At 40.4% G+C, this 63288-nt stretch overlaps 2 protein-coding genes across 2 annotated transcripts; one reads left to right on the top strand and one right to left on the bottom strand.

Moving 5' to 3' along the window:
- Positions 1-8021: 8021 nt before the first annotated feature.
- LOC149281976 (transcription factor HLF-like) lies at positions 8022-19473 on the top strand. Its single transcript, XM_089498880.1, has 4 exons — positions 8022-8136; positions 9656-9991; positions 18163-18383; positions 19258-19473. The coding sequence occupies exons 1-4, from the start codon at positions 8022-8024 to the stop codon at positions 19471-19473; spliced, it is 888 nt and encodes a 295-aa protein (XP_089355006.1).
- A 9013-nt stretch (positions 19474-28486) lies between these two features.
- LOC149281975 (monocyte to macrophage differentiation factor-like) lies at positions 28487-40825 on the bottom strand. The gene is made up of 7 exons (XM_089498858.1): positions 40701-40825; positions 34790-34871; positions 31457-31617; positions 31064-31138; positions 30849-30950; positions 30110-30179; positions 28487-28690 (listed from the first exon to the last, which is right to left on the bottom strand). Exons 1-7 carry the CDS (start codon positions 40823-40825, stop codon positions 28487-28489), a joined length of 819 nt encoding a protein of 272 aa, XP_089354984.1.
- Positions 40826-63288: the final 22463 nt, after the last annotated feature.

Genomic DNA, 63288 nt, shown 5'->3' with positions numbered 1-63288 from the left:
ATATAGCGGCGTTAGTAGCGGGAAGAGTGGGGGGGGGTTCTGCTTCTTTACATACCTTGTGTAGAGTATTAGGGACAGTTCTGGAGACCCCCATCGGGGAGAGTTAAGAGGAGGGCGACCAAAATGGAGAATGGTTTGAAGGATACATTAAATGGAAGAAGGAGACATCGAATGGAATGTTAGGAAGTTTTACTTAGGGTAGTAGATAAGCGGAGCAGTGTCCCAGCAGGACTGGTAGAGGTTAATACAATGAGGGAATTTAAATATGCATGGGATAGACATATGGCTCCTGTGCGTATGTGTCCGGATCCGGTGGTCAGAGGTGGCCTCGCAACATTGTATCTGCACACGCAGCTGTACGTTAGTTGGCTAATTATTATTGCCGAAGCGGTAACTCGTCTGTTTCACACCCCGCTGCACTTTCATTATTTTTATTGTGTTTATAATATAAAACACCGTTTTTGCAACTCTTGTAAATCACCTAAAAAGGTGTCTCCCCACCTCCCCCCCCCCCCCCCCCCCCCCCCCCCCCGATTCACGCTCGCCCTGTTAACTTTTCCGACCTGGATTTTGAAGAGAGATTATAAATGAATCTAAAGATTGATCTTCATGATCCGTTACATTTCTGCGCATAAAATATGCCCGTAAGTATGGGATCGGAACCGGGATAGAAGCCGTTACATATTGATGACCCTTCGAGTGCAACAAGTCTCGGCTTCTCGGTCAATGAAAGAGACACCTAATTGTCCAAATTGACGTTCCTGCGTTTAGTTCTCAGTGAAGAACATTTCACACCAAGATTTGTGGTCTCGGTAAATGTTCTTGAGAAGGGTAACGGATTTGAGGTGCTCATTTTTATTATTCCCGACACATGCGTCACGAGGCTGGGAATTCAAGTATGGAGACAAAGAATTCAGAACGAGACAAGTTGCTGACTACCAGTTATTGAACCGCAGCTTCAACGATTCTCCGGTCAGGATTTGGTTGGGTACCAGATGACTCGAGACCATCGCAGTTGAAGATCAACATCCACTGGAGCTTCGCCTGGCGGTTACTCCTAAAGCCATTTTCCGCCATGTTGTTTTCTAGACCACCCAATACATCCATAACACTTGTTTGGACAGGAACAGTTCTACATCTGTAACCAATTAGTGAACAAGAAAAATATGACATCCTCAAGACGAGGTAGGAAAGAAGGCTACAGTTTCCTGATGAGCTTTCATCTTTCTTGGTCCATAACTTCTTAATACTCTTCTCTCCATTTCAAAAAGGATACAGGGGCAATTTTGTTTCAAAGGAAGAACGTGTAACATTTTAAAGATGCGTTGGCTTTAAACACGGAGGAGGAATCACCTTCTCCTGGTCATAAATCTTTTGTCCAAAAAGGAAAGGGTAATTACTGCCCGATATGAAGAGTCATTTGCTAAGCTCAGCTGACCTTAACTTTTGGAAGATTTATTTGCTAGTAAGACGCACAAAATAGCGTTAACACCATTTTGTGTTCTAAAGTTGGATAAAGCGTACTGCATAACGCAAGCAACTAGAAGAGGAAGGGTAACTTCTTAAGGTCGACACCTGAGAACTCTGGGAGTTATATCAGAGAGTCCTCGTTCCACGATGATATCTAGGTTTTCATCAACAGAGTCCTCTCCTTGTGGCAGTGATGATATCTACATAACTGCTCTTTTCTCACCCATTCCGGTTGACCGCACGTTTCATTCCCAGGTTCTACCATTTCTCATCATCATCATCATGATTCCGACCCTTTCATCGTCAACGATCTTCCTCCGTGTCACACGCCAACATGTCCTCAGATGCTTCATTTTTCTCTCCATAGCTTCCCTCTGGGACAATTGTGAAGTTTCACACCCACACTTTCTTGCCTCCAGCTTTACATGGAATTCCGTGACATCTTGGAGAATTCCATTCTACTTCCTATTCATTTGGACTTAGCGTGTCATAGACACAAGTGGTGGCCTTGCTACCCAATTCCTTCCCTATACTTTTTTATCAATGGCTTCAATATTTATCATGTGGCCAGGGATTGTATTCTCCTTCTAAGACCCACACATTCTTTCTCATCCAATACATAATCTAGAACATTCCAAAATACACGACGACAACTCTTGGCTTCTCTGACATCTACTGTTGGATCTCAGCCACCTGATCTCTGGTGTCCATCAGCTTCTCCCCAATTCTGTTGCCTGCCAACTGCATAACCTTGTTTTTATTTTGATAATTTAATAATTATTGGCTAACCGCGAGCTTTCAAGTCAAATTATGTCTGAAGAGGAGACATGAAAGCTTTAAAAACTGTTATACGTCAGATAAAGATATAATCTTAATACCCTTCCTTTTTTTTAGTATTGACAATATATATTTCCTTATCGGAAATGCTAATATTGTTTGGATTGAATATAATTTAAAGATTAAGCAGCAAATTGGTTGGGTATTAACAGAAGAGATTAGCCCTGTCTAAATAATTTTCCTTTGAGTTCTTTATTTTAGCAGATACCGAAAGCTAAATTTGTCCGCTTCAGGGCTGTTTGGTCTGAAATTACCTGAATCAGCTGTGAAAACACCTTGTCCTGAGCCCAGCTGGGGTAAGACAGGGGGCACGGCTCGCAGGTGGGGCGGTTTCCAAAACTCCACCAATGGCAGCAGGGGGTTTGGCACGGGCTGGGTGTTTTTATTAACAAAAGGAACAGGGACACTAAGTGAAATATAAACAGGACCGGGTACATAATAAAAAAAATAAGAATTTGGAGGAATTTATTACATTTGTTCAAGATGAGGATACCTCCTGATAATTATGCTAAAAACAACGTACGTTTGATCTATAAAGGGGCATCGGGGAAGAGAGAGGGGCATCGGGGAAGAGAGAAGGGCATCGGGAAAGAGAGAGGGCATCGGGGAAGAGAGAGGGGCATCAGGGGAAGAGAGAGGGGCATCGGCGAAGAGAGAGGGCATCAGGGGAAGAGGGAGCATCAGGGGTGGAGAGAGGAGTTATCACGGGAGGAGAGAGGGCATCAGGGGAAGAGAGAGGGCATCACGGGAAGAGAGAGAGCCATCAGAGGAGGAGAGAGGGGCATCAGGGGAGGAGAGAAGGGCATCGGGGGTGGAGAGAGGGGCAGCACTGGAGGAGAGAGGGCATCAGGGGAAGAGAGAGAGAGATGCATCAGGGGAGGAGAGAGGCATCAGGGATTTGGGGACCAAAGAAGGACCGAACAAACTAAACAGGGACATACAGAATATAAGGTCAATAATAACCCTACGGGAATGCCACGGTTGCTATTTTGCCCAGGAAACATAACATTGCCTAAAGGCAGGGTAGAGCTAAGACAAGGGGGGCATGTGGGGCAAGTAAGAGGGGTAAATAAAGACATGCTTTGGAGTGTAAATCATCATGGCATAGTAAAGGGAGAGGTTTACCATGGGTTAACCTGATCATTTCAGGAAAAAAACCCTTTTAATGAGTAGTAAAGTGTTAGTTAAATCTGTAAAGTGGTTTCCAGTAGCGCTTTACTGCGTGCTGTGCAGGCTGCTGGTCTTATATACCGCGCTATATCTATATTAACAGCTATAAAATTAAAGCCCAGCGCGCTCTCGAGCTCCGTCAGCCGGGTAGCGCGCACTCCCTTCAGTCAGCCAGTGCGCGCCCCCGCTGTCCTTCATTGTGACAGTGCACGCTGCCGCCTCCCCAGCCTGCAGACAGCGCGCTCCCCACGTGATTCTCCACGGGATTCGAAGCTCTCTAAGCTCCTGGCCGCTCATTGGTCCAATGTAGGTCAGCGCCACACCCCCTCCCTCACGTGACGCGCCAGCAGCCTGGCGGCCGCGTTTCTTCCAGCGTGCGGCGTGCAGCTGATTGGTTTTATGTTTGTGAACACTGAGGTCGCGGTAAAGATACGCGGGGGGCTGCTGTGAAATATTTGCTATAAAGCAAAATAATAATAATGCGGGCGGCGCATTTTTATTACTAAACACATTTATTTTAATGAGTAAAAATGCAAAAAGATAATTTATCTCACACTGCTGCTCTGTGTTTTGCTTATTTTGGGTTCATTTGTATCAGAATGAGGATTGTGCTAGGATTTTACCCGCCAGTCTGGTTCACGCGCTCGTCGGGTGCCCTCCTATATGTGGGGCAATAGACACACACATAGCTGCCAACAGTCATAACGCGGGCGAGACTATCCCACCCAAGAGGCATTAAAAGGGGCCCGACAACCACAATTAACCACAATTAAAGTACCTAGTGGATGCTTTAATAAGTGATTAAGGAGAAGCTGCACCGCTCCAATCCCCCCCCCCCAGATCTTATCTCTTAATATTCTGAGATGCTGAATGCATCTCCCGCGTACCTCGGGGGCAGGTAGAGGAGTGCCGTCATATTCCGCAGCGCTGTACAATGGGTATACCCCCATATCTGTGCTAAAAATTACCAAAGTGGCCTCTAATCGGAGATGGAACTTCCACTCAATAAATCCACTAAAACTTTCACTTTCCCCCTAATTTAGGCTTAGATGGAATGTAAGGATGTAGTGTATAAATGGAACAGCCTCCCAGCAGAAGTGGTAGAGGGTAATACAGTGAGGGTATTAAACATGCATGGGATAGACATACGGCTCCTGAATCTAAGACGAGACCAGCGACTGAAGGTTTGAGTCGTTACAGCAGGAGAAACGGGCGACTAGACGGGGGCCGAATGGGGGCCGATCTGCAGGCAGAATCTGTTTTTATCCCTCCTTAATATAAAATTATTGAAACATTCAAAAAATATAGGTTTGTTTTTTTTCTCTAATTTTGTTGTGTTGAATAAAGTGAGATTTTTACAAACAAAACATCTACTCTGTTATTATGTTTTTATTAAATTCATAACGATGGAAGGTAGGGTGAAAATAATTTGTTGCCGCTTAAAGTTTTAACTCTTTCCGTGACCCCCAGGCGGAAAATGGTCTCTGGAATAAAACGCTGCAAAAATACCCTCTTTTAATATATAGAAATCATATTGCAAAGAATACGATAGCAACAGACTATGTTAATAAATATCAAATAAAAATATAGAAATAATAACAAAAAAATATTGATAAATAATAACAATGATGATAATAATACAAATAATAAATATGTATTTTTAATATGCATAATAATAATAATATATAAATATAATATACGGTAAATCATAAATATAAATAATATATAAAAAATAACATTATTAATACTGATGATGATGATAATAATATAAATCAAAAATATAATATAAATCATAAATATAAATAATACATAAAAATAACAGTTGATAAATACTGATGATGATGATATAAATCATAAATATAATACATAATAAATATAAATAATATATACAAAATAATACATAAAAAATAATAATTGATAAATATAATAAATATAAAAAATATATGGTAATAGCTAAATACTGATGATGATAATATAAATCATACATATAATATAAATAATAAATATATACATACAATATAAATAATCATATCTAAATATAATATAAATATAAAAATAATATGTAAATATAATATATATATATATTTTTTAAACAAGTTATTTGGCAAAACCGTGTAAAGCAAACATTACGTTTTTCAGTCCCAGAGAAGAACCTATTGAAAGTTTATATTCAGGCGAGAGAAAACGGATCCAGCGCGCCGAGCTTCGCATACACGTCATTCACCCACACTTATTGGGCGGAAAAATAATGATTCTGTAGGTGGGCTATTGTACTTGATTAGCTTTTTCTTTTTACACGCGAGGGAATATAACAAAGGCGGAAGATAATTGAGCGTCTTCATTAGCGCTCTTGTGATTCAGTCTCACTGTGTAATAATAAATTAAGTTATTATTGGCCTCGATAGGAGGGAAAAATCCCAATAAATGTAAAAAATGCCTGGATTAATCTATCTTTTTTATTTAAATTATTTTAAAGCGCCCTCCAGAGGATTGTCCTTGTTAGGACATGAATATTTTATTTTCTTCAAAAAAATAAGAGAAATAGGGAAAATGTAGCTTAGACATATATTTAGGGCTTTGCGGATTGTTTCAACAAATGTACCGCGTGAAGGGGCGGAGCTATCTTGTTATGATGTCATGTAAACCGCTGGACTGGATGTACCATTGGTTTAGACAAAAAAAAGACATTTCTGTGGGCCAAAAGTGGGCCATAGATGCTATTCTTAAGCCCTACTAGAAGAACCCTGTGCAGACCCGGACTGGCCATCTGACACATTGGGCAAGTGATCGGTGGGCTGGTGGCCAATAAGGGGGCATAGCTATTGATACCAGAGGCAGATCGGGTCCTGCAGTGGCCGACCGCTAGGGAGTACAAAACGTGCAGCTGCATGCATCCAGATGGCGGCCACGCATGCGTCATTTTGCGGCTACTGGCCTTAAAGGGACAGGGCCACTTAGTCATCCCCAGTCCGCCTGTGGTCCCGAAACACGTGAATTTTAAAGAAAAATGTCCCCCAAAATATGCAATTGTAGGAATTTTGCCTTATTATAGGGCTCCTACTCCCACGCGCCGACGCGTTTCACGATCATCGTTTCACTCCCTTTTGTTAGGAAAAGAACGCCCCGTAAAACCACAGCCGATGCCACGGAAAGACGGAGCTGATTGGTGGAAATGTTTGTTCTCCTCTTAAAGCTGGATTTTAATAGGAATAAAAAGTATAGAATTAACCCTATCCCTGCACTTCATTTCCATTAATTTCAGTAAAACATATGCTTACGATGTATCAAGCAGCTGATACACTGTCGCACGCCGACGCGTATGCTCTCTATATTCTAACCAAGTAAAGTTCATTCGAAAAGGGTATTTTAAAAAAAAAATCTATATGTTTTCCACTTAATTTCCTGTTGAAAGTCAGATTAAGTAAATTACATATTGAAGGGGTTTTTTTTTCACAATTTTTCACCGTTTTTCAGTTTTTCCCGTTAATGGATTTTCTTTAAAATATAAAAACACTTTTTTTCCCTCTCTCGGTAAGGACTGCAGAAAACAGGATTTTCAAAAGCCTAATAATTATCTGTAATTAGTGAGCATTCCGTGTGTTGAGCCCCCTGATTCTTTTCTCGTTGGCCCTGCTTTCACAGCAATGGGCATGCGCCGATTGTTACAAATAAATAAATCAACAAAATTGGGGATTTGCTGAATTCGACAGAAACTAAGAGGTACCAAAAACGTAAAAAAAATATTGAATTATTTTTACTGGTAACAAAAGATATATTTCTTTATTATTATTTTTTTTTATTAATATATATTATTTATTCTTTATTTTAGGATCAGAGATACTTTCAGCAGTTGTAATAGGTGATATTCCCTTTAAAAAAAGTAGTGAACGAACAGACAGGTCTCTCGGCAGAAGAGGTCCAGCATAACTACAGACGCTCTTATTACATCTAAAAGCTAAAATTATAATTCTCCTGACGTTCGATAATTTATTTCCATGTATCTGGTTTTTCCGAATGCACTTTAGATTCAGATTTTAGCCCTTTGCTTTAGCTTAGAGGCAAAAGCCGTATGCCCTACGTCATGCAGATTCCCTCCACCACTTCTCCCGGGAGACTATTCCACGTATCCACTACTCTCTCAGTAAAGTAAAACTAACCCCCTGACCCTCTAGTGCCAGATTCTCCCTTTTGTATTTAAATGTTTCTATTATAGATCTAAAAATATATATATATATAAAAAAAAAAATAATAATAATTTAAAAAAGGCGGTCGGAAACTCCAACCTTAATTTAATGTCTGGGATCGGTATGGGATTGCTGGCAGCTATTGCTGTTGGAGAGGGGAGGCGTGGCCGTGATGTCACGCTCAGCTGGTGCACATGGAGGTGTGGATGATCTCCTCTGCTTGTCTCAGATCTGTGCTTGCAGCAGACAGAGAGGCAGCAGCAGCTCCGTCCCTCGCAAGCAGCACGGTCCTCCGACACCGACCCGTTCCTAAGTCCTCCCCAGTCGACTCGTCTCCGACGGGCTGCTTTGGAACAGACGATGGAGAAACTGTCCAGGGTTTTACCTCTGAACCCAACTTTCATACCCCCTACCTACGGAGTCCTGAAATCTCTGCTGGAGAACCCTTTGAAATTACCCCTGCACCACGAAGACGGTAAGAACACGTTTCTTAGCTTTTCCGCGTCCCGTCAAATATCTACATTTAGCAGAAAGAAAAAAATAAATAAAATGATTAGGGAATATTTAAACGTTTGTTGTGTTTTAATTCCGGGAATATTTATTAAATTTTTTCAGCATTATTATGGTTTATTTTATTTCCTGATCTCCGCAGCTCTGTACGATGGGATATTCGGGTTACATTGTATCGTTTATCATGTGTGTAATAATATATAATATATCGCACGTATGTCTGGGAATATAGTTATGGCTGCATGCAATTACTTTGTGGGTTTTTTTTACTGTTTTTTGCTGTTTTGGTCATTTTTATGTCATTGTGCTATTTTGGCTTTTTCCTCCCTGTTTTGGTGCAGGAAGCTATCTGATTGTATATTATTAAATCTCTAGCTCGCCGCGTGGGTCCCATTTTCCTATAACAAATAAAATTGCTCGTTAAGCGGTTTATTCTTCGTGACTTTGGCATAACGTGTTCCATCACACGCGTGATCCCGTGTGCCGCTCGGCCGTATGGAGTTTTCTAAAAATATAGAAAATCTTGCGGAGGGCTTAAGAGTTGCAAACGGAGTTTTTTGGGGTTGGATTTAGGGATGAGAAGATTGCAAACACATGACTTAGTTCAGTAAGCCCCGTAATGAGATTATACTAAGGCGTTCTTCTTTTTTAAGGCAAGCATGAATGCATCGTTCGCAAGGGCTTGGCGTCGTCTGCCGCAGGGTTTCCACTTGGTCTCAATATTCGCTTAACTTGAGATCTTGCTTTAGAATTGCATATATATAACTTAACTATGATCCCCCTAAATAGGCGGAACAGCCTCCCAGCAGAGGTGGTAGAGGGTAATGCAGTGAGGGTATTTAACATGCACGGGGTAGGCTTATGGCTCCTGAATCTAAGACGAGACCGGCGACTGATTGGACGTCGGAATCAATTTGACCGCTGAACTTCTTGGCGTTCCTGCTAACGACCGGTTAATTGACTCATCGACTCTGCATAGAGTAAAGGGGCTATTCTGTTGCTATGGAAACGGGTTGGTGTATGGTAGTTATCGTTTAGTTAGTTAGAAGGCTGTAGGACGATCTCGGACTTCCCCCAAACCTTAAGACTTGACCTCCGGGGGGACTTGAATCTGATCTCGCGCCCCCCCCCAAAAAAGGGGGTGAATGGTAAAACTGAGAACCCAAAAGAAAAACCCAAACTTTCGACTTTTTATGCATCGTATAAAAGTTTAAAAACTGTTTAATTTGCTGTTTTTCCAACTGGAAAACCCGCAGGTTGTGATCGTCTTCAGTGATGTGAAAGTCATCAATACGCTCGTTCTGATGGATTGGAAATATTTAATATAAAAAAAAAAATACTACTTTTTTATTGTGTGTCGGGGGGGGGGGGGGTTACCGATGTTTACGTTTCATATTCGGTATAATTTCTGATCATTGAGGCCACGTTGGGTTTAATTCCATATTTATATATATTTATAGATTTATTCCTTGTTTCCTCCGCAGCCTTCTGCAAAGAGAAGGACAAAGAGAAGAAGTTGGAAGATGAAACGATCGGCTCCAATGTCCCCCAATCGGCCTTCTTGGGGCCGACTCTTTGGGACAAGACCCTACCTTACGATGGAGATACCTTCCAGTTGGAATACATGGACTTAGAAGAGTTCCTCTCTGAAAATGGTATCCCACCAAGTCAATCTTCACATGAACTCAACCATCATCAGCCCGGTCTCCAGCAAGCTCCCGTCACCTCGCCCACCGTCATCGACCTGAGCAGCCGGGCGTCCACGTCGGTCCTACCGGGCTTGGTCCCCCATAACTGCATGCACAGCCCAGTGAGACCTGGTAACTATCATTTACAGTCTATACGTTCTAAACACTCAAATAGCCAGTGATGAACCTTCTTGAATTCAGGTCTGTAGGACATGCTCCTCTCCAGAATTGTCCACGGTTTAAGGGTCTCCACGCACCGGTAACGGTTTCTAGAGCAGCTGATCTATCATAGGATAGAATCATTTAATCAATAAGGTCATGCTATACTCGCTGTGATATTCCTGCTTAGGCACAGGTGAGCTAACCTGGCTAAAGAACCACTTTATTGGGAAGCATTGGGTTAAGATCTCTTCCTTTGCTTGAGGTGGACATTCCAACTCTTTTTGGGGCTGGATATATAGCTATAGACTTTAGGGTTTGATTTGGGAGTATAATGAATGGAATGGGAACACCCAAGCACATTTTCGCATCCCAAATAGTGTTATTTTCCGCTTAACCCCCCCCCCCCAAAACAAAATAATTAATGAGCAAATTTACTTGTTAAGGAGGACATTTTGGAGGAAAGCAGTCGTTTCACATTTTTCATTCATCCCTACTGGCTCCCCCCGTATCCTGGTGGCTGGAAAATGCAGAATATCAAATACTGGGTTTTTGCGTGGTTTTGCGGAATGTTTTTACTGCAGTCATACATTGTTTTTTTTTGTTGTTTTTTTTTGTTTTTTTTATAAATAGGGTAATAGATCCTAGAAGCTGTGGAAGGTTTAGGGCCTTATTTAGTCGATGCTGCGCTGTTGTAAAAAAAAAAAAATAAAAAAAAAATATTCTCCTTGAGGAATAGTAGAAGGTGGTCCGCCGGGGGGCTTTGCTGCGTGTTTTGCACCGAGAGCAGTAATGATCGCCTGTTTACTTTCTGCCGCTTGCATAGAGCGCAGCGCGTGGATGAAAACTCCTCTCCGCACATGCCATCTCACGTGACGGCGAGGAGATTACCGTGTTCCCTGAGCACGTGGCTCGGGTGCTTGGATCAGCAAGCAAACTGTAATTGGCTTATTGCCACCCCGAGTACAGTAAAGCATCAATTAACCCGCGGCGTTCCAGCCGTCTTACAATTAACATACGGCACGCCTGCTGACTTCAATTCCCACTATCCTCTGTTAACCCCTGGAGCCCCAGTAGATCAGTATTGGTAGCATCTACTGTCTAACTTCATTTTCCTGCTTATTGCACATTAAGATATATTGGTACAGAAGGAGAAGGGGGCCCTGCCCTTGTGAGCTTACAATCTATCAAGACGGCTGTTCGTCCAATCGAAGACGTGCGAAATAGAGAGCCGAGCGCGAGCTTTAAATGTTTGATAAAAAGAGATATTTTTCAATTAAAAACCCTTTTTTTACGCAGTCTGTGTGCCTGTAGAGGAGCGTCGGTCCCTTTTTAAAAATAAAATTTAGATTTTTTTAAATTTTTTTTTACCGTATTCTGGTTGTAATATACCGCCAAAACAAAGGGTCTTTGGGGCTATGATGTCATATTAACCACTATGATGTCATTACCAAAAAAATAAGGAAAGGCTTATTCTCTCGAGTTTGTTCTTGACGGAGGATTCACTTTCTTAATTTGAGATCCTTTGCCTTTAACGTTGATTTTTCATGCCGCCCGTTTCTCATAAGACTTTTAAATCCGAACCTCATGTTCATTATTGCATTGCTGGCAGGGGGCAAGATCTTTTTATATTCATCCCTTTAAGGTTGCACGCTCAGTGCCAAAAGCTCTATTTTTGGTTGAAACTGCTCTTTTTGAATATATATATCATTTACTGGCACCCTGAGTCTTTAAAAGAGTTTTAAAAAAAGGATTAAAAGCCGGAATCTTCTCATTCCGTTTGGAACCTTCATGTAACCATTTGTTACGAACCCGTTAAGTGGATTCTATGATTCTTAGGGTTCTATACTGGGAAAAAAAAGTCTGTTCTTTGTTTCTTATCTAATCCAATTGGCTAAATAAATGTGATAAGGCTTTATCTTAACACACCGAGGTCCCGAAGGCCATGTGGATTCATTTAGAGGTTATGTTTAAAGGGATAAACCAGCCTCGGGAACTTGGCCAAGTGCAGCGGGCAGGGGGTTTAGTCCCGAGATGTCATATAATAGCCCGCAACTTGGTCCTGATGGATATCTTTAGAAGGAACCAACGATTAAACATCGCGTCAACATCTACTGTGCACGAACCGTAACTTTTATTTCAAATTTATCGCACTGGCCCTTTAAGAGGAAGGACGCCAATGCTCATAAATACTTAATATGGTCAATTTAGGACAAATCGGGACTTGGCTGGTTATTATTAAATAGCTTTGTTCTTGTTTGAGTAGACTGTACTTTCTGTACAAAACATTAGAGGACCCAGCCGCCCGGTGTCTTGCCAGGAGTGCTTGATACACGCGGACGGATTAAAGTCTTTGGCATGCGGCTGGTACACGGAGTGCTGCAGGTATAGGCGTGCGCACGGAGCGGCCCGGGTCACGTTGAATCGCTTGTGCGAAGCATCCGAGTGCCGAGAAGAAAGCTGGGCTGCGACTTTCACCGCTTCCTATGAGTCACGAGAACCTTCCGACCGAGCCACGTTCGGAAAGCACTGAGCGGACAGTCTGTTCGGAGTAACGCCACGTTCGTGTGTTTATTAGGCGTTCCTCGTGATTGGAGTATTAACCCTTCAAACCCTGGCTTAAGTAGAATGTACTGTTAGCCCTTCTGCCCCCCCCCCCCCCCATCAAAGGGATGGCGCTCCACCTGTCGATGAACTACAAGCCCTATGATGCAGATCCGGTCTGAGGATCATGGAAGATGTAGTTAGAAAACACCTGGGGGGCTGATAAACATTTGGGTAATAATTAAATGGTATTGTGGGAGGGGCATAGACTACGGATGGGCAGAATGTAGGCAGGAAAGGGGTGGAGCCTGGTTAGAAACAGGCAGCCCCCTGATGGGGAGTGGGAAGCGCCGCTGCCTCCCGTTAACCGCCGTACCCTTTAACCAGATTACCCCCTCTTTTATAAAATAGAAACTTTTTTCCTCTTTTAAGGAGAGATCATCGAGTTTATCGCCTGCCCGTTTCACAAAAGAATCAGAATGTGTTAGCTGATGATGTCGTCTAGGCTTTCCTGTTTCCATGGAAACTGGCGAGTTTTACGAAAGATATAATAAGCTGGGTGTGCGAGAAAGAGTTAGTAGGCTCTTCGTTACAGTATCCTGAATCATCGTCTTCCTAGTTTGCTGAATACGGAATGACGGAACGACTGAACCGCTTCATCTCGCGTGACCCTGTAACAACACATGTAATAAAACAAATGGGGCAAGACCACAAGGGTCCTTCCTAGCATTCTTATGGGAAATCCCACCCTTGCGTCTCGACTCGTCCCACGAGGTGAAAGTGCCTTCCGCTTGTGAAATTGTTACCCCCCCTCTTTACGCATCTATCCCGCTACACGTCTTCAGAGCCCGAACCTTCTCCATTTGAGAGAAATGTGACCGAGAATTAGGTTGCCAAGAATTTGCTTTTGCGCAGACTTCACCCGAATTTAACAGACCTGAGAATGAGCTTAAAGGATCAGACCCGCTAAACAAGGCCTTGGCATTCCTTAAAGTTTATCGGGTTAAACAGGTTACAAACGGCCCCGGTTCCTAGTAGACGTCGTGCGTTCCTGCCTATTTGTACGCATTTGTGAATTAATTAATTTTTTAGGAGTTTGATGGCGTGGAGGACATTCTGACCACGAGTTGGTCAGGAATTAGAGCGCGGTCTACCTTGATTAGCATCTTGCGACTGCAGGTCCTGTGAGTCTGACCCTCACCCCAGCCTGATCCCGGTTATTTTAATTTGATAAACCTTTTAGATGTCGGAAATGTATCTTCACCACCTAATATAAGCAGACCTCGCATGGAGCCCACCGTTCTTACATTGATAGAGACCGGTCACTTTATTTATTATTTGTGGACTTCCTGCATTCTAGAGAAGATTTCAAACTGTTTTCGGTGTAAGTTAAGTGAATTTCCTTCCCGTTTTCCCGGAGCAGGGCACAGTATCCGAGACCATATGTTACATTTGATGCCCGTTTCACAATTTAAGTGAATTCAGCTGATTTTTTATTTTTTTCCCGTTTGATCTGCCATGTGCTTGACAGATTCTTGGCAGATAACCCCCGGCGAAGACAAAGACAGGACCTTAAAAGGGTTCAAACGCTCCACGCAGAAGAACTATTTTCTGTTTGACCTACGCGGGCGTTGGGCGCCATCTTAAATAAAACTAAAATGATTCCTCTTTCCATTTCTAGCTCTTTCCCAACTTACAAAAGGCAACACAGAAAGTAGATTTGTTGATGTCAGTAGAAGGCATTGTTGCCCAAAGTTTGGGGCGAAAGCGTCTGTAACGGTGATTCTTTGCTGATATCTCAAACCAGGGCAAGAAAATAAAATGTTTGTTGCTCGTAGGCATCCTGAATCCACAACCAGCATCTTCTTTTTGTTCTCTAACGTTCATCCCATAGAGAGTTGGAAATTCTGAGCACGTGATGAGGTTTCATTGACCCCATCGAAGCGTTGTTCGACCCTTCGGTTCGGTTTAGTTCACCAAAATGATGGTGAAACGCTACACGGGTTACTAACACCCTAAACCGTGGCGCTGATCCGTATCCATTTAAACAATAGGATTTTTCAGAACGGGATACTGGATATTGTATAATCCACTTTCTCACCCACTTCTATTTATTTTGGAAGATATGAACAGGGGTGAGGTTTCAAGAAATGGCTGGATACGTTTCCTTGTGCCGTGGGAAACCCTAGCATTAAACGGCGGGGATGCGTGCATAAAGCGTTATGTGGCTGGTAGAGGCTTCACAGCGTCCTCTTTGGATTTTGGGGCTGAAAATCTCATTTTTCAGACACCCAGCTGTTAATTCTACCAATGATCCCATTGCACTGGTTGAAGGACCATATTGGCCTGGTCTTCCATGTCCCAACCAAGCCAGAAGATATGGGAAGGACCTCATTGAAGCTAGTAACGACCTTGATTTAGGAGCTTTCCCCTCTACTTTTGGCCATTGCCTAATCCATGGAGAACTTTATGGCTCCATAAATAACCTGTAATAAGGTTTTTGGTCCTGGTTCTTGTTGCACTTTAAGGTCTGGACCTGCCTAGTTTGCCACCACTTTAAGATAATGAAACAAATATGTTGATGGCTACTATGTTTCTTTCTCTTCACTTGATTCATAAATGGAACAAAGAGGAGTCTTTCTACTCTTTAAGAAAAGGGTTTCGTGATTAAGCCAACACTGAGAAGAAGGCTTCCCATAAACATGCGCGGGATAGACGTACGGCTCCTGAATCGAAGACGAGACTGGTTAAGGTTGGAGTCTTCAGAGCAGGAGAAACGGGCGACTAGACGGGGGGCCGAATGGGGCCGATCTATCGGCAGGTTGAGTTTCTATATTCGGGACTGTTTCATAAATCTCGTGAAGCTTGCCAATAGATACACACAATATATATATATAATATAGGCCACTCGAGTACACGAGACAAGGCGCTCTCCAAACCAATCTCTCGTGGGCGTCTTTGTCACGCAGATTATATATATATATGTATATATTTGTTTTATCTTTGCAGAGATTAGCGCTCTGAATGTAATACAATCTTCTACTTCTGGCTTACATGAAAAAAAAAGACTATTTATTTTTTCTTCCCCAACATGAAAGTCTGTATGTTAAAAGAAATAGAGACTTTCCGCCACGTTTAATAAGCATTATGCTTCACGGGAAATAAGAGGATCACGTGTCTTAAAGCCGCACGAGGATATTATATATCATATTATATATCATATTATTTATCATAATGTATATATGCGGATAATTTAATGTGTTTGTGGAAGGGGAGATAACCGTTCTCTGGTTCATTCGGAAACGCACGTGGGCGAGGAGCAAGGTGGTCAGTGAGAAGATGCCCCTGGCTGCTTCTTCATTATCTGTCCATACGGTGGAACGTAACCTTTAAAAAAAAAAAAATAATATATAAATCATTATTAAAAAAAAAAAAAAAAAAAAAAAAAAGCCTAAGAAATATATATTTTTTTTTTATATATCTTTTGGTAAACTTGTTCTTAAAATGTATAACTATTTGTTATACCGTTAATTATTTTTATAGCAAATGATGGCAAACCTATTATTTCTAACAATTTTTTTCTTATTAAAGTGCATAAACGGAGACATTTTATCTCTGTAAAGCATCTCACTAAGGATGAACAGCACTGCGGAGTATGATGGCGCTATATAAATGTAATAAATTTATAATTTCATTAATATTATCTAGCACAAAGATATTAATAGAAAAGGGAATGTTTAGGAGAATTTTTTGGGGGGTAATTCTTGCCTTTTGTTAGTAAAACTAGTTATTAGAGAGGATTATAAGGTAAGTTTTTAGGACTGTGAACTGGTTTAAGCAGACGATCCCAGAATAATTGGACGGCTTCCAGGGAGGAAGGTTTGAAAAACGTGTTCATAAAGCAGGCGTTTCTTTAACCAGGGAATCTAAGAAATAATAATAATTAAAAAAAAAAAATAAAAAATGGACCCTTCACCCTCACCCTGTATAGATAAATGCAGTTTTATTACGTTTGGGGGGTTTTTTTCCCCTCCGATCTGTGACATATCCCGGTTTAAAAGCTTTGGATTGGAGGAAAGTTGCGAAGCGCCCAGAGATGACACCAGTAATTAATGCAATTAATTAATATAATTATTAATTAAAGGGACACCCAGCCCTCATCTACACAATGATTGTTCCCTTTAAACATTTCTGTGATGCCCCCCTTTAAAAATACATAGGAGGTGGTCTTCAGAATCCCCCCACCCCCATATGCATTTGCCTCTTTCCCCAGCTTTATTGCAAAGACAGCAGCTGATTGGCTACTTTAAGAAGCCAATCGGTTGAAGGGGGCATTATTGTTTGATGAGGCTGCGCTCTGAAGCTATTATCAACATTTTTAACCCTTGTTTCTGATGACATCATGAGACGTGATCTTTTTGTCGTAGCCCAAATTGTTTAACCTTCGTTCTTAGGAAGGAATATAAACCCACTAAATGCATCGCTTTCATCATTACAGATTGGAACACTGGGATGCTCTCCGTTTTAAATGGTCTGATCGCTATAGCAACCAATGGAATTTTCCCTGCTGATTGGGTTACTCCATTGGTTGCTGTGGGGGGGGGTAAGACCACTTCTTAATCTTTGCACCAGTCACTTTTCAAAAAAAATACTTTGTTTAAAAGTAACCTGGGGCTGAAAAGGTTTAAATAATTTAAATAAATATATATATATATATGTAGAGAGAGAGACGGATAAGAGGTCATGTGATTTCATCAAAAGATATTTTTGCAACTGGCAAATTTCGGAGTCGCGCCAATCAGACACTTGGACGACTCTTTAATCAGGCTGCTTTCTGTACCCTTTCTTGGTTTGATTGCTGCCTGAAGAATAAAAGCTTTTAATCAGGCTTTTCCGCTATTTAATGACATTTCAGGCGAACGGGAAGGCGGCGTAGCAGGTCACCTGCGCCCTCTGCTGGCCGTGAGCTGCGTTACCGGTTTTACCCATTTTCCAGAATGAATTATAACTTACCAATGATTGGTTTATATAGTACCCTCGTATTCCACATCATTTCTAAAAATCTCTAGTGTTTCTAAAGCTAGAGAACTAAGTGCGATACTTTAAATCCTCATAGAACTGAAGACTGAGTTACATCTTCCTAGTGATCAATCAAGTGATATCGCTACCTCTCTGTCCTACATGCTCTAAATCAGATCCAGATTGTCCGGTCCCCGTGCTCCGCTATTACAGTTTACGTTACAGGTGCGCCACTCACCTGACACGTAATTAATGTGAGGGGGTCTGGATCAGGCACTCATTAGTGAGATCTTACTCGCCATAACCAGATTAGTGTAGACCAACGTTTCTAATGGCCAGTGATCCATAACTCTCCATCCTCGCATAGACCTGCTCCGGATCATTAAACGCTGTGTTCTAGATTACTCCTACCCAAAGTTCCACAAAATAAGCGATGGTTTCTCCCAAAGTGCCTCAAGCTCCGCTGAGCGGCGTGATCCATTCCCGGTTCATGGAGTCTCTACATCAAGTTGAGATCTACCATTAATCCCCCCCCCCTCCCTATAGGCGACAATCTAAATATATATTTTTTCCTTTTTCAGGTCAGATGTTGCCTTCGAATCGTAACACACCGAGCCCTATTGACCCGGAGTCCATCCAGGTGTCCGTCGGCTATGATCCTGACCCGGCCGACCTCGCTCTGTCCAGCATCCCAGGTCAGGAGATGTTTGACCCACGGAAACGCAAGTTTTCGGAGGAAGAGCTAAAACCCCAGCCCATGATAAAGAAAGCTCGCAAGATCTTCATTCCGGATGATCTGAAGGTAATTGGGAAACGGTACCCCAGGCACATAGCGGTGCTGAGAAATACATATACGGGGGTCCCGGCCCCCGGGGCTTAAATTAATCCAGGAATACTTTAAGGGACCCCTCCTATGGCTTAATGGCAGAACTTCTGTCCTGTGTTATACAGCGACCATGGGGACCTTCTACACATTGAGCCCCCGCGACATACAGGGTACGTCGCCGACATCTGTTATTCAAATATAACAATACTCCAGATTCTAAAAGAACGTTGAGGCAGAGTCTCACGGGGTATATTACGGGCTAGAAAATCACAAGGAAGATGCGTTTTTTGGGGGTTTTTTTGTTTTTTTTTTTACTTGGATGTTGGCAATTAACTCAGGCGCGGTGGTCCCTTATCGCGTCGCGTAATCCGGGCTCGCTGTTCCATTACAGACGGCTGATTGGCTGTTTTGGTTCTATGGAACCAGTAAGAAGATTAAGGCAGCTTCTGATTAGCACGTGACCGCGGCTCGTGAACCAGGACAGGATTAAAGGATTTCCAGTAGCAATTTGTTAAAATAAGGATGGCTATGGGCTCAGGTGACTCTTTAATGAATTGCTCTAAAAGCTGATTTTGTGGCGAGTTAACTAGATGGAAAAAAAAGCAGAGATTACATTTTATGTCGGATGTTTTGTTACCCGATTCAATGGAAATTGTGCGTTATTAAATGTAGATGTTTTCCAGCTGACGTTCATTCGGTCCCTTATCTAATATACAAAGTTACACGGAAAGTCAAGTTTGATTGTAAAATACTTGTTTTTGGGGCTATATTGTGTGTTTCAATGTTTTAAGCCATCCTCTCTTCTGAAATCTAACGTCCTGTTCCCTCTTGCCTTCGAACAAATGAGCAGGATGAAAAATACTGGGCAAGGCGCAAAAAGAACAACATGGCCGCCAAGAGGTCAAGAGATGCCCGGAGACTGAAGGAGAACCAGATCGCCATCCGAGCCTCGTTCCTGGAGAAGGAGAATTCCGCCTTACGGCTGGAGGTAGCCGACCTGCGGAAGGAGCTTGGGAAATGCAAGAATGCATTGGCGAAGTACGAGGCCAGGCACGGCCCGCTGTGAGCTCCATGTTTGCAGCGAAGATGCATGGACACCTTCATCCCTGCCTGGTAGCACTAAACACAAACCGACCTGATTCTGTTATCGGCACTTTACTGGAAGCAGAAACAGACTATTTTTATTATTATATTTTTTTGTTTCTATGTTGTCAAGCACTTCATACGGACGGTACCCCTTTTGTACCCGGACTATGGACAAAAGTAAACGAGAAAACTGCTGTACCAAATGCTGTACCTGACGCGGTATCTGATTAGATGGGGGGGGGGAAACATCTTGGACGTCTAACAATCGGATTTACGCGCAGGTTACCCACCGCCGTAAGTGAAGTGCGTCCAACTCCTTCAAAGAACACGACGGGTCTCACAGACTACAAGAAAGCTTTATGGGGTATTTTTCCCGCGTCTCAGATCTCTCTCTGTCTCCAAACTATCCTTGGACTCCACAAACTTATATAAAAAAAAAATATATATATACATTTTTAAGGAAAAAAAAAAAAATTTTGCTAAAAAGGCTTTTCACGGACATTAAAATGTAAAGTGTAGACGTGTTCATGTGTAGTATGTCTCTTGTAACTGTTTTAAGGTTTGTCGCTTGTATATTTGCACAGCTAAACACTGGGTTATTGCGGGGGGGGGCAAGCGTGACAACTGCTGACATCATTGGCCAACTGTTTTGGTCCTACAGCTTTCATGATTTGTTGTCATGGCCAATAGTTAGCCAATGAAATCCTAGAATGTGTTGAAGTTGGCTGAGAATGTCAATGTATAGTTCTACAACAACTGGAATGCTTGATGTGGTCCTTTTGTGGGTTTGGGATGTTCTGACCACCGTACAGCCGCCATCTTTTGTTTGGTCTCCTCTTTGGACAGAAAAAATGATCTGTAGGAGTCTGTATGAAGCAATAAACCTCTTCGCTATACCGTGAATATGCTGCTCACATGAAATTAAGACGCATTAACTGATGCCTTGAATGAAATCGAAATCCCCAATCTGATCGCCATAGTACCAGGGTCCACGGCATTAAAGAGTTTGTAACTGTAACACGAAGACTTCAAGAATCCTAGAATGTGTTCATTTTCAATATGGAATTTTGGTCCATAAGGTTACTTTCTGCTCCAGTTTACCCCAATATTTGGTAAATCTCTACATTCAAGACATGGCATGGATGTGTAATACCTTAAGCCGATCTGTCATTCCTGAACTGTTAAGAATTTTGAATGATAAAATATTATCCCTGGATAATTTTATTTTAATAAAAATTTTATGAACATATTTTAACAAAGCTGAGGAAATATTTGTAGGTAGTGACTGACTTATGGAAAGAATTTTTAAGGATAACCTCCCTCCTGGATAATTCACCCCAAAACAAAAGTAATTTGGAAATAAAATGGCGTAATTTGCTAATGTCGTCAATGTATCGCCACTGAATATTACCAAAATTACCAAAAAAAACACTCTTCTGGAGGTATGTTTACCTGGACTATTTTAGCATTTATTACACTGTCTTTACCTAATAGGAGCAGAAGCCTAAATGACGGGAGAATCGGTAATCTACTGTTAACCAAACATTTTTTTTTTCTTTTTTCAAGTACTTAATCTCACAATTTTCTGTAATATATAATTTTTTTTTTTTTTTTTACTTTCTTTGAGATGTTTGTCCTAATGGTTTTTAGATAAAATATATTTTTTATTTTAAATCTGGTGGCCGTGGAATGGAATTTATTTATTGTAAAGCGAGCTGAAAACTTTTCACGAAATATAGATATTATGTGCAGAGGAAGTAAATATGTTGATGCACAAATATCATCAATATATTATCTATACCATAGCTACATGTGGCATACGGGCCCTGAATGGCCACTGGCCAACAGCACTCCCCATACTCGCCTATCTATGCTTCTGTTTATAACGAACTACTTTAAGGAACACGATTTAGCGAACCTGCCCCATGTTCCGTACTGCCTACTGTAGCAGGAGGAAGTTGATATGTCACTTCCTGTTCAATTTGTGGAATTCAGCTTGCTTTGTGACCGAATGAATGTCAAACAGAATATATTGTTGTGCAGAAAGCGACTGTTTCATTGTATATACATCTAATTTAAATGTGGAATAGACCTTTGAAAGATATATATTATGTTTTCATCATTTTGCACCTCATTTTTTACGTCATACTTTCTTGTGTTTAAAAAGTAATGTATGTATTTATGTATATGTGTATGTTACATATAGATAGTTATCGATACCTAACTATGAATGTATACAGAGGAAGAAAAATCCTCACTTATTTTATGGACATAATGAATCTACTATAAATTTAGGAAATTTAGGTAAATTTCCTGATGTTTCATAGGATTATCGGAAAATACGCAATATAATTTTACGGTTTCAATTGCGAATCTTGAAATAAAGGCGTTTCAGATTCTATAAGCGTTACAAAGTTCACTAGAATGTGATTGCTTATTTTAAGTTTTGGAGTAAAATGCATTAAATAATGAACAATTTCCCTGAAATACACCATTGATTTAAAGTGTTTAATAAGGTTTAAAGTGTGGTTTTTTTTTTTTTTTTTTTTTTTGTTTTTTTTTATTTCATATTGAGTTCATACTCGTATGAGAAAAAATCAATTTTACGGAAACACTACATAACGTAGAAATGGGTGCTTTAATATTTAGTATTTAAAAAAAAATAAAAAAATACTGATTTGGTAAAAACAATGACTTTTTAATAAAAAAAAAATAAAAAAAAAAATGGGTAAAACGCCTTTAGAATTTAACAATTAAATGTAACGTTTATTTTACCCTTTTCAATAACTATTCTCCATCTATTTCTAAAAAAAAATACATTATTATGCAAACATTAAATTTTAATGAAATTCTAATGACAATCTTTAAACACTCATTTTGGACTGAAATCGTGCATAACTTTTTAATTACAAAATTGTAGAAATTTTAACAAATAGCTCCAATATCGCAGAGTATTACGCATTTAATAAATATTGGATATTAGGAATATATAATATCTTCAGAACCCGACTTAACATGAGTTTTACTTTTAAAATAAGACCCATAATATACTAAATATTTTTCAATAAAAATACATTTAAAATTAAGTCGGGTAATAAAGGGCTGACATGAGTTTAAGATTTCAAGATTACATCTTTTGAAACATATATATGTATTTTTTTTTTTCAAGGCACCTTTTTTTTTTTTTTTACATTGAAATTGTATACTGAAAATATTTTAAAAAATTAGAATATTTTCTGATAAAAATATAAAAACTTAAATTCTTAGCAGTACAGGTGCCTTGTATTCACATTAAAAGTCTTAATTGCATTTATTCTACCAATATCACACAAAAATAATTACCTTTTTTTTAAGACAACAGTCTTATTTGGTAATAGAAGCGATTAAACTAATTATTACATAAAAAATAATTATATATATTTGTTTATATACATATACACATATACATACCTATGAATTTATATATTTTAATACATTTATATAAATTCATGAGCCAATAAGATAAAAAATGGTAAATAAAAATACTCTATTTTTCTATTTACAGGAGCCCATTGGTGATTACGCAGGGAATTTACTGTATCCGCGTGCGTTATGCATCTGTGTACATAGCATTAACAATCATAAAATATTTCATAACAATGCAACCTAACAAAATTATTCAAAGATTTAAAGAAAAAATATGAAAGCTACATTTCTGATGACATCAAGCATTGTGGGTTTTTTTTATGATGGCGCTAAATAATTTCACGCTTATTATATAGTTATATTATGCCAATAACTCTGTGTTTATTGTCAAGGAATGGGTTTGGCATTGGGTCGGCATCACTCATTCCCTTTGTTTATTTGTAATGTTTAATAAAATGTTAAAAGTTTCTGAGACATTTTTTCCTTCTTTGAGCATTTTTTTGTAAAGAAAATATTTGCTGTTTTAGTTTTGTTTTGGTTTTTTTACCAGGAAGGAGCCCACTGTATAAAGTTCGGGGCCCCTCTCCACACGTGGAAGAACATATTCTGGTCTGGGGTGGCCGTCCCACCAAAACGGGGGAGGGGGACAGATCATCCTTCTGGGCGATGAGGCCCCACCCCCGTGTGCCGCAGCCTATCACCTTAGCGTCTTATGGAATGATCCAATCAGAAGGGGCATTTCATTGGTTGCCATGGTGATAAGGGTTTTTATACATAACCCCCTACTGTATTTTGTACCCAAAAATTCTGTTTTACCCTCCATACAGAGAATACAGACACTCAGCAGTAATTAACCTAGAGAGGGGGGTGGGATAGAAACTTTCAAATACAGATCAAAGGAGGCCAGAATCTAACACTAGAGGGTCAGAGGCTGAGATGGAATGGAAGGAAGCTTTACTTTACTGAGAGGGTGGTAGATAAGTGGAACAGCCTCCAAGCAGAGGTGGTAGAGGATAATATAGTGAGGGTATTTAAACATGCATGGGATAGACATACGCCCCCTGAATCTAAGACGAGACCAACGACTGATTAAGGTTTGAGTCTTTACAGCAGGAGAAACAGGCGACTAAATGGGGGCCGAATGGGGCCGATACGTTGACATGTTCTAGACTTTAATCTTTGTTATTATAGGTCATGTAATATAACTGACGGGGAAGCTGAATATTTGTTCTCAGGCTGTAGTTTTATTGAAAATGGAAAACGCTGGAAGAAGTAAGCCTTGCTCTATTACATGCGTGTTCGGGTGAGTTCATGCGTGTTCGTGGATTTGCTCCCTCCTGGTGGATGAAGGAAAGGAATAATTGTAGCCTCCGGTTTTGTTGCAGCAGTTCTGTTTTCTACCACTAGAGGTCACTCAAATGCCTTGAATGGAAAATTCAGTCGCCGGTCGGCGTTGATACATTTTATTTGGGCAGCAAAGAAAGAAAGATACATACATTTTCAGAACCTCAGACGTTTCCTTTTTTTCATCCTATTCATCCTAATTTTGCTAATTTCTAGTACTAATGAATCCCAAATAATCGCAATATGGCTCTCAGTCGATGTCCATCACAAAAATGTACTTGTGGTGCAAATGAAATAATAAAATCCTAATCCGAGTTAAATTTTATCTACCCCTTAGTGTCCTACCTCTAATGGACCGTTAATCAAAGCATCCCAGCTCTTCTGTATGACAAGGCTGGCCGAGCGGACAACATTTTAATTTGTTCTTCCTATTCGCATTTTTTTTTTTTTTGGACCTTATAACAACAAGAAAACGCCATGTGCTTAAATTTTTTTTTTTTTTTTTTTTTTTTTTATTATTTGTACACTGAAAATGAATGAGAATGAAAAACAAACACAAAAAAAAAAAAAAAGGTTTACAGACAAGTGGAAAAAGTTTAATCTCAAACCATTTTTAGTTAATACTTAAAGACAATCCACAAATGTTAAAAACGCAAAGTACACGGAGCAGCTACGTGTTTAGTGGTCAAGGTACACAATCAAGTACAAAAGTGGAGCGGACAAACTGGAAAGAGGCGTACAAAATTTGAGCTACAAATGCACTTGGGACGCGTTGCTCCCGTTAACACGCACACAAAATTGTGGCAGGCAAATTGTCCGCAATCCATTTTAATAACAGATTTTAATTTAAATTAAATTTGTATTTTATTAAAAAAAAAAATCATTATATTAACTTTTGGACACAAACATTCGTTTCCTTTTTGTATTAAACCAATATCTAGAAATAGACTTGTTTTGTTGATGTAAAAAGTGCCCTAAATAATCAAATCCGTGATTTTTATTTCAATTTACCTTTCCAGAAGTCGTGTATTTTAGTTTTTTGGGGTTTTTTTCTTCGAAATACACGTGGGATTGTATTATTGGAAGGTAGTTCTGGAATTCGTAATTCAAGTTGTTTTCTATAAAACATTTCATCTTACGTTCACGTTCTTTAATAATCAATGTCTGCGATATCTTTAATTAGTCATCAATAATAATTTGGGCCAAAAAATGTGGATTCTGCGTCTGTATCGTCCACTCAGAGGGAAAGTCAGTTTGAGTTGAGTTCCCATTGACGTCAACAAATATTGAATTCAGTTGAGCTCTACTAAACTGTGAATTTGCCAAATTAATTGTAATTTTGCCTGATTTTTACCCAAATTGCTCTACATTTTAAATCTAGTCATTGTTTGACTCACTAAACATGGAACTTTTATCAACAAGAGACAGATACATTGTAATTATGGACAAATACACGTAGCCCTACAAAGTCAATAAAAAGACAAAAAACTGGCACTTTTGTTACCAATACTGGATAATACATTTAGAGGTAGAGATCAAAAGAAAACAAAAACATTCATGGTAGATTCCGACCTAAACAGATGAGAATATCTACGTGTAAATTGATACTTTAATGTAATAAATTTTTTTGGAGGGCCCTACAATCTGCAAATAATGGTTTTCCCCAAGTCATTAACCGTTTCCAGGACTAGAACTTTTTCACATTTCATATATTTCCCCCCCCCGATGACTGCATACATAAAATAAGAACTGAGAAGCCAAAGGTCCACCTAGTGGTGGTGGTGGTGGGGGGGGTTGGTTTTTTAGTTGGGTTAAAAGTAAAGTAAGCTTTTGTTTATTATAAGAATGTTCGTAACACTGCAAATTACCAACAAATTGTTTTGGTTAATTTTTTTTTCGATACTAAAGGTAAGCGAGAATATCAAAAAAATACCTCTAGGGCAGGGCTGTCCTACTGGATGTCCGTGGCAGGGCCGTTTTAAATAGTCCCTAGCTTAGGACAGAGAGAACACGTTCTACAAGAAGGATCACAGCCGTAGGTTCATTAAGCCAGGTCCAAAATAAGGAGAAGATCAAAATGATCGTTCTCCTTGGTTTGAGGAACGGTGACTATGACCTACCCAACGAAATCAAATCATATGGAAGCGGTTCTACAACCAACACGGGAGGATCACCCAAGATTATTCAATATCTAGCCATGTTCAACATAGGGATCTCCATAAAAACTGGACCATTGGTGGTCCACAAAAACCAGAGTAGGTATGAACTACAATGAACATTTTAAATTCACACCATTCCATTGACCTTATTTCAGGTTTTTTCTTCTCTATTTGATGTTGCGAAGCCCTCTTTTTTTTTTTTTTTTTTTTTATAGCTACAGTATCTCTTCGGAAAGCGTCCTGAGATACATTGTTAAAGTCGACAAACAATAATAATCTATTATCTATAATAAGAACAGAGTCCTGGAGGAGCACAAATAACTACGTCAACAAGGGAAAGACTTAAAGACAAGGCATCGTGGCGTGAAAACAAAAATAAACGGACATCTTAATATAAGACACTCGCAAAACGTCTCAAGACATTCATGCCCACGGGCGCCAACGCGCCATTTTCCAGCACTAAACCTTACACGGAGCATCTTTCTCTCAAAGACAATGCTTTTGCCGACACTCAACTATTCCGGCACGAAACATGCAAAGCACCTCCTGCTACATCACATGACATCGCCTACTCGATTTATCGTTTTGCCCCCCCCCCGCCGATCAGAGAGAGAGGACCTCTCGGTTTTATGTAAAGGATATAAAATGCAGTTTATCTAGTGAATAAATGTAATCACTGACGTCGAGGTGAGATGTTACAGGCCAAGTTCCTTATCGGTTCTCATTTCCCATCTGCAGGAAAAAAACAGTTTTTGGCCTCTTTACTAAAAAAAAAAAAAAAAAAAAAAAAAAAACTATTTAAAAAATAATATAAATATATATATATTTTTTTTTTTATCAGCCTCATGGACGCCATACACAGGTTACAACTCGTCTGTCAAAACTGCTTGGTCACAAAAAAATACTCATTTACATTATACCAGCACCACATGCCGTACTTTAAAATATGATTCAAAAGGTCAACATTATGTTAACAGCAACTTGAAATACCGTTTCTATTAATACCGGGCACGACGAGCGGGGGTCCTGAAGACCCCTCTAGGTACTCCTGAAAGGACTTAAAAGTGAGAAGAGGTTCCTGCATGAATAGAGATACAAATAAAAGCTCAGACAAGATCACCTGTTTTCAAGCAGGGATGGTATTCTAAGTCCAGTTAGGAGATCCCAGAGGCGCTGCTTCTGGACCCATCAAAAGAAAATCTTCCTTGGCTCATAATTTCAGTGGTAAAGTAGAAATACAAATTTCTGCTCTCACGAATGGATTCTTTTTTAGGGTTTATTTTAGATCGTTTTTAAGCACCGCCGACTTCTAGATCATTTTTAGACGCACGAGACCGATGGGTTTTTTTCAGCTTAGCGTAGGCAGTAAACGCGCTGCAGCCCGACGAGCCATGTGTGCGGCTTTTTGGAATGTATATAAATCCTGGTTTTTATTTTAAGTGCCTATATAAACAGAGGGGGGGAAAAATACCCTCTTTTTTTTTCCCCCATAACCACTGGCGTGTTTGAAAATATGGTAATTCATTTTTGTAAAGAAATACGTCTCTGCTGTTTAAAAAATGTGATCAAAAAGTACAGATTAAAGAAAAAATCTCTCTGCTTTGTAAACATTAAGTAAGCCAATCGCAAGTGCTAACAAGAGCAGCTGCAATAATGGCGGAATGGGCCTTTCCATATATATATTATAAATATATATATTATATATATATATATTATTTAAATATATATATATATAGTATATGATAAATATATATATATATATATATTATAAATATATATATTATTTAAATATATATATATTATATTATAAATATATATTTATTATAAATATATATATATATTTATTATAAATTATATATATATATATATATATATATATATTTATAACATAATATATATATATATATATATATATATATTGTTAATATATATGGAAACGATACACATCTTGTTCACAGTTGTTGTTCCTAAGGAACCAGATAAAGTCAGTGCATTTTTGTGTGTATCGTAAAATCCCCCCCCCCCCTCGCCTCGCCATACATTCCTTAAAGGATCAAGTAATACTGATAACCGCTAAATGTTTTGTCATACGTGACGGATCATGTCGGCGGATGGACTCTTGTAAAGGTATTTCCAGATTGCGTAATAGTGCACGGCGGCGGCGAGGGCGACGAAGAGGTGCCATATGGCGTGAGCGAATGGGATGATTCCGTCGCTCTTGAAGAATACGACCCCCAGGCAGTAGATGAGACCTCCCCACGCCAGTTCTTGCAAGCCCTCCGTGTTATTCTGCGGGGCGAAGAATACCAAAGAATAAATTCAAAGAAAAAAAAAGAGCTTAGTTAACAAAATAGTCAACATCTTCTAAAGCTACTTTGTAAACAAAAACAAAAAAATAAAAAAAAAAGTGTTTTTGAAGCAGAAAAAGATGTATTTAAATTTTCAGTTCAGAGAAACTTTTTTTGAAGGTGGAGGCGTTAATTTTTTATTTATTTTAAATAAATATATTTTTTTGTAGGTTGTTATTTTCCAAACTGTTAATTTAAACTCTAATAATAACATCTAATAAAAATTATAATATTAAATTTAAAAAATAATTGAAGGTGTTTAAAATTTACAGGGGTCTGGTTCAGTATTTAGAAAATATGACATTTCTGCTTGGTGCACAAGAATAAGATTTTTATTTTATTTTAATGCTTGATTTATTTCTCGATAATTATCTTTAATTGTTTTTCTTTTCTTTTTTTTTTTTTTTTAAAGACAAATATTTTTTATTTCATTTTAATTATCCTGTTAGTAAATACACATTTATTTCTCCCAATAGATTTGATACACTCTTTCCACTTGTGTTCTAGAATACGCAGCTATTTTTACATTGCATTTTAAGGCACCCACATTATTAATAACTATGTGAAATTTACTTAAGCTGCTTATGTCATCAGGTAAAAATTTTTATAATGTCCCATTGCTTAAAAAAAAAAGGTAAAAAAAATAAAAAATAAATCTACTGTTTTTAGCAGCTTTTTGTGACACATTTGTCCCGGAAAGTTTTTTCGTATTGGTTTAAAAAAATATATAACTTAAAAAAAAAAAACATTAAAAAAAACGGTGTAGATTATTATATTTAATATAATTTTTTAATTGTTTTTTTTTATTTCAGTAGCAGATGGCTCGGTATTGAGACAGATGGCAGATTCCCAGTATAATCCACACGACAAGCACTTTGGTAAATCCAGTATTTTATTGCCAGCCATGTAGCAAATCATTTATAATTTGGACAACCCCCCCCCCCCTTTATACATAAAGAGTGCCTGCTGACCCAAAACCAATAAGATTAATTAAAGCCTATTACAGGGTTAGATAGAAACTGGAGCACAATTATTATATCACAGAGAGGGCGTATCTAATTTTAAATATTACATATGGAAGAAAAATAGTGCGGATAACAAATAGTAACGGGAATACAGAAAATGATCAATTATTATGAAATATATATTATAATTAATAATAAAGATTATTATTAATTATAATTATATTATATTATTATAATTATTTATATCAATGGTAATTTTGGTAAAAAAAAAAAATCTAGATATTAATCTTAATGCAGGAAATACAGGGAATGGTATAGATTTACATTTTATTTACAAATATACTTATTAACAAATAAATAAATAATAGTTTCATCCACGAACAGGCGTTCCTTACCATGGATGTCACTACTAAGGCAGGTGAAAATCCCATTGCTAAGTAGAAGAGGAGTTCAACAATCTTATACCTAAAAGGAATAAATAGGTTCTTAATGGCTCAAAATGCCCCCCCCAAAAAATAATAATGATGTAACGGGACGGACGTCTCTCTCTCTCCGTCGTCTTGCCACGTAATTTAAATACATCTTGTGCATGCGCAGAAAGCCGGCTCGAAACGTGCAAAAACAATGAGAATTATTCGGTGGTCGGAGCTCTCGTGAACTCGAACTATACGTCACATTTGCTATCCTACAACGTACATTCACAGGATCTACACAGAGGCACCGTGGGGCGAAGGGTTAATACCGCTATGTTTAAGACAGGGAGATATAAATAGTTTTTTGGGGATAAAAAAAATCTATTTTCTTGTGCAATGTATAGATGCATAATGTGCTTGCAAGCCAGGCAAGGTCAGTACATATTGTACAGCGCTATGGACTATGATGGTGCTATGTAGCTCAATAAATAATAAAATTTTCCTTAAAAAATGAAAAAACATCTACCAGGCTGAAACAAGGTGAGATCACGTATGTATCATATTAAGAGCTACACGCAGTGATCTCTCTTATCCTAAACCAAGGTGATCAGAATTGTTAATATTCGTAAAATGTAAAAAAATGTAACTAGCGTTTTCCGGTCATAAAAAAAAATGTAAAATGCATTAAAAAAGAAAATATTTATTCTCATTTATTACATACTTTTCATGGTACAAAAACACGTAAATTGTTCCCCCTGCCGCCATCAGCCATATGAACCAACGCATATGAGAAGCCAAGGGACCCAGTTCGCGCAGGTTTAACCTGAGAAGAACAGCAGAATAAATTCATTTTTATTTTATTATTATTATTTTTTTTTTTAGAAATGAACTTAAATGAGAAAAGAAAATCAGATATCGTCTGCGCCAATCACCCACCATGGCGCGTAGGACGCCGCTATGAAAAAGTAGATCACCATTCGGTCGCACATGTGGAAGCAGTGCTCCACCGTCCTGAAAAACACAAAAAAAGAGGTAAAGTGACCCGAAACGCCCCGTACCTGAGACAGCTCTCAATAAATAACGGAGAGAAAGTGTCACCCTGGGGGAATATACAGACGCGGGGAATCGACAAGGGACACGATTCGCTGAACCGGCCGATCATGTCTCACATTTTATTCAGATTAAATGATAGGTTGAAAAGCCTTGTTGCCATTGCAGCGTAAAAGTTTTTTTTAATTTAATATAGACTATTGCTCCTTTATATAATAATATTTCCGTAAAGCCGTTTCTATACACAACGTCAGGGTTCTGGATCATCGACATCCGTACCGTAGGTGACTCTTTTTCCAGGTTACTATATGAAATACGGTGGACACTATAAAAAGAGTGCACAGGCCGAAGCCGTAAATCCAAGCGGTTATGCTTTCCCATCGGTCGTCGGACAGGCGGTGCAGCAGAGCACTCCCCACGATGGCAGGAACGATGAGGAACTAAAAAGTAAATAAATAAGAGGAATTAAAAAAAAATAAATAATAATAATAATAATAATGCATTCCCGAGCATTCTCCAGGCGTCTGTCTAGAATGTGCGTGGTTAGCGGACCCACATCGTAGACAGATTCCAGATAAAGATTTATATCTGTACGGGTATGACGTATGATGTCGCATAGTGACCCGGGTAGAGAATTCAAAACTCTCCATGGAACTTTCAAACGCGAACATTCTAACGAGCATTCTAAAAAAAAAAAGCTGTTCCACTTATCTACCACCCCGTCAGTCAAGTAAAACCTCTTTAAATGACATTATTTAAAATACATTTTGCCTTTAAATTGACACAGCATTCATAAAAAAAATAAAATGTAATTCCTGAACATGTTCCACCTCTTTTATGTTATTTATTTTCTTCTTGAATGCGGAGGGACATTCTCACAGAGACTTCTTGGTCTCCTATCAAGTTTCCATAGCAACGGAACCATCGGCAGGATAATCCAGCTTTTTTTATAGAACCAATGGTGCTGTGGGAACGTCCAAAGCGATGAATAAACCTCAATAGCAAACTTTTTAGTATGCCGCCCCAAGCCTGGCCGACCACCGTGCGAACAGACCCCCCCCCCCGGCTGGCCAACCCAACCAATGCAGATGGTCTTCACTGCCGTCTCAACTACCTCCAAGGCTTCAAAATGAGGACAAGAATGGGAGAATGGACAAAGTGCGGCGAACGGTCAATAGGGAATGTTTGCATATCAAAGGCCGGCCGGGAACATCACGGAACTGGAATGTTTTGGAATTCAGCTCAAAAAAGGGCCTTTTTGTATTGATGTTGGCACAGAGGTAGCCCTCTAAATAAAAAAAAAAAAGGGACAAGGTGACCCTAATCTGGGTCGTCACAGAGTATCGTCGGGGCATCTGTACTCCGCGAGCTCTGTTGCGCAACTGGGTTGGGTCATAGCTCCGATTTCTGGGGATACTGAAAGGCTTGGTCTTGTTAACTTGATGTCCTCCAAAAAGGGTCAAAATACATGAGAACTTCCCAGGGCCGGCCCTTTGGGCTCCCTGGGCATGATTGCCTGTTTAACAAAAATACCCAACGATCCAGCATTATCTGGGTTTTATTTTCCCAACCAATCGAGGAAGCCCCATTAAGGTCAGAAGTAATTTGAACTCAACCTTGTAATGCTTGGAAAAAACAGAATTAAGTTAAGTTGAGTTAAGAGCCCACATTGGAGCTCCTCGTCAGACACTTTCTGGAACCTCACCTTTCTAGAATTGTTTCTCTTTATGTGAACTTCAATGGCAGAACATAGAAGGGGAGGAAAAAACTGGGTAAATACGACTTGCGAAAGAGATCGGGCGTGAAATTTAGTACATTAAATCTGATCGGTGGCGCCACCTGTGAAGGTCACGTTGGCCTAACCACAAAAATTCTCGGTCAATGTATTCAGGGTTGGCATCATGGGACGTGGAAGCCATTTATAAGAAACGGTCCGACTCGCAAAGGGTTACAGAGTGAAAGGCTCCCCGACGTCCCGCGGCCAGACACGTTATTTACCAAAGGGGCCGAAGCCAAATGGACGGGCGCAGGGTTAACACTCGGCTACGGTTTGAATTCCATGAACAGAACGACAGAGCGTACTTCAGATGAGTCACCGGCTCTTCATCCGCAGTCACGCCAAGTTATAAAATGTTTCTTTCCTTGTTCCTTCGGCTCGCGATATGTAACAATATTTGGAATTAGTAAGACCATTAAAATTCTAAAAATTAACTGCAAACCTCAAATATTTTTTGCCTGTCCTGCCATTTATATTAATATAAAAAAAAAATTACTGTTGTTTTTTGGTCCCCAAATCATGGATTTTTTATATATTTTTTTTTTTATAACTGAATTTAATGCCTGTTTTTAATTCAGAAAATAAACTACATTTTCTATTTTTTTTACACACACATTATTGAGGCTTTTAGGGCTGTAGAACCCTGCGACCCCCTCATACCCAGCAAACATTCCGACCTCCTAGAAAACAGGGGCATCCGGAGAGCAAAGAGGGGCGTCAGGGGAGGAGAGAGAGAGGGGCAAATGGGTTTGGGCCCAAAGAGGAACTAAAAAAGGACACTTGTCAGGTATGAAAGTAAATGATTATTACTAAGCGCAGGGCGGGGAGAGGCTAACTCATTAAAGAGTTAAAAAAGTACAGTTTAAACCTTAAATAATTGGGAAGTTTGGGAAAGTATATTTTGTTGTTTTTATTGAGGAGCGACACCCACCATTACCTTCATCAGCTTTCTTGCTCAGCCTCAAATCCTGAATATTTACCCCGGTTTCCTTCATTTTCTAACTGTCTGCACGGCCTACGAGACCCACCCGGTGACAGCTGTCGGCCACATCCCAAACAAATGTCGCTCGTTGGTTTGATGTAAATCCAAGCAGAGGAACTAGATGTTTGGAAGTGAGCTTGCGCGTGTGGGCACTTGTGGGCGCTCCCAACTCGCTCACGGTGATTGAGAGCACATTGGGTCTTCAATTGCCGCCGGTCGATGGCGGCAACTTCGTATTTGTGGTCTTCTCCCTACCCACCGGAGGTCTGCAGAACTTAGTGTAAGGAACGTACAGGTCAATCACAAGAGGTCTGCTGGAGGAACCTCGGAATTCCAACCGGGGCTTCCAAGGTTCCTTGGGCAAAGAGGTGGAGAACATCAGGCCGTCAGAATTCTATTCCTAAAACACGATCAGATGAAGTGTTGATGGTGGCTTCTCAGAAGAAGCACCGAAGATCAAGAGCGATCATCATGGAGAAGTTTTGGTTTCACTGACCCAACTTACGTTAGTAAGGACATCAGAAAGAAGGCTGCAGCTGCATGGGTGGAATAAGATGTATCAACATCGACACGTTATACGATTTATCGACGGGTGGACCCATGCCAGAGTTTAAATAACAATAAGGACCGGTGGGTTCTCATACGTATGAAACGCGTCATCGGTCCCGGAGTGTTGGCACGTGGTTGAGGTCTATGTCTGATTCTGTTCCTGGGGTATCTACTCAAGAATTACAGGGGTTCATTTTCACGAGCCAAATATTGAAGCTTATCTGGATACCAAAAAAAGTTAGGGTTGGTGGGGGGGGGGGTGTCAAGCTGTATGGAGCGAGGGAAGTGGCATGCGAGTACTTACTGCATGAGTGTAACAGTTAGCAGCGTGTTCGTAGCATGTTGGTTTGTAGCGACTGTTTGCCGGGGCTCTGTGGTTCATGAACCTGTCAAAATAAAAACAGGAAGCTAATTAAATATTGGCGTCCGCCGAGGTCACCGCGTTGCAGGAAGGCTGCCGGGCTTTAGCTGCAGAGAAAGATACTTTTCCTTTTTGTTTCAGAATCCGTTCGAATAAAGCCACAGAAAGCCCGCCACGTTCCCACGAGGAGAGTATTTATAGCTGGCCTGGGTCAGTGTTCTAATTTGGAACGTTAATAGTAATTTCTAGAACTTTCTGGGCTGGATCTCCCGTAAAGCGTACCGGACGTCTACGCAGTTATCGGCATCGAGAGGACGTGGCTACCCGCCAGGTGAAACCCATGGATGTGATCATTTATGATGCCAAGATCCCCCCCAGCCTGTCTTTATGGTTCGGAATCTCACACCACCTGGATACCACCTGGATACGCCCCAAAAACTGGCTGGATTTAAGCAGATGGAGTCTCAGATTTTAACAACCGATGCTTCTGAAACTAAAAAAAAAAAAAAACCCAGTTCAAATAAACCTCAAAAGCAGGAAAAAAAAATGTCGCTTTGTTCGGTTAACCGGTTCTAATTTTTTTCTCCCCGTTGCTAGGTATGTGAACGGTAAAAAGTGGTATCTGTGCATGAAAGTGCTCATAAAACCATACCCCCCCTCCCCCTCTTCTTTTTGGGTATAATACAATAACTATAATTTAACCCTATAGCCTCTGCATTTTATATATGACGGTACTGCGTTAGGTGGAGAGAACGCGCAGCGTTAAACAGACCGAGCGCTGCTTATTTTAAAAAGAGACAGCAGGTTTGGGAACGAGACGGATCGCGTAAACACCAAATCGTTTGCGGGTCGCCCCGGGTGGAAAATCCATGACGGCGCCGGGAGAATGCGCATGCCTTCCCTGGAAATAAGGCAGATAATGCGCCTCTTTTTCCTTATATGCCCAACGGCGAGGCTTGCAGGCTGGCTACCAACCAGCGACTGAGCCCGCAATAGTTACCCCCTCTCCGGGAATCCCGGGGTATACAGAACCAGGCTACAGGCTGGATAAGAGTGATGGGGGCGGCATATCCTCAAACACTGGATGTGGTACACCGCTGCGGAATATGATGGCGCTATATATATAAAATACATAATGATAGTAATTAAAGGAACGGTGATGTGTTTGATTTTTTTTGTTTGTTTTTTTATGACCAAAGAAAAAAAAAATGGTTTTTTTTTTTGTTATTTTACATATTTTACATTTTTTTTGAGTTTATTTTCGGCTCAGGGTGGGGAATGTTTCACGTTACAGTAAAGCGGCTCCCCGGAACAGGACTTTTACAACAGGAAGGGTTTGGTAATCATAAAAAAAAAAAAAAGCCGAAACGACAGAAATATGCAAATGCTCAGATTACAGCCGATGACTTCGTAGGGGAAAAAGCGTGATGAATGGATGTGGCTGTGCAGGAATGTACGCTAAACGGCTGTCGCCGCTCACTGGCCTATATGGGGAGGAAAAAAAAAAATCCGGCTTGAACCTGAGAGATCAATATAATAAAACATTTATTTAGGTGCCGGCGGTAAAAGACTGGGGATACGGCTGAGGCCGGTGGGAGTCTTAGTTAAATGGATTACCCGCTGCTTTACCCTGGTATAGAGACCAGTTAACTGAGATGTACTGAGAGGGTGGTAGACAGGTGGAACAGCCTCCCGGCAGAGGTGGTAGAGGGTAATACAGCGAGGGTACTAAACATGCATGGGATAGACATACGGCTCCTGAATCTAAGACGAGACCAACGACTGATTAAGGTTTGAGTCGTTACAGCAGGGAGTTACCCGACAGCCGTGGAGAGAGATCAGGAAAGTTTACAAAGGATTCTGGGTGGCCGATCCCCGGGGACGGGGCCGACAGGGCTTTGCCGACGCTCCTCTTTAAACTGGATGAGCAACAGTGGGGAAAAATATTTGTAAATTTTGTACTGAAAATGTTTACATTTCTGCGCAAAACAACATCAGAAAGTTTACTGAAAAGACTCGTCGGCGTAAACAGGATTGTTACATTGTTTCCAGCGCCGCCGCATTCATCAGCGTGTTTGTGTGATACTTGTGCCGGCTGCAGGATGTCCCTTTTTTTTTTTTTTTGTCTTGAAATTATTTTGGGGACTAATTAAAAACACACAATCTGCCGGCAGATCGGCCCCATCCGGCCCCCGTCTAGTCGCCCGTTTCTCCTGCTGTAAAGACTCAAACCTCAATCAGTCGCTGGTCTCGTCTTAGATTCAGGAGCCGTATGTCTATCCCATGCATGTTTAATACCCTTGCTGTATTACCCTCTACCCCTTCTGCTGGGAGGCTGTTCCACTCATCTACCACCCTAAATGACCACATAAGACAGCATTCTTGGGTCCCAGTATATAATGCTTCTCCTGGCTGTGGGATTATTTTAGGGTCTGCCAATATTCTGCAACCCTCTAAAGTCTGCCCGATTCTCCAGCTTCAGGGATCAGGAAATCCTGGCACGGATCCGCTCTCCGAAGGCCCCCCCAGAGCCCCGTATACTGCTTTTAATGGTGCCAGTCGCAGAAGAGATGCAGATTATTGCTTATTTGCCAAAAAATTATTAACCAGAATTACACAGAGCACCAGTGCAGCAAATTTAACCCCTCGAGTCCTGAAGGGGGAGCACCCCTGGGCAGCCATGCATTCCGTGGCCCTCCTGCTCCTCAAAGGGTTAAAGGGATAGCAACCTCCGTATTTTTTTCTTTAGTGTCAGACCGCTCATTCATTTACTTCCCACTACAGGTGAAGTAGATGAATGCCGAGTTTCTACACACGATCCCAGAGTATTTTTACCGTTCAGGAGGCCAGCGTACAGCCGATGTCTCTGTCATACAGCATAGCGCAGCGCAATATGCAAACTAACAGCAATCAATTCATTTGCATATGGAGCTACATGATGATGTCATCAGCGAGGAGGACTGCAATGATAATGAATGTTTGCATAATATGCAAACATTACATTCGAAACAATGAAGACTTACAAACGTAGTAAAAAAAGGGAATAATCGGAAGAACAAAATTGGTATTTTTTACCCCCAAATCAAATTTCCAACCCCTCCCTCTGGTTGCCGATCAAAACGAAGCAGAAGGAGAATAAAATGATATTAAACAATATCACAATGTTACAATGTTACCCAAAAGGACTGGAATAAAAAAAATATTTTGCCTTCAGAGAATAAAACGCAATATTTTTTTTCCCCTGAATTGCGAAAAGCGGGGGAGAGAAGCGATGTGAGGTTTGAGCGATGATCCAACTGTGCCAAAGGTGACTTGAGGTTGGTCAGGTCCCCGGAGATGTCTGCGAACGCGGCCCCAGACGCATGCCACGGCTTATCTCATCCGCTTTCTGGAATCGCATGTAGGAGTGAGCAAGCCTGCGCGCCGGACCGTATGGGGACAGGCTCCGCGGCACGGCCAATCAGCGGCAAGGTCTCTATGCCATGCACGCGCTTAAAGGGTTAACGCCATCAGAATCATTATCGAAAGTACATCCGACTGGCTGCGTGTTATCGAACCCAAAATAGCGTCTACGGAATGTGCTTACAAACGTGCAGATGGAGTTACACGCTTTCTGTGCGTCCATGGCACATGCACACGTAACTATGGGGACATAGCCATGTACGGAGACGGTGGTAGATATGTGGAGCAGCCTCCCAGCAGAAGTGGTAGAGGTTAATCCAGTGAGGGGATTTAAACATGCATGATTAAGCTTTGAGGTCCTTCCGCTGGTAGACAACCCAGAAGAACGGCCAGGCCATAAGGCTCTCACGGGCAGTGGAATTCAGAGCGTGGACACCGGGCCACCAAACATCTCCCAAACCAAAGCGTCCTCCTCTGCCTGAACCTAATACGCGAAGACAGGCCGAGCCTTAGAAACCACTAGATTATTTTGGGAAGCTGAAATATCTCACATGTTTCATAAGAGCTTCGGGACACAAGAGAGTTACTGAACCGAAAAAGAATTCTGTAGAAACTACATTCCAACCTCCCGTCAAGAAAGAAGTAATGAAGAAGAACATCTCTTTTCTCAATCATATCACATAACAAGCAAAGCCCACCCCGATCTACCAAAATGTATCTTTCCCAACAAAATACGAAAGAACGTGTCCGCCGGCTGGCATCATATCTGTGGACTGACTGGAAACGTCCACTGGATGAGCGTCAAAGGCCATCTCCTTCAACCGTATCCACAAAAGCCACCGCGTTACCTCAGAATTCTAAAGACGTCTCAAAAATAACCTCAGAACCTTCTTCTAGAGACGTTTACTGTCTTGTTAAGAAGTTTGGTCCTCGATTGCGATCGGGAACTTTGGATTATACTTTCGGAGAAAGAATTAACGTTCTAAAGTCACGTTCTTCAAGTTAATCAACACGTGAGAACCTTAGAGCAACCCGAGCATCATCAGCCGAGAATAAAGCCAGGGCGTTCTACTCTCTGGGGTTCTCGGAGAATGATACATTTTCTGAGGAAACCGTCTTAAGGAGGCCACAAGTTCCTCTGGGTTACATGAGATCTCAAACTCGGGGCGTGTTAAGATTAGGAATCCATAGGTGTCCAATAATTCCGAATTTGTTAGATCCCGTTGCCCAGCACTACGAAGCTAGGGGTGAGAGTGAATAAGAAGAGTGTGTGTGTGTGGGGGGGGGGTCCTTTCTCTGTATGAGAATAGATAGAATTTAGGGGTTCTTCCATGGAACCTTTAGAAGACTCCAGTTCATTAAGTGGTGTTGATCACCGCTCTGTTCTTACTGAAGAAATAGCAAATGGGATCATCTCACGGTGAAGGAACCAGAGGATGGAAGCACATTCTGTATCCTCCTCCAACACATTGTCTCCTCCGAGTACTGGAGGAAGAACGGAGGATCCAATTTCCCACCGAGGGATCTAGTAAGGAGGATCCATTCTGCTATGAATCCACTTGGGGGATGAAGCAGAAATGGGGGAAACCAGGGACGGCCCCACTATGCCAGTGATGGAGAAATTTATGACAATATTTACCTACACAGTAATTCATTAAATGGTGATGGGGTGTCCATTCCACCAATAATGAATGAGGGTTCATTCTTATAAGGGGGGCCATCAATATTGGGGATCCATTCAGGAAAACCCCTTCTCCCACTTGGGGATCCATTGATAAGTGAATTAATTCTTTCAATGAGTGATCTAGCAGGGGGGATCTGATCCGTCACTGTCATGCAGATCCAGAATCCTGGAGGATTCTGTAAGGCGATTCCATTATCTTGGTGATAAAATCATGTATGAGGAGACCTTTCTATCAGTCACTCGGCCAGGGAAGCGTTCTCAGAATAAAGGATCCATTCTCTCAGTGGGAGATCCATTCTCCCAATAAGGTAACCACTTTCCCAACTGGAAATCTATTCTCCCAACAAGGGACCCATTGTCTCTGTGATATATCCGTTCTCCCTGTAAGTAACGCATTCTTTCAACAGGAGATCCACTCACCCAATAAGGAATCCATTCTTTAAAAGAGAGATACATTCTCTCAGCATGAGATGGGATCCAATCTAATAATAAGGGATCTATTATTTCAATAAGAGACCCATTCTCTGAGCAGGGGATGGGATCCATTCTCAAATTAAGGGGGTGGGGGTCCCGTTCTCTCTAAAGGGGACCCATTCTAGCAGAGAGAGGATCCATCTCCCAGTGAGGGGATCCATTCTTCATATAATTGGATCCATTCATTCAGCTGCAGATTGATTCTCCCAGTAAGGGATCTATTCTCCCTGCGGGGTGCAGACAGGGGCACCGCCATCCTGCCCAATCAGATCCCGCCCCCTGCCCATCACTCACCGTTTGAAGTCCTTTGACACCATGGGTGCAGCCGGGGCCGGACTCTGAGTGCGAGGGAAGCGGAGCCCGCATCGGACACCGAGACGGCGGAGCCCCGAGCGCTCTGCTCTCTCACCGGGCAGCATGCCCGCCCCCTCCTCAGCCCACCGTACCGTCACCGCAACACCCCCCCGTGACGTCAGCAGCAAGCCCACCAACCACAGCGCGCACACGGCCGGCAGCCAGACTGACAGCCGGCATGCACCGCCCACCCACAATGCTAACCCCTTCGGTGCCAGAGGGCTGCTGTTTGGGATGGGCAGAGGTCTGATCACCAGACAATAGTCGCCGGAACACAGAGAGCACATGCGTTTAACATATCACGACACAGAGCACGTGTATTTAACATATCAGGACATATAGCACATGCATGTAACATATCAGGCCCTGCAGCACATGTATGCAACACATGTGTCATCACATACACCACATGCATGTGTCAGGTAATAGGACGCGAACAGCAGCCCAGCATGCGGCGTCATATAAAACACGCTAAAAAGACCCAGAAAACCGCTCGTTTCTAGCATGTTGCAGAATACTGTTTTCAGAAGCAAAACATTTGCGTGTAACATTCACATACATCTTCATTTATTTGGAAAACATTGATACATGCAATACTATGTATCTACATGTTTGTTACATACACATAGCATAAAAGGGTTGGTCTAATAAAAAAGGTATTACCACCAGCCCAAAAACTAATTTTTTTATGTCACTGGCCTAACCCAGCCATTTAGTTGTCGGATCCGACTCTCTCCCGTGATCAGTGCGTGATTCAGGTAACAGGTGGAAGATGGGTTAAAAGTACGCCGCGCTGTCACTGTCATAGATAATACATACAGAGTCCAAACGCCGGGGTCAGCCGAGGCAAAGCTGGGGGGTAGCAGGCAGGTGATCAGTCTGGTGGCATGTAGCAGGGATCTGATTGGAGGGGGATACTGTGTGGGTGCATAGAACCCCTTGGCAGATCGGCCCCATCTGGCCCCCGTCTAGTCGCCCGTTTCTCCTGCTGTAAAGACTCAAACCTTCAAACCTTGGTCTCGTCTTAGATTCAGGAGCCGTATGAAAGAAAGAGAGGCAACAGGAGAGAAAAGGAGGCATAGAGGACCAAAGAGGGACATCTGGAGGAAAGAGGGGGATAGGGAAAGAAAGAGAGGCATAGGGGAGGAAAGAGGGGCATAGGGGAAGAAAGAGGGGCATAGGGGAGGGAAGAGGGATGTATGGGAAGAAAGAGGGGCATCAGGGGAGGATAAGAGAGGCACATGGTTTTGGGGACCAGAGAGGGGATGGCCAAATTAAAGATGCAGTTCCACTGAAGTAAATAAAACGCAGAAGATCTGTGATAATTTTTTTTTTAATAGTTATAAATGTTATAATGTTCTAAAAAATGCAAAATCCAGCAGAGGAGGCGGAACGGAGCCCGGGTCATACTGGGACGTCGATCAGAACTCATGTGTCAGCAGAGAAGGGGCATCGGCAGTAAGCGAGGGGGTTAACCGCCAGCTCGCGGTGATCTGCCACCGTAACATACTGCATTCATCACGAGGACAAAGGCCATTGTCCCTGCTCAGCGAGCCTCTAACTGAAACTGATGTCCCAGCGGTCTGTCTCTTCCTGCGTTTTAGCAGAATATTCACTCTTTAGGAGGAGTGTGGATGCACGGGGTTAACGCTCCACATTCTCTCTGGTCTCTCTCTGGTTAGGTTAGGTGCAATAGTCACGTATGATCGGTGGCTGCAGCCTATAGGAAAGCATGTAACATTTCTTATCACGCCAGCGGCCATCTGATGACATAATATGCCCGTGGCACAGATGAAGGGCCCATTGTGCAGATTTTGGACCCAAGGTACAGATTTAAGGCCTGTTTTATTTTTTTGGAGACCTCGAGGTCGTGCTCTTCTGACTATCGTGAGTCGTGAAGAAGGTAATACGGTGATTCCAAACTGTGGGAGCCTCAGTGGAGTCCCCAATCTTCGTCTTCTCGGGCATGCACTCCCCTAAAGGATATGCGTTCCCTTCCTTCCCACCCAGGCAGAAGCCTTGGGTGGGCCAGATCTTCTAGGATCTCCCCGAGAGGAGATCCACTGAAGTCTTCACGTCCTCCCATACATGAAGACTTTCTTAGGGGGAGTGGGGGCCGGAAGGCACACACCGCTCCCCCCACCGATCCTGGACTGAGCCTTTGGGGGGCTCCGCTTCACTGTGGCTTTAGGCGACCCAATGGAGCTTCACTCATCCGAAACCTGAATCAAACGATTGTATTCACCTTGGATCCCCTCATGATGCACCTTTTTTGTATACCCACTCTAACTCACACGATTATGCGAGCCGAGGCTGTTTACTTCCTAATAACCGAGAAAGAAATAACTTCCGGAAGTAACGGAAACGAGTCTCGTTTCCCAGGCGCTATTTATAGCGACGCTTCTACCCTAGAAAAGAAACAAAGCGGAACTTCGCTTCTCCTTCAGTGAAACGAAGGACCCTACTGACACCCAACGGGCTGAAAGCGTTAAGGATGTACCTGAAGTGATGGGCGCTCAACTTTTTCAAATGAACCAAGGGCCACAATGAGCAATTGTTTTGGGGCCCCAGGGTGTTAGGGGGCCCTGAGCCCACACCCTGCGGTTGATTTACTTGCTTAGTAGTTTCTGAGCTGCCCCTCTGCTGCCATAACCTGCCCGGCCTGTGAGCTGCGGGGTAATTCGAGGAGCCGTCAGACCGTAGCAGAGAGGAGCCGCAGATGCGGAGATTACCGGAAGGATTCCAGTCAGAGCGGCTCCTCCCTCCCAGCGGCCATCCGCACCCTGGCAGGAAGCGTGGGAGGGGTTTAGGGCACAGAGTGCTCTCTGATTGGCTGTTCAGCCTGTTTCCTCTTCTCTTGCTTCATTTCCTTTCCCTCCATTTTGTTTTTGCGCCGTGTGTTCAGTTGCAGGCTGCGGAGGAGTTTATACCCCGCGGGGGAGACACCGGCAGCCCCAGACAGCGAGAGAGGTGCAATGGCTGACAGCAACTCTAGGTCAGTTTAGAGGATTTAAAGTGTCTGCTTTTTCCACCTCAATGTTGTGTGGTATATGTATGTCTGTATGTGTGGTATACGTATGCATGTGTTGCATGGTATAAATACATACATACATATATATGTATGTTTGTATGTATGTGTGGTATATATATATGTATGTGTGGTATATATATATGTATGTGTGGTATGTTTGTATGTTTGTGTGGTATTTGTATGTATGTGTGGTATATGTATGTTTGTATGTGTAGTTTTTGTATGTATGTGTGGTATATGTATGTATGTTTGTATGTATGTGTGGTATATGTATGTATGTATGTTTGTATGTGTGGTATATATATGTATGTTTGTATGTATGTGTGGTATATGTATGTATGTTTGTATGTGTGGTATATATATATGTATGTGTGGTATATGTATGTTTGTGTGGTATTTGTATGTATGTGTGGTATATGTATGTTTGTGTGGTATTTGTATGTATGTGTGGTATATGTATGTTTGTATGTGTAGTTTTTGTATGTATGTGTGGTATATGTATGTATGTTTGTATGTATGTGTGGTATTTGTATGTATGTGTGGTATATGTATGTTTGTGTGGTATTTGTATGTATGTGTGGTATATGTATGTTTGTATGTGTAGTTTTTGTATGTATGTGTGGTATATGTATGTATGTTTGTATGTATGTGTGGTATTTGTATGTATGTGTGGTATATGTATGTTTGTGTGGTATTTGTATGTATGTGTGGTATATGTATGTTTGTATGTGTAGTTTTTGTATGTATGTGTGGTATATGTATGTATGTTTGTATGTGTGGTATATATATGTATGTGTGTGGTATATGTTTTAAATGAATTGTTTTATTGGAGTTGATGTGAAACAATAGCAATAACGCAAGAAAAGAGGGCCCCTTTTTTAAAGTTCTCCAAGGGCCCCAAACCAGTTAATCTGTCCTTTAACACAAGAAGTAAATGATATCACAGAAGTTAACCCTATAGCTTACAGTTATTGTGCGCCATTTCCTTCCACGTACCAGCTGACTATATTGTTCACTTTTTTAGTTGCTACTTTATTTAAAGAGTTAAATTGCTGCGCATGGTGAGCCGTTAATCCTCAGAAACAGGTTCCATAATATCCCGAAACCCAAGCCAAGGCTTTCATCTTCACATTAGTGACACCAGATGTTCCTGAGAGCTGCAATTAGGAGCTTTTCGCATTGTGGTTAATGTTTTATTTATCTCATAATCATTTTATGTGTTTGCGTGAGCTTCGGAGACGTCATTAGCATACAGGGAAAAGTGACTAATTTACACCCGGGCATGTGCGTGCTGACCCGTCATTTACTGCGATACATACCTTCTCTCTATCCACCCATCCATCTATCCATCTATCTATCTATCTGTCTGTCTATCTATCTATCTATCTATGATATCTGATGAGAGAATTTCTTAGGAAATGTATAAGTTGGCATTGAACGAGCAGTATACAGATCTTTGTTTACCCACAATGCACTTTTCTTCACCACATAGATAGCGCATGCTGCTTTCTGTGACAATGCCATGGGCTTGGTGGGTGCATCTCGCCCACTGGGCGTCCATATCTTTTATATATGTATATATATTAGATTTGTTCAAATTTAGTTAATTCGTACAAATGTCCAAAAAATGAGGCGAGGCGGCCAACGAAACAAACGAAAAGCCGAAAGCTCTGAATTTTCACTTGCATTTTGTAGCTGTCTCACTCACTCTCTCTTAGACCCTCTCTCAATGTCTCCCTACTGTCTCCTCCTTCCGTGTCCCTTTCTCCTTTCCCACAGCTCCGCTTCTTCTTTTGCCTCTTCTTCTTCCGCGTCTCCTCAGTATCAGCTCCGTTATGCGGGTTCTTCCGCAAAAGGGTGGAGTCTCCACGCACACCCTCTCCCTCGATTGGAGGAATAGAGGAGAGGCTCCACCCTTTTGCACCGTGGCTCCACCCTTTTGCGGGAGTACTTGGATAAACATTGCTGATACTGGGGAAAAAAGGAAGAAGAAGAGACGAGGAAAGGAGACAGAGACACCGAAGCAGTCAACAAAGAGGAGACTTGAATGAGAGTCTAAATGAGAGCGTGAGACAGCACGAGTGAGGGTGACAGACAACACATTTTGTTTATGAATGAAAAATGCCCTCCCCATATCGTCCGAACCAAAATAGAAGAAAACTAAATTTGTTGTCCTAACGAATGGACCAAAAATGAAATTCAACATTTGTTTGGTCCATTTGCACAAGTCTGATATAAACACTTGTGATAAATGCCTTAAGAGGGCTGATAAATGATTTGAAATGGATTACAGATCAGCCCCTCTCTCGGGTAGATTCTTAGCCATGGAGGCGGATACATTTCCCTTTCTAACCGCAAACGGTAAAAGGAAAAAAGCTTTTATCTGGGAAAGCTCTCTATGAAATATGGCCGATGCTCCCTCAAGAGAAAAGCCTAAAATGAAGCCACGGATTTCAAAAACCACAACGGAGGAAAGGATATCCAAGAGCGGGTTCAAATCGCGTGACCTCATAGATCTATGTCATATATCGTATCGCTATATCACTGGTATAAGTCAACCAACTTATGATGATCTACGGAATTGTTTCTGGACAGAAGAACATCTCCATTTTCTTTCTTATAGATCTTCTCCCAAACATCTCCTCTCTGAATACGTAATAAAGGAAGTTTATATGGGTTTGTGTATATGAATATATATATATATATAATTTGTGCATTTATTTTTATTATATTTTTATTGTTTTATATATCATATTCCACAGCGCTGTACAATAGAGATTAGTAATGACATATTTTCCTACCATAAACAGGAGGTCATTCATTTAAAAAGTACAAATATCTTGTACGGGAATCACTATGTAATAACGAAGCGGACTTTGGCCTTCAGCGCAACACTTTAACCTCGTCCATCTGTAATATTCCATTATCAGTCGTTTGTAGACGGATCATTTAAATCACCTTGTGCTAATCATTAGAAACAAAAAGGCCATTGAGGGCTGACTTGATCCTGCTACAAATCAGCAGTTGTTAAAGGGACAGTTTAATGTCCTCGGGCAGCCCGAGAAAAGAAAAAGAATGCGTGTTAAAGTACCTTATATGTACGTAAATATGCATTCTTCAAAATACGCAGCTCCCCTCTTCTGCGGTCCAACGAATCTCGCCACTGATTGGCTGCTTCATTTGCGGCAGGAAAGTGCTCCCATTGAGATCCATGTACGACGGAGGACACAGCGGGTTAAAACGGCTCAACATAACACCTGTAGACGGGACTGGAATGGTTGCAGGCGTTAATACGGGTATTCTTCCTGTTTTTGTAAAGTGGATTAAAGTTCACACGCTACGTGCCAAAATGAGATAAGCAAACTTATCCGCCTGCCTATCACACCAAACCTGGTGAAGACCTAGTACTCCATGCCAGAAGTCTATCCTGTCTGACACAACCGGCCAGCAGACGGATCCAAGAATCACACGTTCAAAGTAGATTTCATAATCCGCGTTCTATTGATATTCTTTTTGTTTCTTTCATTCTTTTGTGTTCTTAAGCGGCTGGGTTCTCTTAGAGTCCCTCCACCATGTTTCTCAGGTCCACCTTCTCGAAGGTTGAAGATAAATAAAGAATAACACGATGTTCCTTATTCTACCTCAAATTCAGGAGCAAAAAAAAGAGAATCTCAAAACAGTTCACTGCGCATGTCTTCTTCCTGTGCCGTTAAGTGTGATAATTGGTGGTCACTTTAATACAAACGCGTTTCGGTGGCGTTTTTCAAACTCTTTGTTTATCCTTTCTTTTTGAGTATATATACTCAAGATAATGCTTTACCAGAAAGTACATTACAAAGAGAATGAAAGGCGATAGCCTCTGTGCCACTGGAGCACATGCTGCACCCGCGCCAAAAAGTGCTCTGAAACGCTCCCAACCCGACTGCCAAGTCTACGGGCCGACACGCAATATTCAGGAGAACTTAAAGTGCCACATTTTCTTTAACATATTGTTATACTCAATCCTGTATGATCACAGACCTGTCAGTCGGCCCACGTACAACCCATTCTGTCTAATGATGCTTTCTCACTTCTGTAAAACATCACGTTATATATATATATATATATATATTCAGGAAAAAAAGCCCATTGGGTGGTCCATTGGTATAGTCCCTATTGGTTCGTAAGTCCAAAGAAAGCTGGCCTAAGACTCTCTAAAGATCATTTTATAGCCCATTTTACAGATCCTGTTGCTACCTATGGCAGCCAACTGGTTCTAATAACCATTAGAATGGCCAGGAGGTAAGGATATTGTGAATGAAGTCACCTGTATTCAAGCAGGGATTCCAGCTGTGATAAAGCAGGGAGAAAAGCACCAATCGGGACGCTCAGATATCATTAAATCAGAGTAGAATATGAAAGAGTCGGCTCGGGACTACGTTACTCTGCCCATTTGCCCTGAGATTGGGACAAGCTCTGACACCTCCCAGGTTATTCAGCAAGTGTCCCATTCATGTCTAGGAATGATATATTATGGGTGCGTCTATATGCCATCTTTGTATGGTTTCATTTTTGCACCGGTTACGTTGCAGTCATCGGAGTCTTTACTGATATAATACTGCTCTCTGTGAGCCACCGGGAGCTCATTTATCTTCCATAGTATTCTCTGATGTTGGCGACAGACAATAACAAAAGGGAATACAGACCCACTGGGGATGGCAGTGAAATTACTGTATACTAATTAGCACCCAGGCAACTAACAGGCTCATCAGTGCCCCGGGGCAGCCGTAACGCACTGTTACATACGTGACGAGGATTGCTGCCGGACTAGGAATCCTGAGCATTTTGCATAGCACGATTACAAAGATTGCCGTTACCTGTCTGAAAAGGACACAAAGCTTTCCGAACAGCTTGCACTTCTTTTGAATAAGCCAAAAATTTTATTTCTGTTGCATACGAGAAAGCAGTGAGTGCTTTAGGCGTTGCAGGCTGCTTTCTCTGGATGAGGAAGGCTTTTTTAAATCAATGTATCAGAGGTATTGTCAAATATGGTTTCCCTTTCCTAAAAAAATATAAAGAAATATATATATATATATATATATATATATATATATATATATTGTGTAAAGTGTTGGTGGTGTAAGACACGGAAAATGTTTGCAAAATCTCTTTTTGTTGTCGCTTTTTCGCGGATTGCAACTTTTGCTGAACTTAGTCAAAGTGATGTTGATTCTGTCAGATTTTGCTACTTTTAATTAAACAAATCTTTTCCCCTTTAATATGGACATTCTGTATCATCAGCAACATACTGTGGGGCACAAAAGCAATTTCATTGAATAGGTTAAATAAGTTGCAGACATGACTGTGTGGTAGGCGAAGATCGGTGGGAATCTGGCACATCTTGGTTGTAATCGAGGTGGTCTCAGCTAAGCGAAGTCCCCTTTTACTACCATTTTTATTGAGTTGCTACATGTTCTTCAGCTCGGTCTGTATTGATCTAGCATTCAAGGTCAAGGTTAGTTTCTCACGACTAACATCAGAAAAAATCCCGGCTGAACTCAGTAGGGCTCTTGATGTCCTGGAGGTTCACCGTGGTCATCTCATGAGTTGGGCCAAGCCACACTCACTTTGTCCCCTTGTAGATGGACCAAGTAATGACGCTTGGACAGCTGACCTTTGTTATCGAAGAAGCTGGATTTGCATTCCAAATGTCACTAGATACCAACATAGCTGGTGCCTCAACAAGACCTTCAAAGCATGCTTCTAATACATTCACCTGATTTCAGCACTGAGCTTTCTAGGGCAAATGTCCTTTTTTCTGTGTATAATATTTACATTTCACGGATCTCTTTGTTTCCTGCTTCGTCCTCCATGATGAATTATGTGTAGGTGCATTGTTGGTTTTGCATAAATAGAAATATGAATGCGTACATAGCATCGGTTCAAGTCGGGCAGGTTGTGTCATGACCCTCCAACTGAATACCAGCCTTCCAGGAACATAAGGGTCCTTTGTCTTGACACGGTATCTGGATTATATGAATATGAATTTGTTGTTATGGAAAGCAATAGATTGTTACTCATTCCTCCAGTATCAAATATATAGCTGATTAAATCATATTCCTTAATATTAAGTAAGCATTTTGTTACTGAGAGGGGTTAGATCCATGGAACTACCTTCCAATGGAAGTGGTAGAGGTTAATACAGTGAGGGGATTTAAATATGCATGGGATAGGCGTATGACTCCTCAGTTTTTAAGGTGTATTAATATGTAGCTTCCATGTAATGTTAGCATAGCGTGATGTGATATCACAGCTACGTTTACTTGTGATGTCATAGCCACATACAATCCCATTGAACCATGAATGAATGTTTCGAAGTATGTTAAACAATGTAACAAAAAAATATAGTACTGCCCCCACCACCACCACCACCTCCGATAAGTAAAATGCTTTGTGTATATCGTCGATATATCGCAACTCGAAATTTAAAAGGATTTTACCCAGAGCAAACTTACACTTTAGGAACAATTATTGGAAAGCATAATATTAATTGCTTACCTGGCATGAGCTTTGCTTGGTTAAGATTATCGCTAAAGAACTTTCTTTCAGATATGGTCTGATACATTGTATGTTTACTTAGCGAAAACCATTTATGATTTAACTCCACTCACCAGGGCCAAGGTCCACTTATTAGCAGACTGCTGCCTGCCCTGGAGTCATCAATAAAGATACACTCTGCCATTAAATGTTCTTTTATATACAATTTGTTTCAGGACAAAGTTATTATGGAATATAAACTCAAAGATATCCATTGGGTTATAGGAAGTCTATCTCTTGTTATTCAAAGCTGACATGTGCACATTAGCAATCAGAACTTGTGATCGATAAATCATCCTAGCCTGATGACCAGCACATATACATCGTTCACAATAATGTAGTAAATCTCATGTTAATTGCATTTAAAGTCCCGTGTAGCACCGTTTTAGATTAGATTGATTAGGTTGATGTAAAAATAAAAAAAATGGAACCCATGAAAATTAGTGACATCAAACTTGTACGGAGAATTTGACTGTAATAGAATTCGGCATCTGGAAGCAGCTCCTTACTCGATTTTCCAGCCTTCTCCAAAACAAGGGCCTATTAAGAAGTCAGATTAAGAACCTTAAAACCTAATTTTAAACCGGTCAGTTTCAACTAGGTCACTAAGTGCAAGGCAGCCTGCGGTTTCCGCATCGCGGCTGGTAATTATAACCCTGGCAGGGCATCGTGTTTTGTGTGTACCCTTCCATTATTAAGGTGAAACCAAGATGAATTCTTGGAGCAGGAGCCAAGAACTTAGCTTTTCCGATGCCAGAGGCTTGTACTTTAATTTACATCAGAATTTACATTCGGTTTAAAATTACAAAATCCTACTGGTTAATAAACTGGTTATTAGGAACATAGATCGTTAGCAACTTCAGAAATTGTGAGGCACTTGGTCCAGCCCTAGTAAAACTACAGCTGACATTTATTAACATTAATGACAAATCACATGATATCAAGGAACAGGCCCCTAATTTTTTGCGGAAAAATTAAATTTCCCCACTTGAGCCTTGCTGGGCATTACTCCAACAAACACTGGGCAGATCTGCTAAATCCCTCTCCGCTGATGAGGATGGATCTCCAGATCTTCTGTGCTTATTGCACAACGCTAGGTTTTACAATGTGGTTGCACTACTTTGAATTTTTTTTTTGTCTCTGGGATGAGTTGATGAACGCTGAGCCGCCAATGATGGTCTGTAACATAGTAACAGGCATGTTTCGTACCCAAGGGCATCGGTTTCTTTTAACCATGGTGTCCTAGACCATACCTTGGAACAGGGACAGGTCTGGCCTCTAGGTTTTGGAATATTATTGTAGCTCGCAACAGGACTTAATGGAGCAGTCGTCCCTGTTTCTGTATTATGAGAACAGAATAACAATTAAATGACTCAATTGCATGACTATGACATCACAGAGTAACCATCCAATAAGAGAGTATCTCCATTCAGCACAAACGCAGAACACCTACAGCCACAAGCATTAACTGAGCCTTTTCAACAATAAAACATACTTCCCCACCGCATTATTGTATGTTTAGCTTAGTCACACTCAGGGCTGACTTGTGAATATTATTGCATGACTTCCTAGCCAATCCCTGCTTTTGCACAGGTTTGCACAAGCATTTGCAAAACTGTTTCAATTGAGGAACAATGCTGGTTTTCTCAAGAAGGAGATATCACCCTCAGTCTGGTCTTTCCTCAAAGTGGTTGGTTTGTTTATTCCCCTGTTCTAGAGTTAAGCCAAAAAGTCTCATGTGATGTCACTGACGTCAGTTGGGTACTTGTCGGTGTCCTTGACAAGGCCTGTAAAAGCCCGTGTTACAAATTTGGGATTCAGTCATAAAGTTTGTTGTTCTAGATGAGCCCATGTTGGTTTGAGTAAGAGCCAAGCCCAATGTCCACCTCTGCCAGGAGGAGAGGAGCCCAATCTGGAGCAGATCCAGCTAAAACAGCCTCCTTCCATTCTGTCTTTGGGTCATCGCTTGTGTTCGGAAGGAGGCTCATTGACACTTTCAGTGCCCTTGGGGGCTTATTAAGTGTCAGGGCAAAATATATCTGAGCTTTAAAAGACATGCGTTCCATCGCACCTCGTTGTGGAAAGTAGGCGACAAAAGATATCACCCGGATATCATTTTTTTATACTGTAAATCACCCCAGGTGACCATTCCTGCGCGGTGTCAAATTGCTAAAAGCTAACGTTCTGCTGAATAATTTTTTTATTTAATTATTTATTGCACAATCTGCTTTTCTTTCTTTTTTTTTTACCCTTTGTCTAAATATATAAAAAAACAAATTCTTCCCACACCACACGCAGTGTTAATATACAAGCTTACTGTGTTCTGTTACCATGGCAACCCTGGATAAAAATCAGGAACGTCCTAATTTTCTTAAACCTTTAAATCGTTTTGTTGTTGTTAAAAAGGCACAAAGAAGTGGATTGACGAATACTAGTATTTTTGAAGGCCTTGTCGAATTTAATTGCTGATACGAGTTTTATTCTGTTCTTAAAATAAAAAGATGTTTTATGGTATCCATAGCAACTAAACAATTTCAACAATTCCAGTATTTGGATGGAAAAAAAACCCCTCAGTGATAATTGACTGGTGTAACGTATAGGTAGTTCAACTAATTGTTGATTAGAAAAACTCAATTGAGCTTCAAGTATGTATTGGCTACAAAATAGCAAAATATAATTTTGCTGCTTAAAGGGATATTACAAGTTTGTAGAACGCTGTAGAACGCAAGTAAAATTCTATCTCTGAACGGTTTGGAAAGGGTTAACATAAAGTCACTGATGTACTGCTATTTGAAAGCATGGCAACTTTAAGTAGATTGTTAATTGCATCATCCGGCAAATAAAAACCCAAAACATTGCTAATGCAGCTTTAGAAATCTAATTTATATCCTATGATTCAGAACATCTTATGAAATCCTCCCATTTGCAGAGAGAAGGCAGATGTTCATCCTGCCCACAGAGAATTTCAGACTCAAACACATGTACAGACTTGGAGAGGAAAGAAAAATACAGAATAACTGAAATGCTGTCATAAGTCAAACTAATACTGTGTACAGGAAGGTCGGAATTACACAAGGATCAGGGTAGGGTATGAGGTTAAAAATCTGGTCTGGAAAAAGCCAAGACGAGATTATGTACGATCATGTTTTCAATTTGATGTAAATGCCCTTCTTCTTAAAAACCACACTCGTGTTATCGGTTTCACAATTCCGTTTTATTATTTGTTCTAATCCCGACACGATCTGAATTTGTATGGGGTTTAGACGTGAGACATGAGGTTCTTAAAGCTTTGGACACACATCAATAAGTATATCCGTATAGCCAACCTAGAGTCTTAACGACTCTTCTTCAGAACAATGGTTGAAACTTAGAGGTTCTTGGAGGAATCCTAGTGTCAAGTAGGGAGCAATTTGTCAGGTATGCTGCACTTTTTGGAGGAAATTTAATGGAGGGACACCTTTTCAGCCCATCGATTTTCTGTTTTGCCCCAGATGACCCAGTGGCCACATCAAAACCTCCCAGTCCAACTGGATTTATTTGGGTCTACAAAGGAGCCACATATAGGAATCCAGTTGTGTTTCTGAGGGTCTATGACCAGATTTCAGAAGGAAAGTGATCATGGTGTAAGGGTAGGTGCTGTATGTGGACCAAAACAAAATCAGGTTTCCAGACTCCAATTTTTGCTGGGATGCCATTTGACGAGAGGCAGCTGTTTAGTTATTTAAATACTAAGGCCTTTAGGGGTAGGGAGTATAACAAGCCCTATCTTTTAAACCTAAAGCCATCCCATTGTACACTCTAACATAATTTGTCATCATAAAGGAGAAGAAGGAACACCTAATATTTGACTTAATACTCAAATACAAGACCTTGCATCACCGTGCTGCTCAAATTAAACTTTATGTTTACTTACTTGGCAAATGTGGACTTCTGTGTCCCAAATCGGGGCATTCTGCGGGTCGCAGACGCCCAACTCCAAAACCCTACGCTTTTAGAAGTCAAACCACTGTGATTTTCTTCTCCAATAAATCGGTGGTGGTATTCCCGTAGGCCTTCCCCCAGGCAGCGCTCTGCTGCATCACCACCAAGCGAATAGGCGACCTTTTATCAGGCAGGGTGTCCGGGGCATACTCCTTGCTGGGATCTTTCCCCCTGCAATCATAAAGTATGCAGGAGACAAGGAATACCAAGAGTAAGATAACATAACTGGCCACCAGTATAATCAAGTTCAAAGTTACTGGATCAATTTCCAAATAAAATTCCATCTTGTCCCATATTCTTATGGTGCAAACGAGGATGCTTCGGTCTGTATTGTGACGAGCTGGTGGCAGATAGCAGAGCCTGGGTTCTAATAGCCGTACCGGCTTTGGTGGTAAAAATACTTTCTAATCCGCTGCACTCATTTCTGGACTGCATGATTAAAGCTCCTCTGGATAATAACTTAATCTCCTTCTTTGAAAAACCTACATAGGAGATGCATTTCAGTGATTGAAGGGAAAGCATAGTTATATCCCGAGACGATTAGAAATCTGGATTGCCAACGCATTCTTTTTTTTTTCCCTGGAATTTATATTTATTATATATTTGTTAACCACCCCACACAAATTCCTGGTCTTCTACCTCATTGTCCACATGGTGTATAGGATCATTAACATAATTTTTTTATACAGCGCCAGTGCATTCTGCAGCGCTCTTCAATGGGATGCTCAAGGCTCTAACAATTCAACAGAACGTAAACATGTAAACTGCATGTATACCTATAAAAAACTATTTTCCATTTTATAAATGGCCCGGCGTGAATAGAATTCTGATGATTTGCAACATATCTTGCGTTTTGTGTTGTAAGGATTTTTACTCTTTATAAATACCTCCAACGGGTCAGTCGGGGGCCTTCAGGCAACAATATTAAGCTTTTATTTTGTTACTGTATCTTGTTTGTATTACATATCTTTATGTTGGCTTCAGTAGTTAATCTCTGTGTACATAAATCTTGTAAAATTGGAAGCCTGATACACCCGCAATCACCGAAGCCAATTTTCATTATGATTGTCTCACTCCGCCCAGTGGCCGGTCCCGGCATTGCAGCAGTGTCTATTGTTTCGTTATCTCCTCTGTTGTTGTAAGAGATTAGTTGCAGGTATGTTATAGAAAAGCACGCAAATTATTATCTATGGGATGAATTTTTTCGATAACAAAAACATACATTTTCATTAGACTTGGGCACCAGGTGGCTCTTCGTGTTTGTCTTCGTGCTCGTCTTCGGGGAAAAAAAAATCTTTGTATTCCGTGAATATTCGCCTGTTCCTGTCTTCTCTTCGGGCCAATATTCGTGGACATTCTTCGTGTTCGGTTTTTCTTCGTTTTTTCCGGTTAAGGGGTTAATACGGGGTTAACGCGTACCGCAGCAGCTCTGGCGCCAGGAGTTTAAATGTCTGTATGAGCAACTCTATTGGTCGTGAGCAGGGGGCTCATCTGCCAATGGTTGATGGCAGACGAGCCCCTGCTGGCGACCAATAGGGTCGCTCGTACAGACTGTTAAACTCCTGGTGCCGTAACTTGTCCGGCAGATCCCACTGGTCTCCCTGTTCTATCATTTATTAACTGATAGAACAGGGAGACCAGTTGGATCTGCCGGACAAGTTGCTTCGTTAGGAGTTAAGTCTGTACGAGCGACTCTGTTGGTCGCTCGTACAGACTTTTAAAACCCCAATGCTGCAACTTACCCGGCAGATCCCACTGGTCTCCCTGTTCTATCAGTTAATAAATGATAGAACAGGGAGACCAGCGGGATCTGCCGGACAAGTTGCTTCATTAGGGGTTAACTTTTTAAAGTCTGTACGAGTGACTCTGTTGGTCGCTCGTACAGACTTTTAAGCTCCTGGTGCACTTGTTGCACCTTAAGGGGTTAAGGGGCCATGCGAGTGAGCCTATTGGTCGCTTGCACGGCCCTTTAAACTGTGGATTTCCGCTCCCGTTATCTAATGCAGCATTGAAGGGGTTAACGGGAGCGGAAATCCATAGGTTCGCTGTCAGGGGTTACAAAGACCGTGCGAGTGAGCCTATTGGTCACCTGCAGGGTCTTCCTCTGGCATCAACCAATTGGTTGATGCCAGAGGAGGTCCCTGTAGGCGACCAATAGGCTCATTCGGACTGCCCTCTAACTCGTGACAGCGAACATGCGGATTTCCACTTCCGGGAACTGCCGCAATGCCGCGATGCCAAGGTAAGTTAGAAGGGGAAGGGACCGGGGAGAGTGGTAGACGAAGACGAAGACGATCACGAAGATCTTCGTGGCTTGTGTCTTCGTCTTCGCCTACGTTTTACTGCCGCTGTCTTCTCTTCGGCGTGTCTTCGGAACGAACACGAAAACGCACTCTTCGTGTTCATTTTCATGTTCGCCCGAAGACGAATGCACAAGTCTAATTTTCATCCAGATATGCTACTTATGTCTCAGCTCATATGAGGAAATCAACTTCAAGGATCAAATTAACAAGTAAACTTTGGACCTCATAAAAGATAAAATGTCATATTCAAAGTTCACATCTAATATAATTGGCCGATAATGTTGATAATGTGGCCTTCAAAAACCTTTTATAGTACAGTCAAATCGATTTAGGTGTCGGTCGCCCATGCATGCCAGATATGTTTACAATATGTTTAACAAAACCTGGAAAAACACACTAATACAGTAAGGGTATTAAACATGCATGGGATAGGCATATGGCTCCTGAATCTAAGACGAGACCAACAACTGATTAAAGATTGTATCTTTACAGCAGCGCCATTATTATCAATCATGTGATATTTGGATGACTTTACAGGCTCAAACACTACGCTGAGCTGATGCTTTATGGCAGTGCTAATAAAGTCTGTTCCATCATAGACTTCCATTAGTCTATGAGGACTGGATTATTAAGACCGAGCCATCCTATTGTTCCCCACAGGCAGTATGATAAGAAGTCGGGGTGTTTGTCTAGTAGATCGGGGATCAGATAACAAAATGAGAACTCATACAAATGGCTGATATGCAGCCGCCTAAAGACATTATATTACACAACAACTAAAATTGTTTTAGAAAACAAAACAGCACAATATGTACGAAAACTTATTTTTCATCTGATATCAGTAATAAAAAAAGTTCCTTAAGTGTGTTACAAATTATCTGTGCATGTTTTCTGTTCTTAGATATTATATTTAACCAACAGATGGCAGACTTTATTCATACACCAAAGGCATCTGCTAGAGTGCATAATATTAACATCTTTATCATATTCATACCAAACCCATACTTTTTATGGAACCAGCTGAATGACCAAGAGATCTTTAATGGATGTTGATGGTGTGCAATGGAAGTTCAATGGTTTGCCTCTGAATTTGGTAGGAACCTTTGCAAACTCAGTTGGGAACGCCGTCTAATCTGCCCCAATGTCCTTCAGCTTCCCTCTTACTACCCTTCTAAACCTGGATAACTATCTGGCTTAAGAAGTCAGGTGTAAACAAAATAGTAATTAATGGCACTAAACGCATATGTCAAGTCATATCCTCCTTAATCTGATGAACGTTGGACACTACCTGTCCGTGCCTTCCTACTAGGTTCCCTTCTTGACCACAGGAGATCCAGTCTCGGTTATTGTTAAGTTCTTGCTCAATACAAATTCCTGTAAGTTGTGACAACTTCTAGTTTTCAGATGTGCTAATTGCACGTCTCATAGATTTTTAAGCCCATGTAACCACGTCAGGGCATTTCTAAACAGAATTCGTCGGTACAAGCTTTGCTGTTCCATCTGATTAATTTTTGGAACGTTGTGTTTTCTGATGATAAAATGTTAATGAACGAAAGATGAACTTGATAAGACCGCAACTTTTTTTTAGAAACGTTTGTGAACTTGAAGACAAAACGTGATGGAATAAACTATAAAACACTTTATAAATATACATATAATATCACCAAACACCCGATGAGTTGAGGCAGGCAGATGTTCCGTGAGAGGGTTCTATCACACATGGTCAAGGCAGATAAAGTTCAGAGAGCAGATGCACCGGGAACATCTTAATACCATACACAGATGTTTGAGATTGTCTAGATAGGATGTGAGGCATGACTCCAAACACTTTTGTGAATACAGCTGGACTTTGATACAGTTACAAAAGATTTGTCAATCTCATCATCAGTGATGTCCTTTACTTCTTAATGTTGTATCCCCTTAACTTACCTACAGAGTCTTTAGTTGACATCAGTTTTGTACTCTGATGTCTCTGAACCAAATACAAAAACCTAGGCCGTTGTCAGAAAAAAACAAACCTGAATGTTCAGCCAAAATTACAAAAATTAAAAATATACAAATCCTGCTGTTTTTCTTTGAGCAGTTCTTTTTTCTATAAATACAATTTCATTGAATTATCTTTAAAAAATAGCAATAACAATAATAAAATTATTAATAATAAAATTCACCTTTAGAGCTCCCATCTAGCTCTCTATCATCTGTAAAAGAGAGGACAGGGAGCTGTAACTGTCAGAGCCTACAGCACCCTCTGCTGGCCACAATTGGTTTCACAATTCTATCTATCTATCTATCTATCTATCTATCTATCTATCTATCTATCTATCTATCATCTATCTATCAATCTATCTATCTATCTATCTATCTATCTATCTGTCTATCAATCTATTTATCTATCTATCTATCTATCTATCTATCTATCTATCTATCTATCTATCTATCTGTCTGTCTATCTATCTATCTATCTATCTATCTATCTATCTGTCTGTCTGTCTGTCTATCAATCTATCTATCTATCTATCTGTCTGTCTATCTATCTATCTATCTATCTATCTATCTATCTATCTATCTATCTGTCTGTCTATCATCTATCTATCAATCTATCTATCTATCTATCTATCTATCTATCTATCTGTCTATCAATCTATTTATCTATCTATCTATCTATCTATCTATCTATCTATCTATCTATCTATCTATCTGTCTGTCTATCTATCTATCTATCTATCTATCTATCTATCTATCTATCTATCTATCTATCTGTCTGTCTGTCTATCAATCTATCTATCTATCTATCTATCTATCTATCTATCTATCTATCTATCTATCTATCTATCTATCTATCTATCTATCTATCTATCACATTTGTATGTGTCTATATACAGCTCTATGATTTCTAAAGAATGCATTTACAACCCAGCCGCTCCATGGGAAAAAGGTGTACGAGCATAATATTCAGGGTTATCCTTTTGAAATTATGGGGAAACAGCTTCTTGATCCAAGGAGAGATCTGACTGCCATTCTGGGGTCAAGAAGGAATTTTTTCCCCTGGTTTGTGCAAAATTGGAAAGAGCCACAACTGAGTTTTTTTCCCCCTTCTTTTGGATCAACAGCAAGAAATGAACAGATATGGGAAAGGCTGAACTGGATGGACGCAGGTCTTTTTTCAGCCTATCTAGCATTGTAACTATGTAACTATAACTGGGGGTGCCCCATCTTTCACATTTTTTTTCAATTTATGAGGGTTCTTTAGTTGTATTATACAAAAAACATCCAATTATTAAACTGCAACTGTCTTGGAGCGATATACATTTGGAAACAGCGAGAATTCATTACAGATGTCAGAGGTAAACATATTTAACCAGCACAGTTTCACTTGAAAAAGAAACTGCCTTCTAAAAGACATATGTTTTCAGTTTTTCTGTTTAAAAAAAAAAAAAAAAGGCAACATAAGGGTCTTGAAAAAATACAACCCCCAAGGAGAAAAAGTCAGAAACAAGAAAACTAGGCTACTGCAAATAAGGTTAAAAAAATCAGTTTATGTAAATGTTTTGTCTTTTTAATTTTACTTAATGAAAAGCTCTTTGTATCTGTAAACATTTTTCTCCCCATTTTTTTTTTGCTATAAAATATATTTATGATATTATATAATATATATATATATATATATATATATATATATATATATAATTCCTCTGTTTCTAAAAGCAAAGGAATGATTTCAGTTGTTTCTTGTGAGATAAGCCATCACGTTTTTACGCAATCATATAGATTGTAGAAATGTTAAAACGTTACGTGTTTTCTATATTATTATATTTGATGACAATGTTCATACTTTTTTGCGTATGTCCCACGGCGCGTATTTCTTCCTTACCCTTGACGTAATGAATTCACCACATTCTAATGCCACTAATATTATAACGTGTCTCTATCTGACAAAAAGTGTTATTTTTCACAAACAAATCTTTGTTTCGACCCAAAGTTCCATTTGGTTTTTATTGACCACCTAACTTATGTTATTCCGCATTCCCTATATTTTAAGAGTTTTTATTAATTTGATCAAACTCTCTTTAGGTTTTGACCTATTAAACTTCTTTCATCAATTAATCTGTTTTCACGAGGACGTTCTATCCGCCGTGAACATGTTTCTAAGATTCCACGCAATCCTCAAGTGTCACCTTAAAGACATTTTCGAAAAAATTGTGTAAGTTGAAAAGGTCTCTGTAAAACTGCCTAAATTTGTGTGTTTGTTGGCAGAAGTACCCCTTATTCTGTCGATGTATAATTGGTTTTGGCTAACCCTCTGTGCCCTAGATAAAAATGAGCCACTTTTATTGTTACGTCCAGAGCAGAGCAGAGCAGAGTAGGCCAGGAGCATCATATCGGACATTTTAAATAAATAGGGTCAATCTACCATAGTTTGGGATGATGTGAGATTTCTAAATTCATACCCATTATTGGGTCCAGTTTTTGGGTAGTATATTGTCTGTAGCCACATTTTCTTCACCTTGCTGCTGACGCCAGATATAGTTTAAATACTCAGTTTTCATACCAATAATTTACACAATAAAAATCCAGTGGATCATGTTTAGTAAACTTATCCCAATTGAAGCCTTCCGAGTTGCCCTAAAGGTCTGAGGCACAGCCTTGAGTTACGTAGTTCAGCCTTCTAGCTGACGGTAACTACGGATTAGATTTCACTGGGTCACCGACAAGTTACGAGAAGGTCGGATCATTGCTGTTTTGTGTCATTGCTTTAAGAACGATTTTCGCTATCGTTTTAGGTTAAACGCAGATTGCTCGTAGGGTTAAAATGTGAAATCCTTTTTAAAATGCTCTAACAAATGGTCCACAGCTGGAAGAGAGGCTGATCCGGTTATAAATATTCGAGAGGAAATTTGTGGTTTCAGAATCATTAATACGTGACTTAGCCTGGAAATTTTCATTGCCCAGACTTGGTTATTTTTCTGTCATTATTAAGGCTTATATACAATAAGGTATAATTTAATATTAAGATACAATGATCAAAACATAAAGCCATAGTTCCATGTATCATTTATATATATATATATATATATAACTGAAACAGTCGAGCTTCAAATTATACATAAAAGGGAAGAAAATTAAATCATGAACCATTTGTATTTAATATATATTCATATACATATATATATATATAATATATATTATATATAATATATATATATATTATATATATATAATATATACAATAAATATATATAATTATATATATTTTATATATTCATATTTTAAAATGCTAAATATTTTTTGGCAGTGAAAGAAAAAAATATATATATATATTTTCTATTTTATTAACCCAATGTATTTATTGAACATTGTTTTTTGGTTTTTTTTGAAGACTTATGGCGATATGAAAATACATTTCTATTAAACGTAGAATAATATTTTTTTCAGTGTCCAGGGGTGGATTACCAGATGAATGGGTTAAATAAAACAAATATGTTTTATAAAAAAAAAACAAAAAAACCCAAAAAACAGCCTTTTCCTCCAGGCACGAGCCAACGTGCAGACTCTGACATCAGCGGTAAAACCTGCGTTGTACTAATTCTCAGGGAATAATAAGTATTGCAATCTTGAAGAAATAGGAAAACCCTTTTCCTGCTGATGTGACGTCCATCTGTCAATTCCCTATTGTTATATTCACACCCTTTAAAGCTATTAATGTTTAGTTCGCTTATTCTTCTGTTCTTGCGCTAGGTGGGGTGTCTCCTATTTTATCTGAGCAGATGATCTGCTTTCCCACCAAAATCGTGGTGCCAGCGTGTCCCATAACCCATGGGTGGGGGGGCACAAGAGAAATTTAAAGAGTAAACAAACAGAATTTCGCCGGAGGATATTTACAATTGTTGACCAAACTTCCAATTTCCCTTGCAGCTCCGAAACAATGTTGTTTGGAATGTACTGTTGCTGTTGCTGTTTAAAAAAAAAAAATAAATAAATAAAAAAAGAGTTCGTTAAACGTTAAAAAAAACACAATACAAAATAAACTGTGTTTCTTAAAGACGGCTATGTTTATGTTTCGAGGGGTATCATTGTCTAGGGAAAATGCCAAGCATTTCTGCTTTAAACATTCCAGCCAGCCATCTAAGGATACGTGATATCGCATTGTAGGAACTGGCAGAAAACAATGGTTCGGTAATAAATCGCTATTGAAATGTGTAGCGGCCGTCTCACCCTTTGTTCTGTTTAAGCTGTGTAATTAGTAAAAAATCAGGATTACACGTTTCTGTTTTCCCAGGGGACTCGGGGTATTAGGCCAGGCCAACAATAGCCATTTTTTTTTACTTTTTTGATGAATTTATAATGTGTGTGTGAGACATTTTTAAAATCTTTAACAAAGTACGGCTACCCAACAGCTTTTCGGTAGCGCTTAATTAAAAAAAATCTAAAAAAAAGTCACTTATTTTATCACCAACATTCTGTGTTCTATGGATTTGAGATACGTAAGACGGTCCTTTATCTTCAACTTTTTGTCTTACTTTCTGCGCATGTTGGACCGGCCAGTGAACTTGCAGCATTTTAAGATATTTTGTATGCCAGATATTACTTTAGCTTTGATAACTTAGCTTTTTTGATAACCCATTGTATCTCATTTTTA

Source organism: Sceloporus occidentalis, unplaced genomic scaffold (assembly GCF_023333645.1).
Source record: "Sceloporus occidentalis isolate IW3139 unplaced genomic scaffold, rSceOcc1.0.p SCAF_126, whole genome shotgun sequence".
NCBI lineage: Eukaryota > Metazoa > Chordata > Lepidosauria > Squamata > Phrynosomatidae > Sceloporus > Sceloporus occidentalis.
Note: the sequence above shows the minus strand (reverse complement) of the source record. Positions and strands in the feature narration are given on the sequence as shown.

Excerpts from the sequence above, each read along its gene's own strand:
- LOC149281975 (XM_089498858.1), bottom strand. The coding sequence starts at position 40,825 with ATGCTGCCCGGTGAGAGAGCAGAGCGCTCGGGGCTCCGCCGTCTCGGT. Across the intron at positions 31,618-34,789 it reads CTAACTGTTACACTCATGCA|TTCCTCATCGTTCCTGCCAT; the intron begins GTAAGTACTCGC and ends TTTACTTTTTAG. Across the intron at positions 28,691-30,109 it reads CCTTAGTAGTGACATCCATG|AATAACACGGAGGGCTTGCA; the intron begins GTAAGGAACGCC and ends TTCGCCCCGCAG.
- LOC149281976 (XM_089498880.1), top strand. The coding sequence starts at position 8,022 with ATGGAGAAACTGTCCAGGGTTTTACCTCTGAACCCAACTTTCATACCC. Across the intron at positions 9,992-18,162 it reads GCACAGCCCAGTGAGACCTG|GTCAGATGTTGCCTTCGAAT; the intron begins GTAACTATCATT and ends TTCCTTTTTCAG. Across the intron at positions 18,384-19,257 it reads TCATTCCGGATGATCTGAAG|GATGAAAAATACTGGGCAAG; the intron begins GTAATTGGGAAA and ends ACAAATGAGCAG.